The sequence below is a fragment of the Prunus avium genome, chromosome 1 (assembly GCF_965620075.1).
Source record: "Prunus avium chromosome 1, drPruAviu1.hap1.1, whole genome shotgun sequence".
NCBI lineage: Eukaryota > Viridiplantae > Streptophyta > Magnoliopsida > Rosales > Rosaceae > Prunus > Prunus avium.
Window position 1 is genome coordinate 34,884,620 of NC_142284.1, and position 72,089 is coordinate 34,956,708.

A 72,089-nucleotide genomic window follows, 5' to 3' on the forward strand; every position below is an offset into this window, starting at 1 on the left:
TCAAAAGGGATTATGATCTTGAATGCTCTAAAACCAAAATGGAAAGAATATATCCCTCCTAATTTTTTATTAAAATATTTTAGGACCCAAACAAGGGAATTCCCTATGCATCTTTTGCTTGGTTTGTGCACCAAAGCTTCCACTTCTCTTTTTCAATACGTTGGCAGCATCCCTTGGCAACTAATAATCACATGGTTAGTCGTGCTTCTCTTGCTTGAAGTCTGTACTTCTTAATATATATACACTTATATATATGCACCGTTTGAATTCGTTCGCTCATGTTGCATGCATCTACACAATTCTTCTTTCTTGCGCCAGTTGTACTTAGGCTTGATCTTGTTGGAGGACGAGTGAAGAACGTAGACGTCCTATACCGCTTGGGTTTGATCCATCTCTCCGATTTGGTGATAACCCACTCTAGCGCTTAGGCTTTACGTATTGGAGAACGAGTGAAGAACGTAGACGTCCTATACCACTTGGGTTTGATCCATCTCTCCGATTTGGTGATAACTCACTCAAGCGCTTAAGCTTTATGTATTGGAGGACGAGTGAAGAACGTAGACGTCCTATACCGCTTGGGTTTGATCCATCTCTCCGATTTGGTGAGAACCCACTCAAGTGCTTAGGCTTTACGTATTGGAGAACGAGTGAAGAACGTAGACGTCCTATACCGCTTGGGTTTGATCCATCTCTCCGATTTGGTGATAACCCACTCAAGCGCTTAGGCTTTACGTATTGGAGGACGAGTGAAGAACGTAGACGTCCTATACCGATTGGGTTTGATCCATCTCTCCGATTTGGTGATATCCCACTCGAGCGCTTAGGCTTTACGTATTGGAGGACACCCAAATTGATCGAGCACAGATACTTTCCCAAAGAGACTTCCTTTTCTTTCTTTTTTTCATTTTTTTTTCTTTTCTTTTTCTCTTTTTTTTTTTTTTTTTTTTATCCCAAGATTCACCAAAGAAATGATCCATGGTGAAGCTTCAGGTCGATGTTGAATGAAAGATGTTAACGTAGCCCTCATGGAGCGAATTGGAAGTCGAATAGTGCCAAACTGGTGAGAAACTCCAAATTTATTTTATCATGTGACTGAACTCAAAGTGGTCTTATGAGCTGCCTACGTACCCTTCTAGGAAAAGAAGAGATCAAGTCATGACGTAGTTCAATGGGATTTTTTTTTTTTTTTTTTTTTTTGGGGGTTGTCCTAACATTTGCTTGAGCCGCCCTTTCGGGTTTTCAGCTCAACGGACTTTCTTATGCTCTAGCTTTTGCTTGGATCGCCCTTTCGGATTTTCAATCCAACGAGCCACTTTTTTTTTTTTTTTTTTGGGTTGGTGCCGTACACGGTTTAGGCTCGTGCAGGCTAAGGAACGTTTGGTGCCTTGGGCAATTTTGGCCTGTGCAGGCGAACGAATGAGTATTTGGTGCCTTGTGCAGTTTCAACTCGTGCAGGCGAAGGAGCGATTGGTGCCTTGGGCAGTTTCGGCTCGTGCAGGCGAAGGAGCGTTTGGTGCTTTGGGCAGTTTTGGCCCATGCAGGCGAACGAATGAGCATTTGGTGCCTTGTGCAGTTTAGGCTCGTGCAGGCGAACGGAGGAGCATTTGGTGCCTTGGGCAGTTTTGGCTCGTGCAGACGGAGGAGCGTTTTGTGCCTTGGGTAGTTTCGGCTCATGTAGGCGAAGGAGCGTTTGGTGCCTTGTGCAGTTTCGGCTCGTGCAGGCGAAGGAGCATTTTGGTTGAATTTGTGTCAAGCAAAGTGAGAAGTGTCCTTCTTATGTTTGGCACTACGGGAGGTGCTCGACACATTATTCTGGAAGAATCCTTTGGGGAAGAAGTCATGTAGCATGATGGGGCTAGTTGACCTTTGTTTCAAGAGTTCATCTTTTGGAACCACTTTGTTCATATTTGACAATTTATTTCCCCTACGCCTTTTAGGTGTTTTAGGAGAACTTCTTTTGTTTACACATCTTTTTGATTGAGCAGTTTTTGGCAAAGATGCATTCTTCTTATGTAACTTCCTCTGAGTGACCAATGTCCATCCTTCATTATCGTCATCAGATGATTCGACACTACTTTGACTTAACATCCCAACACACTCATATGGCTTGAGTTGACGGGTTTCAGAGAATGCCCCCAGTGGTTGAAGTAAGGGCAAAGGTGCCGAATCAGAGAAGACAAACGAGACCGTAGCATGGTTCGACTCTACCACCTTGTCAAGATCCACTTCGATTCTTCCTTGTTGTGCCAGCTTCATGATGAGATCTTTCAACACGAAGCACTTTTCCACTGGGTGACTGATGACATGATGGTACATGCAGTATTTCGGGTGGTTAATATGATTCATCTCTTCAGGACGTTTGCACTCGGGTAACTCAATCACCTTCTTCTCGAGTAAGTCTTCCAGCATGCCTTCTACATCAGAGTCTGGAAAAGGATACTTCTTCTCCTTCATTTCTTTTAGGGTGTGTCGTCGTGGTTCTTGATCTTGAGTCGACTCGGCCTTCCTCTTATTTTTCTTGCTTCGAGTGGAAACCTTCATTGGAGCGGCACTGATCGTCATTGACTCCAAGATGTGTGTCTTCAAAGAGTCTACCCCATTTCTCGACAACTTGTCATTTCGATGATCACTCACCATTTCCTTTCTTCCATCATGACTAGCAATATTTAGCTCTATGTCATGCGCACGAGTGGCCAATTCTTCAAAGCTATGGGGTTTGATCCCTTGAAGAATGTAGAGCAGACCCCAATGCATACCTTGAATGCACATCTCTACTGCCGATAACTCTGAGACTCGATCTTTGCAATCGAGGCTTAATGAACGCCAATGATTGATGTGGTCAACAACAGGTTCGTCTTTTTGTTGCTTTGTGCTAGTGAGCTCTAGCATGCTAACTGAACGACGAGTACTATATAGAAGCGGTTGAGGAATTCTCTCTCCATTTGTTCCCAGCTGTCAATTGACTAGGGTTCCAAGTTAGTGTATCAATTGAATGCAGTGCCTCGGAGTGAGCGTACAAATTGCTTCACGAGGTAATCGTCATTAGTGCCAGCGATGTTGCACATCTCGATGAAGTGGGCAACATGTTGTTTAGGGTTACCTTTTCCATCAAACTGCATGAACTTTGGAGGTTGATAACCCGTTGGCATTCGAAGGTTGTCTAACCTTTTGGTGTAAGGCTTGGAATAGATAAATGTATCTTGAGAAGGCCCACCATATTGAGCCCTGATGGTGTTCACGATCATGTCCTGAAGTTGTTGGACCGATACAAAACCCACTGAGGCGGTGTCGCCTTTTCTGTGCAACTTCTCACCCGACTCTGCTTCATGACCCAATCCTTTCTCGTTGGATTCAGCTTCATGATGTGGTCCTTTAATGTGCATGTCTTTATCAGGCTCCATATCCTGATGTGCCTCCCACTTGTTAATGAGAGAAGCAATCTGCGCATCTTTCTCTTCGACCATCTTCGTCAGTTTCGTGACCGCTTCGCTCATATGGGCTAGCTGTTCTTCAATAGACATCGCTCCTATCACCATGACTTGCATAGCCATAGAATAAGACTCACCTATGGACGCCAAGGGATTCATGGCAATCTTCTTTGGTTGGTCATCAGATGAGGATCCATGGTATGAGCCTGTGCTCGAGTCAGCGTCTGAAACAGGCGAGATTGAATGTTCTTTTGAATTCTTCGAGCCTGAAAAACTCCTTTCTTCATTCCGAGAGTTTCTCGCATCCGCTCGGGGGGTATTCTTCTTTGCCCCCAAGGAAGCCAAATTGATAACCGTTTCACGCCTTCGGTTCACGTCTTTCGCCTTGGCTTGAGTCGGTATGGAAGTGACATGTTGAGTTGCGGATGTCACCTTGGCCTTGCTCCGGGTGACGACCCCAGCAGAGTCTCCGCTTGAGAAAGAGGAGCTCACGCTTTTGCCTCTCGTCGTGGGAACGGTTTGAATCTTCTTGGAAGCCATTGTTTTCAGTGTGTTGATTGATTTTGGAACTGGAGAAAGAGATGAGAGGCAGAGATGGTCCCACTAGGCGTGCCAAATTTGTAAACACGAAAATCCTGCGACAAATGAGACAAGAACACGTGTACAAAATAATATTTGTATTAATGAAATTTAGGGTTACAATCTCTATTTGAATCCTCTGATTCGATCTCCAAAGTATTTAAAGAAAATTTGTGTTTGATACAAGGGTCGTAGAGACTTGATCTTGATCAAACGGGTAGCACAAAGCTTGTTTGGTGTTTGGATTTTTCTAAGGTGGAGGAACCGGCACGTATTTGTTGTGCTTGGTGGCTCTTCCAAAGTGGGGTGAAGAATGCAGAGAGTTTTCTATTTCTTCTGAATGTTTGGTTTGTCTAAGCCTCCTTTCCTTTGTCTTGAGGCCTCTTATTTATAGGCTCCTGTAGGATGCTTGACCTAAATAGCTTTCCTTCTTTAGGACCTTGCTTTTTGGGATTTTGATTTGATTTAAAATCAATTCCAATAATTTGGCAATTTAACAAAATTATCTTCGATTGATTGACTTGATTAATATTTGATTTAGGTCAAAGTCAATCACAGAAGATTCTTTCCTTTAATTTTGTCTTCACTTTGAATTGTTTGATGCATTCCGTCGGATGTCAACACGTGTCACTTTTGATAATTAATCTGATTTTGATGAGTCGTACGCCACATGGGCGAATTATGGGGCCCATAATTTAATCCACCAGACCCTAATTATTTTCTTGCTTAGTGGAATTTAATTCACCAAAATTTCATTGTCTACAATATATATATATAAGAGTCTGGGCCAGTACCTGGTATCAGAGCCTAAAGTCCCTAGAAGAGTTGTTAAGTTTAAGGTTCAAACTAAGTTGTTGGTTTAATCTTCTGGTTTTTCTGTCAAGTTTCCTTTACTCACTAGTCATCGAGTTGTCTAGCTGTCAGATAGGCTCATTAGCCGTTGCCCGATAAGCTAAGGCGTTGAGAGACCTAGGCAGGGACTAGCAACCTTGAATTAGGAGGAGAACAGAAGGAAAGCATAAAATCCAGAATTTTAAAATGGCAAGCCTTAGGAGAATCTTGTCTATCCGTTCTTCTGGAGAAGCAAGCTCTAGTAACAGTCCTAGCCATAGAACCCTACGAGTTAAAAACTCTCAAGAAATAATCATGCGGGACGTAGAAAAGGAGTTGTGCAACTGGGATATACCCAAAGTACCCATCACTGATATATACTATTATAAAGGATCTTTCAAGTTCAGATCTGATTACGCAATAAAAACTGTTGAAAAAACGATATCTGTCATTGATAAAAAACATAGTTTTCAGCTATTCACCCAGAGTCAAATCGACCAGCATCTGGAGAGAAATTATAACTATTTGCACATAGGATTGGTGCAGGTAGCGGTGAAACCACTTACCAGAACAGGATTGCCCAGTTCAATCTTGCTTTGTGTAAGAGATGGAAGACATAGAAAGTTCACGGATTCCTTGTTAGGAATAGTTGAGTCAACCTTAGGGGAAGGTCCAATATACTTTAACTGTTTCCCAAACTTTTCTGTTGCACTTTCCGACGTAAATATCTTAAAAGCTTTAACATTGAATATTCAAACCCAGGGTTATGATATGGACCCAGGATCCCAAAATCTAGCGATCATTTATAGGGTGTCATATAAGGTTATGAACACTGTCTGTCTCAAAGCTAAAGATCTAGACAGCAAAGGTGAAACTACCTTGTTCCAAACCAACCTTGAAAAATCAAACGTAGCAGTCCCAAAAATAATAAAGTGGAGTGATATAACCCTACCAGAAAAGTGGATTTTGGATGAAGTAGTCCCAAAGAAGCCCCTTGAAAATCAAGAACCTAGGAGAACCCAGGAACATATACAAAGGCCAGCCTACAGGTTTGAACAAACCCTTCCAAACCCAGGAATTAGGATAAATCCACCTCAACCTGAGCCTTCCTTCTCGGATGTAGAATTTGAAATAAATATGTTAAAATCCTTTGAAATAGAACATGAAAAGATAAAAGGGAATTATCTGAGTATTGAAAATATTAATAAAAGAATCTGGTTTGAAACAGCCTTTTAGGAGCATAGGCAAAATCATCTCTGGAAAGCCCATACCGCCTTTATGAAAGAAAAGAAATTCAATTGTTTCTTCTTTACGTGGTTAGATTGGTGTGCTCAAAAATATGACATTCCTGAATATAGGAGGCATATAGAAATGATAGGAAGCCCTTTCTCGACTTACACTTCCAAAGATGGGAAATCAGTAAAAGCCGTACATCCACCCGAGATGGTAATTAAACAGAAAGATATGATAGCTGCTCCCTACAAAGAAACCACTTTCCTTGATGATAGCGCCAATAATTTTCGCACAGCTAGTAAAGAGGATATAGGCACAGTTATTCAGCAGAATAATTACATCAACCTGTTTCTACAGTCTCTAGGAAAGCAAGTCACTAGGATTGAAACGTCTGTTTCTGCAAAGGCGCAGAAATCCGACCCCGGTCCCTCAGAAACTAAAAGGATCAAGGAAATGAGTAGTCAGGTGTTCTTCAAACCACCTCCCCCTTTAGATAATAAAAACTTTAAGATGGGAAGAACATTGTCAGAAGATGAAAATTTTGTTGACATCCTGGCGAAGAAATTATCAGAAGTAAAATTGTCAGACAAAGGAAAAGGTCCTCAAGTGTCGGTTCTCACTGAAGGAGAAATAGAAGACCTTGAAACGATGTTTAAGGAAGAACGACCTAAAATTAATAGGCTAACAAATGAAAAGAAATTCACTCAAACTGCTAAAACAAGAAATTACTACCCTAGACCCACTCCAGTAGATTTACAGTTTGAGGAAGATGGAATGTGGAATTCCGCTCAGTATGATGGAAGCTCCATAGTAGAATGGAATATTGATGGTCTAACGGAATATCAGATCATTAATGCAATGAAACATATGATGATGTACGCTACAGCCTCTAAGATAAAAGGAAATGGAGATAAGAGGGTGGCTGAAGCTATCATCGCAGGCTTTGTAGGTCAATTAAAAGGATGGTGGGATTTCCACCTAAGCGACTCAGCAAGAGCCCAAATCCTGAACGCCAGGTGGCTATTGGTCAGCAGAATGTACAAGATCCAGTAACTGGGTTAATCAAAAGTGAAAACATTTACCAGGAAGATGCGGTAAATTCACTAATTTACACAAATTACTCTACATTTTGTAGGAACTACAGAATTACAGCACGACAGGTCTAGAGAACTCTTAATGAACCTTAAGTGTCCAACCTTGTCCCATTTTAGGTGGTATAAGGACGTGTTTTACTCCAAGGTATTCACTAGGCAAGACTGTAATGCTGACTTTTGGAAAGAGAAATTTCTTTCAGGATTGCCACTTCTATTCGCTGAAAAGGTTAGGAATAGAATTAAAGAGAAAAATGGTGGTGTCATTCCTTATGGGTCTTACACCTATGGGGAATTGTCCTCTGAAATCTGCGCAGAAGGATTAGCTCTTTGCACAGATATGAAATTAAGAAAATAGCTTGATAAGCAAAAGGCCCTAGGCAAAAAGGAATTAGGTGACTTTTGTGAACAATTTGGTTTTGAACCAAGAAAATCATATTCACATAAAACAAACAAGAAAGGAAAGAAATTTGGGGGGCGTAAGACTAAAAAATACGAGAAATATAAGTCTGAACCTAAGAAGCCATATAGAACTTTCAGAAAAAGGAAATACACAGGAGATACTAGCAAAAAGGCTAGTAAAGGAAAGAAGGGAGCTGTCCCAACATGCTATAAGTGTGGAAAAGTAGGACATTATAAATCTGAGTGCAAAATGAAGGATAAAATCAGTAACCTAAGCATTAGTGAAGACCTTAAGCAACAGCTTTGCCAAATAATGCTTAATTCATCTGGTTCTGAACAAGATAGTGATGACGAACTAGCCCAACTAGAGAATGAAGAATTGTTTGAATCAGATACTGAGACTAGCTCAGGTAGCGAGGAAGAGTGCGCCTGTCAATTTAAAGATCTGAGAATATGTGTCTTAACAAAAGAAGAAAGTCTAATAGTAGACTTAATTGATAAAATAGAAGATCCAGAAAAGAAGAGAGAAGCTTTGGAAAGTTATATCTCGCTAGCTAGAACCGGACCAAATAATCCCCAACCGGCCATAGCTAATGTAAGACAACCAGTTGAAAACTATAGTTTTAAGACTATAGTAAACAGGATGAATGATAAAATTCATAAAAAGGAACCTACGCTCAACGACCTTCAGTGCGAAGTCCATGATGTGAAAGAAGAACTTAGAGAGTTAAAAAATAGGGTTAGAGTTTTAGAACTCTATCGTCCTTTTTCAGAAAAAGATACAGAAGAAAAATCTGAGCAATTAGAATTCGAAAACCTAATGGAAGAATTTCAAGAGAAAATAGAACCTGTAACAAGAGAAACCCTACAGGAAGAACAAGTTAATACTATGAGATTCATTAATAGCATAGATAAGGTGATATCACAGAAATGGTATGCAATGATAACTATTGTTATTAATAAAACCTACAAGTTTACTGTTGAAGGGCTGATAGACACTGGAGCCGATCTTAATTGTATAAATGAAGGTGTTGTACCAACAAGGTATTTTCAGAAAACTACCCAAGTCCTACACACAGTAGTCAATAGTCAAAGGATGGGCATTCAGTTTAAATTATCTAACGCTGATGTACTTAATCAGGGAATTTGCTTTGAAACCCCTTTTGTTTTGGTGAAAGGATTAAACCTGTCCCTGATATTAGGAACCCCTTTCATTAATATGCTTTATCCTTTCTCTGTTTCTGAAGAGGGAATAAGAACTGAGGTAGAGGGTCAACCTATAGTTTTTAGGTTCTCTCAACCACCCAAGCATAAGTATATTAATGAAATTCAAGAAAAGATAAAGAAGAAAGAAAGTTATCTATATCACCTGAAAGAAGAATTGCAGTACAAAAGAATAGAGGAACAACTGCAAGACAATAGGGTAAAAGAAAAGGTAGAAGAAGTCCAAAAGATGTTTGAAAATCAAGTTTGTGCCGAAATACACAATGCTTTTTGGAATAGGAAAAAACACATAGTAGAATTGCCGTATGAGCCTGATTTTGATGAAAAGAAAATCCCAACCAAAGCTAGGCCAATTCAGATGAATGCTAGGCTAATGGAAATTTGTAAATCTGAAATTCAAGATTTATTAGGGAAAAAGTTAATTAGGAAAAGCTCATCTCCCTGGAGCTGTTCTGCCTTCTATGTAGAAAACGCAGCAGAATTAGAAAGAGGGGTACCTAGATTGGTGATAAACTACAAACCTCTTAATAAAGCCTTAAAATGGGTTAGATATCCAATTCCTGATAAAAAGGACCTTTTGGATAGATTGAATAAGGCAGTAATTTTTTCTAAATTTGATATGAAATCGGGATATTGGCAAATTCAAATTGCGGAAAAAGACAGGTACAAAACAGCTTTTAATGTCCCCTTCGGACATTACGAATGGAATGTTTTACCGTTTGGTCTGAAAAATGCTCCCTCTGAGTTTCAAAATATTATGAATGATATATTTAATCCTTACGCAGCTTTCACCATTGTTTATATTGATGATGTTTTGGTTTATTCTAATTCTTTAGAACAACACTTTAAACATCTGAATATCTTTTTGAGAGTTGTGAAGCATGCAGGATTAGTGGTTTCGGCAAAGAAAATGAAATTATTTTCTTCAAAGATTCATTTTTTGGGACACAATATTAATAGGGAGCTTTAGTAATATACCCAAAATAGGGGCTGAAATTATAAAAAAAACCCTACATGAAATACACTTTAGAAACATACCCAAAAATCATTTACTACATACAAAATGAGTGTTGAATTTCTTATAAATTACATGACTGCCACTAACTAACTTAAAAGAAGCCCAATACAAAAATCACAAAAAGACCCAAAACAAGCCCAACTCAGACTTTTAAAAAAACCCAAACTTAAGTATTAAAAAAAAAAAAACACGAAAACCAAGGGCATGTCCCCACGATCCTTCCTTCTCCATTGATCCTCTGCAAACCATGTCATAGAAATACATTGTTAATACCATATCATAGAAGTACATTGTTAATACCATTTTATAGAAACATATTGTTAATACCATTTCATAGAAACAAATTGTTAATACCATTTCATATCAAAAAAAAAAACATTGTTAATACCATTTCATACAAAAAAAAAAAACCATTATTAATACCATTTCATACAAAAAGACATTGTTAATACCATTTCATACAAACAGAACATTGTTAATACAATTTCTTACAAAAAAACCATTGTTAATACCATTTCATACAAAAAAAACCATTGTTAATACCGCTTGGAAGGTAGTGTAGAGACGTAGAGAATAAACATAATTATTATGAGGAATTCAAACATACAAAGCCAAAACCAAGGATAATAATATAGAGAAATTAAATACGATATCAAACGTAGTATCATTAATATTCAACAAACTTACATAGAAGCAGGGAAAGCAGTAGTGCTTAACAGAAGCTTCGCAGAAGCAGCACTTGAAAACACTCAAAAACACTCCAAAACACTCAAAACACAAAGTTTATTTTCTGCTTGAGAGGCGATCTTTTTTCGGTGCTTCACAGAGGAGGAGAAGCCCTTCATTTAAAGCCTCCTGGCTGTTGACGTGTCAATTAGAGGCAGAAGATCACAAAGCAGCCTACAGTAGAGCAGCATCTTCACTTTAATGATTATGTCCGAACGTTCACGCAAACGGCCAAAAAAGGAAAAAGGCAGACTCTTACAAAAGCAAATAAAAACAGAGTAAAAGCAGGCACGTCTTGCTTTTACCAGAAAAACGTAAAAGTAAAAAGCTTTATCAAAAATTACAGTAAACACAAATTGTCTTCTTATCAGACATAATATTACTTGGGCCCACCATAAAGATCCGAATGGAGATCTGGATGAAAGTGGTCAAGCATGTCTTCATTAGCAAAAGGGTCCACCTCATCTTCAGGTTGAGTGGCGGAAGGTGATGCCATCGACTCGTCATCTAAATCCAGGATCTCAAGGACTTTCTTCTTCAAATCTTCTTTTGATGAAGAAGAGCCTAGCTGATCTATCACCATCTGTAGCCTTTGCGAAACACTTAGACTGGCAGAATAAGTGACCAAAGGCTGAGCAGCAACAGGATCAAAGGAGGGAATAATTGCTGGGGTAATCTTGACAGGAACTAAATGGTCTCTTGTGAATTTGTCCCACCAACGAATTAAGATGCTTTGGACTAAGTTAGGAATATAGGTCCATTCCTCATCAATGTCTTCCGAGATAACATATTCCCATTTTAATATCCAAGGTAGCTCATACATTATCATGAACCACATGAACAAAGTCCTCTGATCAGGATGATTTTTATTCCATTTACAAAATTTCATTTGAAAAGACTCCTTAATTTCAGGAGGAAGGTATTCCATAGTAGGACCCCAGATAAGGAAAAAGCTCTTGAACCAATTTGGGAGTTCTTTCAGAGCCCGAAGCTTAAATTGGATGAACCAAGTATGAGAATAGTTTTGATTTTGAAAACACAAGACATATTCCCATGCTTTTTTATAATCCCAGAAATTATATGAATATGACCTAATTTCAGGATGGATAAATCTTTTAGCCCTTTCAGGGCTAGGACCCCATTCTTCCAAGGAAATAACATTTAGAATTTGGATTTTGGAAAAGGCTATTGTGTTGGTATTTTCACCTCTATGACGATGAACTATATTAACAGATTTAGTTTCAATTAGGAGAGTTTCATAAAATAGACGGGGCTTATTCAAGGGAGGAAGGTTATCCCTTAAATATTTTTCAGCTAGAAAATTCGGATGTTTGTCCAGATCATTCATTTCAATAATTGCTACAGACATATTCATATACTCACGGAATGGATTTTCAGCAATTTGCTTCTCCTTACCCTTATTATATGGAGAATAAGTCATCAAGGGCTTTGGATTAGTCGGGGAAGACCTAGCAAGAGCTCCTGAAGAGCTCCTACTTGGAGTCATTTGTCCGGAACTCCTGGTTCGCACCCTGCAAAAATTCTCGAGTTAAGAAATCAGGGAGCACATTAGTTTCACCTTTAATAAATTCAATATCAAAATCGAAAGCAGATAGTATTCCTTGCCATCTTGCGAAAATTTGTTTTGATGCTAAATTTTTTACATCTTTAAACAGAATGTCTTTTGCAGCCTTGCAATCCACTCTTATCAGGAATTTTTTATTTAAAAGATCACTTTCGAATTTAGAAACAGCATGGACTATGGCTAGCATTTCTTTCTTAACAGTAGAATAATTCTTTTTAGCCGGTTTCCAAACTCCAGAAGTGAATCTAACCAGTTGTTCTGAATTATTGAACTTCTGTTTTAGGATTCCTCCATACCCGATTTCTGAAGCATCTGTTTCTACTATTTTAAAGGCTTCGGGGTTGGCTAAGGCTAAGCAAGGAAGTTCTTTGACTTTAATTTTCAACCTTCTTACTGCTTTGGTGTGTTCTTCTGACCAGGGAGTTGGGTTCTTTTTCAACCTTTGGTATAACAATTTTGAATCTTGAGCCAAATCTTTATAAAAATCTTTTATATAATTAAGACTTCCTAAGAACCTTTGTAACTGTTGCTTGTCCCTTATCTCATCAGGGAACTTTTCAGCAAAGGATATTGCTCGATCAATAGGAACTATCAGTCCCTTATTAATATTAGAAATTTAGTTAAATACCCATTCCTAGACATAAAACTATAAAAATACCCTATACTATTTAATGTATATAAACACACCCAAAATAAACCCAAAAATCAACAGCTGTATATTTTTAAATTTAATTATTAAGATGAAAGTCCTTTATTACCCTTTTTAACATAAAATTGGAATTCTAATCAATACCAGATCATAACTCATTTCACGACCTCCAGTCTCTCATCTTCATCTTCAACCCCAATTTTCAGTTTTTGTTCTTCCACCTCAGTTTTCGTTCAACCTCATCATTCTAAGCTTCGTCGGAGGGCTCACCTCGGCCACCGACAATGATGCGCTGGAGAGGGCCTTTTCTCTGTTCGGTGAGATCATCGAATCGAAGGGCCATTTGACGCATGTTCTCTCTCTGCTACTTGATCTTCTGTTTCTCTATGTTACTTGATCTTTCTCTCCCAAAGATTGAAGATCGATCGATTCCGTTTCATTTTTGTTTATTATTGTGTATTTGTTTGATTATATTCCGACGTTTTGGTTTTGATGGACGGATCTGATTTGATTTGATTTCTTTTTGTGTTTCCAGATCATCAACGACCGTGAGATCGGGAGGTCCAGGGCCTTCGGCTTCGGCTTCGTCACCTTCAGCAAAGAGAAGGCCATGAGGGACGCGATCGAAGGCATGAACGACCAGAACCTCGACGGTCGTAACACTGAGGCCTACATTATTCATTAAACTTCTAGTGGTGTACTGCTGATTACGATTTGGGTTCCATTTTCATAAAATAAGTTGTTGGATAATTGGACTTGGTTGACATGATATTCTGAGCCTAAGGTTGAGCACTCTCTCAAGTTACAGCATTTGAACTTAACTATCTTTGTGCTCTAATGTCATGGTCATAGAATCATGACTTCGTCGTATTTGCATTTCATGATATTATATATATATGCCTTAGAAATCCATGGCTTGGGATCTATGGAGTTCACCATATGACTTTTGGGACCTACAAGATTCACCAAATCATCAAGGTTTCCCTAACTTCTCTTGCACCATGCTGGCTAGTTTTCATATTGAAGAAATACATTGTTGTAGATCTTATCTTAGGTACATGTGGCTGTAGAGTTTGTACTAATGTTAGCTGAACTGAATGCTTGCTTATCAGTTGCAACTGGGAGCACTTATCGCGCAGAATCTGGATGGGAGTGCGACTTCTACTTCGGTTGTGGTCGTGGTATAATATGTTTCTTTCTATCTCATTGGTGTCATTCCTTGTTTTCACTGTTTGTGCTTTAATAGCCACATTGGTCTTTTCTTATGGTTATAGATCTGATAGAAGAAGATGCAATAAATGAGAAATGATACATACAAGTCTTGGTTGCTGCTTAAAAGTATTGTTTATTATTGTTCATGTGGTCTCCATGTCATATCTAATTCAGTCCATCACATAATTGTAAATTCTGTTAAAACATCTAGGACTCTAAGGGAGAGACTGTTTCAAACTGCCTACAGTTCCAAGAAGCAATCCATAATGAGTGGTAATATACACTAATAACTTCACCTTCTCATAGGCTATTACTTAAGTCATGCTGTTGTTAAATTTCTCTATGTTAAACAATTATTTTAGGTTCGAATGGATCACCAATATGGGACAGATTGGTGTTCAACAAAATAAAGGAAAAGCTTGGAGGACGAGTTCGTTTTATGGGATTCGGTGCTTCACCCTTGTCCCCTGATGTCATGGACTTCCTTAGAGTGTAAGTTGGCTATCTTATAGAATGCAATTTTAAAAAAATTTCATTTTTTTTTTCTCCAGTGTTAAGACCAATGAAATTTTTGCTGCATATGTAACGAAAATCGCAAGTGCTTTGGCTGTCAAGTAATTGAAGGATATGGTATCACAGAGACTTCTTGTGCCATGAGCATGATGGATGAGGGTGACAACTTATCTGGCCACGTCTGGTCCCCTAATCCTGCCTGTTGTGAGTTTACCAGACTTATCATACACAAATGTATATAAGAATTTGCTGTTAGATAGCATATTATCTGATTCTAAGTGTCACATTTCGGATTCTTCAATGTTTATGGTATGTGGAGTGATGAAGGATCAATTATTTATGCAAATGAAATGATTTAATTGATTTTGAGTGGTATGAAGTTGTACACTTTTATCGTACCGATTATGCAAATGAAATGATGTAGTTGTTAACTTCCAGTGATTGGTATGAACAGTATAACAACAGTTCATACCTTGCAACTGAGTTGATTTCTATGACATGGTATTAACAGTGTACTTCTATGACATAGTATTAACAGATTTTCAATAACAAAGCATGCTCTATATTTTTCTCTATATATATGGTTGTGCACTTGAAGTTTATGATATGCAGAATGTGATTTTTACTAGGAATATAGTTCTATGACACAGTATTAACAGTGTACTTTTTTTTCTTGCAGAGGTATTTCCTTTTGCCTTTGCAATTGTATCTGGTGAAACTGTAGACAATTTGAGACGGTTTCTTTAAAGGATATCGAATGTCTTGCTGGGATTTTTTGGGTTTTTTTAAAAATATAAAATGGTATTAATTTTTTTTTTTTTTGGTATGAAATGGTATTAACAATGGTTTTTTTTGTATGAAATGGTATTAACAATGTTTTTTTTGTAAGAAATTGTATTAACAATGTTCTGTTTGTATGAAATGGTATTAACAATGTCTTTTTGTATGAAATGGTATTAATAATGGTTTTTTTTTTTTGGTATGAAATGGTATTAACAATGTTTTTTTTTTGTTATGAAATGGTATTAACAATTTGTTTCTATGAAATGGTATTAACAATATGTTTCTATAAAATGGTATTAACAATGTACTTCTATGATATGGTATTAACAATGTATTTCTATGACATGGTTTGCAGAGGATCAATGGAGAAGGAAGGATCGTGGGGACATGCCCTTGGTTTTCGTGTTTTTTTTTTTTTTAATACTTAAGTTTGGGTTTTTTTAAAAGTCTGAGTTGGGCTTGTTTTGGGTCTTTTTGTGTAATTTACTGGAGTGGGTCTAGGGTAGTAATTTCTTGTTTTAGCAGTTTGAGTGAATTTCTTTTCATTTGTTAGCCTATTAATTTCAGGTCGTTCTTCCTTAAACATCGTTTCAAGGTCTTCTATTTCTCCTTCAGTGAGAACCGACACTTGAGGACCTTTTCCTTTGTCTGACAATTTTACTTCTGATAATTTCTTCGCCAGGATGTCAACAAAATTTTCATCTTCTGACAATGTTCTTCCCATCTTAAAGTTTTTATTATCTAAAGGGGGAGGTGGTTTGAAGAACACCTGACTACTCATTTCCTTGATCCTTTTAGTTTCTGAGGGACCGGGGTCGGATTTCTGCGCCTTTGCAGAAACAGACGTTTCAATCCTAGTGACTTGCTTTCCTAGAGACTGTAGAAACAGGTTGATGTAATTATTCTGCTGAATAACTGCGCCTATATCCTCTTTACTAGCTGTGCGAAAATTATTGGCGCTATCATCAAGGAAAGTGGTTTCTTTGTAGGGAGCAGCTATCATATCTTTCTGTTTAATTACCATCTCGGGTGGATGTACGGCTTTTACTGATTTCCCATCTTTGGAAGTGTAAGTCGAGAACGGGCTTCCTATCATTTCTATATGCCTCCTATATTCAGGAATGTCATATTTCTGAGCACACCAATCTAACCACGTAAAGAAGAAACAATTGAATTTCTTTTCTTTCATAAAGGCGGTATGGGCTTTCCAGAGATGATTTTGCCTATGCTCCTGAAAGGCTGTTTCAAACCAGATTTTTTTATTAATATTTTCAATACTCAGATAATTCCCTTTTATCTTTTCATGTTCTATTTCAAAGGATTTTAACATATTTATTTCAAATTCTACATCCGAGAAGGAAGGCTCAGGTTGAGGTGGATTTATCCTAATTCCTGGGTTTGGAAGGGTTTGTTCAAACCTGTTGGCTGGCCTTTGTATCTGTTCCTGGGTTCTCCTAAGACCTGCCAAGATCATTCTGTCATGGTCTAGATCGTAAGCTATATCAGAGGAGGTGCTCGACCTATGGGGTTCTAGGTTGGATCTAGAGGGTGCTAGATCAATCCTAGAGGTACTCGACCTATGTGGTTCTAGGTTAGATCCAAAGGGTGCTAGATCAATCCTAGTTTTTCTAGCGTTGGAGAATTGTATTTCTACCTCTCCATCAGCGAATTGGGAGATCCGAGTAGGTTCTTGATTTTCAAGGGGCTTCTTTGGGACTACTTCATCCAAAATCCACTTTTCTGGTAGGGTTATATCACTCCACTTTATCATTTTTGGGACTGCTACGTTTGATTTTTCAAGGTTGGTTTGGAACAAGGTAGTTTCACCTTTGCTGTCTAGATCTTTAGCTTTGGGACAGACAGTGTTCATAACCTTATATGAAACCCTATAAATGATCGCTAGATTTTGGGATCCTGGGTCCATATCATAACCCTGAGTTTGAATATTCAATGTTAAAGCTTTTAAGATATTTACGTCGGAAAGTGCAACAGAAAAGTTTGGGAAACAGGTAAAGTATATTGGACCTTCCCCTAAGGTTGACTCAACTATTCCTAACAAGGAATCCGTGAACTTTCTATGTCTTCCATCTCTTACACAAAGCAAGATTGAACTGGGCAATCTTGTTCTGGTAAGTGGTTTCACCGCTACCTGCACCAATCCTATGTGCAAATAGTTATAATTTCTCTCCAGATGCTGGTCGATTTGACTCTGGGTGAATAGCTGAACTATCTTTTTTATCAATGACAGATATCATTTTTTCAACAGTTTTTATTGCGTAATCAGATCTGAACTTGAAAGATCCTTTATAGTATATATCAGTGATGGGTACTCTGGGTATATCCCAGTTGCACAACTCCTTTTCTACGTCCCGCATGATTATTTCTTGAGAGTTTTTAACTCGTAGGGTTCTATGGCTAGGACTGTTACTAGAGCTTGCTTCTCCAGAAGAACGGATAGACAAGATTCTCCTAAGGCTTGCCATTTTAAAATTCTGGATTTTATGCTTTCCTTCTGTTCTCCTCCTAATTCAAGGTTGCTAATCCCTGCCTAGGTCTCTCAACGCCTTAGCTTATCGGGCAACGGCTAATGAGCCTATCTGACAGCTAGACAACTCGATGACTAGTGAGTAAAGGAAACTTGACAGAAAAACCAGAAGATTAAACCAACAACTTAGTTTGAACCTTAAACTTAACAACTCTTCTAGGGACTTTAGGCTCTGATACCAGGTACTGTCATACATTACAACAATCAATCAATCCATATATCTTCACACCCATCTCTAATATTCTCACTCCCAAACTCACCCACTAGGTCATCAAATGTGTCAACATTTGGTATCCCTCTAGAAAATGGCTCACACTCAATTCTAATATCGCCTAGCACATCATCACCAATAACATCATTATATTCTCTACTAGGCATTGATAACACTACCGACCAACCACGATGCATTGGGTCGTCAACATAAAATACTTGTTTGACTTGAGATGTAACAACCCAAACCTTAATTATTATTTAATTATTTATTTATTAGAGGAAAAGACAATTATACCCTTGGAATATTTTATTTGGTTTTAAATTGACTCGTTGACCGGGAAGGAATTTTGGAAATCCACTTGTACCGTTGGGTAGAGCGCGATGAAACGAGTCCGTTGACACGTAGTGGGCTCAAATCGGACTTGTAACGAAGGAAATACGAGCAATTTAAGTTGAGGGGCAGTTTGGTAATTTTTCAAGATCAGATTTTTTTTAAAAACCTGATTCTTCTCCTCTCCTTCTTCTCCCTGCGACAGCCCTCCCCTCTGTTATTTTCCAGCCACCTTCTCACCACCATAATCACCGTCACACTCCACCCCAATCCACGAGACCGGTCGGGTTAGGACCGCCACCACCCCAGCTTCTCATTCCGCCGCCTCCCAGCCATCGTCAGTCGGAGATCTCGCCGGAAAAAGCGTCGAAACTGTCGGTTTTTGGCAAAACTTCCCAAGCTTCGTTCTCTCTCCTCCGGCCATCAAATCGGACGAATTAGGTATGGATTTCTAGCTATTTTCCACGATCTAGCTGATGGTTGGGTAGGATTGGAGAGATTTTGAGGTTTGACAGGTTAAATTTCGAGTTGAAATTCTGCCGAGTTTGAGAGATCAGTTTTAGCCACTTCCAGCCACTGTTTGGCTATAGTCCAAGAACAAAAGTGGTTCCAAATTAGGTGTTTTACCTAGGCTAGGAGTTTGGGCCGGCGGTTTGGAGATTTTCCGGCCGTCGGAATTTACTATGCACACCCATGCGCTGCCGGTGCGTGGACGGCGCGTGAGCCAGGTATCTAGGACCACTCTTGGTCCTAGAATGATCCTCATGTCCTCATGAGCGCGTAGGATTTCGCGGATCTCAATTTGGATAATGTTTGAACCCCAAACGGATCTCGCATAGTGTGTGATTTTCGGGTTCAATACGTTCAGACCGTTGGATCGTAGTCAGACTGGAGTATGTTGATCTAGGTACTTTCAGGATCGTGTAGGATTCGACGGATTGTGAATCGGAGTCCCGGATACTCCGAAAAGGCCAACCCTAGTGTTGGTATTACGGAAAATCGTTCGTCTGTGCAATCGTGAGTAATCCGACCTTCCGATCGAGACCAAACTCTCGGGACATGTGTCCTAGGCATAGTGGAACCTCTAGGAATGATCGGATCAGAATTCTGAGGTCATGGACCTCACGAGGTCCCGAGTTGACTTTTTGGGACTTTATCGCTTTTGAGTCCCGAGTTACTACTAAAGCATGCCCATTGCGAGGAAAGTTAATGTGGGCATAGGAATGACCTTTACAAGAGATGCACGCACTTTTAGGAGCCGGGGGTCAGGGTTTTTATTTTAATATTATATTATAGAGCAGAGTTATTAATAAAAGATTATGATGGTTATTCAGGTACCCGGGCACAAGGTGACCCGCAGAAGGGACCTTCAAAAGGGTCCAGCTAGCTCAGAGCATCTGTGAGTGGACTGTTTGTTTTATAAATGATTTTATGCAATTAATGTCATTATTTGATCTTGAATAAATATTTAATGATTGATGTTTTTCTAGCATGTTATTGCTGGTTTTAAATCCTTTTTATTTATTTGCTGCTGAGTTGAGAATCCTTAAAGGATAGGGAAAATAAAAAGTTAGATAATTATCAGATTGAATGGCAGCAGGATTTCAGGATAATTAAGAGGTAGTTTTATAAATTCTAATATTTTTCAGGAAAATATATTTATTTTAAAAACCACCATAGGTACCCAAGTATAAAAGGTTGCCTTCGGTATAATAAATGTTGCCTCGGAAATATGTTACCTTCGGTTATAATGATGTCTACGGACATCCAGTTGCCTTTGGTTATAACGATGTCTACGGACATCCAGTTGCCTTCGGTTATAATGATGTCGACGGACTTCCAGTTGCCTTCAGATATGTCAGCATGCTTGACTTACGCTCTGCGAGTCCTAAGAGGTACCAGGGACCGTGGGAGCGAGGTATGCGGATCAGGCCGACCAAGTGTCCCCTGAAATCTGCTAGGATTGCGTTTCGGGTGACTTTGTGTTTCCCGAGGTCTGCTAGGACGTGTCACTCCGGTAGCACGAGGATGGAATTGACGGATTAAAGGAATTGACAGAAAAATAAATGGGTACACCTAGGTGGTAGATTAAAATTGATTTGAACGCTTTCAAGAATTTAATGTTTTAATCAAGTGTGTGATTGTTTATATATAGATATATATATACAATTGCATTGATTTCTGTACGTATATTTATATAAGACTTAATGTTTGATTAAGCGTATGATTGGCTCATAGATATAAATAGAAATTCTTTGATTTTAGTACGAGTATAAATAAGAACATGATATAGTTTCATAACTGTTTTTACAGAGGGGTTAGTATGTTCTAATACTATTTTCTAAAGCTTTGTTTTTGGTCCACTCACTCTTTTTATATTTTGCGCCCCCAGGCAGTAAGCGTGCATAGAGAGCCACCACTGGGCCGAGTCCAGCTTCCACCACTTCTCTTGTTGACGTAGGATCTTGTATAATTATTTTATACCTGTATTCTTCTGTATAGAGCTCTGATATTGCCCTAGAACGTATGTTTAATTGTTAGAATGTAAATATTTGCATGCTGGCAGTTGGTGTCTTTTTTTGGTTTGCTTGTTGACAGGTGTAATTTGGGATTGGTCTAATTACAGGGGAGACTCTGCTGACATTTCGACATAAGTCAAACCCCAGTTTCAATTAAAATTTTTAACTAGAAGGGCAATAAGGTCAATTGTGTCTGGCACCTGCCAGGTGTCGGACACGCACAGGGTTCGGCTCGGATTTCAAAGTGGAATTTGGGTCGGGTCTTGTCATGAGAAGCCATAACAAATTGGTCATTCCTATGTCCAATTTTACTAAGATCTACAAGGGTAAATCCGAGTTCGTCGACTACAAGGCCCGAAGTGTTATCTATCCAATCACACCTCAAACAATCGAATATTCCAACCCCAAACAATCGAATATTCCCACATTTAACACCTGGACAACGAATCTCAGTTGTATTTCCAAGATTTTCTGACGCAAAATTCAAAAATCCTTCCACCCCTAACTCATATGCCTTCGATCTTCTATCCGCATGCATCCATGACTTATCCATCTCACACTATATATATATATATATATTAAAGTGGAAAGACCAACAATGAAACACTACCTCATTCAAATAGCAGAGAACAAAATGAAAATTAAATATAAAACATGGACAAGACGACGGTTTGAACAAAATAATCGTCGTTTAATATACATTCAGACGACGGCATCTATAGTCACTGTCGTCATTAAGATACCCAAACTCAGAAATTTGAACGATGTTCTAGTAGCCTAAAGACGACGTTTAATGGAGAAACAGTCGTCTTTAGGCTACCAGTTGCGGCTTAAAACTCAGACGACGGGAGTAAATGAACAACCGACGTATAATAAACATTTGGACGACGGTTTGATCCATCAACCGTCATCGTAGTTAAAAAAAAAAACAGCTTAAATCTCCCATCCCCATTCCTTTTCCAAACAAACAAACATAAAAGAACCCAAACAGAGAGCAATTATTACAAGAATGCAAACACCAAAACATAAAAGAACCCTAATATAGCTACCAATTAAGAACCCATAGCTACCAACGAAAACATTTATGGATTTAAGAAGAGATTAGGGTTGTACTTACATGGATATTGAGAGAGAGCTGCGAGAATATAACAACTGCTTGAGAGAGAGCTTGGAGAATCTACGTACCCAATGCTTTGAGAGAGAGCTGAGAGAATATAACAAAACCTTGAGAGAGAGCTGAGAGAATTAGGGTTAAAGGGACTAGAGTTGTACTTACATGGATATTCAGACAGAGCTGGGAGAGAGCTTGAGAGAGAGCGAAAACTTTCAGACAAATTTATGTTGAAGAGAGAGAATGAACTATTTGAGGGTTAAAGGGAAATTCTGAAAATTTTAGGTCGCGGTCAAAAATTTTAAAGTACCGCGTTTTTCAACGACGATGGTCAATACTTACATGGACGTCTAATTCTTACTTACAACGTCGGTTTCTATACAAGACCGACATTGTAAACATAACGGACGTCGCTATTTAATAATCGACGTCGTAAACCGAATACAATTAGTCTTCGTTTATGTAGTTGACCAAAAACAGCGGGAGAAAACCGGCGTCGTTTCAAAAAACCCTAAACCCTAAACCCTAAATTTTACAATAATTTTAAAAAAATACACAAGTATGAGAAAAATGAACCGAAAATTGCTATGGACTCCTTGCAACAATGCCTTCTACAATAGTAGGCTAAAATATGGATTTTCATAATTTTGAATATATGGGCACCAATGGATCACATAAACTTTAGGGTTATGTTATGTAAAGTATAAGGAGTACCATGCTTTGTCACTAAATTTGTTTGAATTTTGTTATCATTTGAACTTTGAAAACTAAAATTACATTTTTCAGGCCTTAACGGGCAAGATATTGTCTCAATCAGTGCATAGAATTTGCCGGTATATTTTTCAGATTTTGTTTTGAATATATTATTAATATTAGTAATTAAATACAATAAAAAAATATTTCTAAAATTATATTTTTTTAAAGCTTTAGGATAGAGACAATTTTTCAATGCTTGGTAGTTTTCAGTTTAATTTTTGGATTTAGTTTTGAATTTAATATGGAATTAAATAAAATATAAAAGTCATTAAAAATTAAATGAAAAATGACCTATCCGACGTTGTATCCTTTTACAACGACGTTAAACATCACAAACTGACGTCATAAAATTATTAGACGTCGAAACTAATAGAAAACGACGTCTTTTTTTGGATAACCGACGTGGATTATCGTATTACCACGTCATTGTAGTGTATATAACCGACGTTGTTTAACTATACAAAGGCGGATGTTTAAGAATATCCGCCTTTGTATATTATTAAGACGTCGATAAGGTTATACGAACCGACGTAGTATATAAGTACAAAATTCATTTATACAAGATGAATTAATTATAAACCGTCGTTTTTATGACTATTACACGTCATTTTAATGTATATAACCGACGTTGTTTATCTATACAAAGGCGGATGTTTAAGAATATCTGCCTTTGTATATTATTAAGACGTCGATAAGGTTATACTAACCGACGTAGTATATAAGTACAAAATTCATTTATACAAGATGAATTAATTATAAACCGTCGTTTTTATGACTATTACATGTCGTTTTTAAGAATTGCCGTCGATGTTATATTTCCAGTTACAGCAAGACGACCATTATGTACACGTATGAGACGTGTAAATTAGAATCAGACGTCGGTGTTTGGGAACTAAACAAGTTTTAAAACAAAATTAAATTTTTTTGATGTTTGTTCGCTTGATTACAACAAAATATTTATGTACATTTTAAATAAACTAAAATAAACCTAAACATTGTTCATAAATATTTATGTACATCAATTATCCTTCAGTAATAAGTTGTTCACGAATTCTGCCCATTCATGCCTAACTTCGTCAATATCCTCTTGTTTATACTGAACTTTATCTTTTTTCTTCTCAAACTGCAAAATAAACCAAAAAACCGACGTGTTATAAAGATACAAACGACGGTTTTAAACAAAAATCTGACGTAGTAAAATAAAGAAAGTATATCTAAAATGTTGTGTTTTACCTTCTTCTCGAAATTTAGGTCTGGATCATGAATTATATCTCTCATGAATCGCATCACGTAATAGCCACACTCTACACTTGTTGGTTGTTCAGGAGTGCCGTGTAGATTTTTCCAAATGGCCTGCTGTTTACGTGAATTTTTGTTTATATGAATGTTAAACATTTTAATTGACTTGTTACAAGAAAACAAAGGGTGTTAATGACAAAACAAAAAATTTAAATACAAATAGTAACCGTCGTGGTAAATCAGTCAAAATGACGGAGTTTTTAAAATCAAGACGTGATATTTTGTTTCAAACAGCGGTAAAAACTTACCGTCGTTGTGTAACATTATAATGTCGGTAAGAGTAAAACGTCGTATAACAAAAAATTGAGCAGAAAAAATTAAAACGTTCTTAAATCAAACCCAAACGACGTGGTAGTTAAATTAAAACGACGTTTTTAAGAAAATACTTACGTAATAAAGTATTTAACACGTCGGTAATAACTTACCGTCGTTATAATTTCATTATAATGTCGGTATTATTAAAAACCGTCGTATATTTAAATATTTTGAAGGAAAAATCTTAAATCAGAAGAAATCAACTTACGTATACACTATATTTTTCATGTCGTCGTCAACCATGCGTTTTGGCAGTGAATTCATGTAATAGGCAGTCTCTGTTGCTGGTCTCACAATTACCATCACCCAATGACCCCTGCACATAATGATTCATATAGGTTAAATAGTACTACAAAGAAAAATATTACAAGCTTAGGAAAATACTTTAAATGGTACTAACCCTGGATTATAAGGGACCAAGAAAAATTGATTCCCATATGCTGTTTTCAGGCGGTTTGACAAGTTTTTTATTCGGTCTGATAATGATTCAGATTCAAAGCTCACTAGCCCAGGGTCCACGAGGCCAACAAGGTTTACCATATTGCCATTTTTAAATAGTCAAATAGGAACCTAAATATATGAAAGTCAATTAAATGAGATTTTAATTTAAAAGAAAGGAAAATGTAAAACAAAATGGGATTAGGGAGAATTACCTCATGTATACTGATATCACTGTGGTTCCAATCTCAACCATGGAACCAAACTGCAAAATATCTTCAGGTAAGAGGAAGGTATCATGCTCAAAGCCAAACACCTCCTTGGGCATGTGAACTGCCACAGTCTCCTTAGTAGGCAACAACTTGGTCTGGACATGTTGGCATAAGGCTAACAGAGGAGGTGGCATGTCTAGCTTTGAGAGATCCTGTTACAAGAAATAAATAAAGAAATATAAGTTAGTTTGTGTGTGAACTAAAATAAACGACTCTAACTAAACCCAAAAAACAGACGTGGTATATAATATAAACGACGGTTTCTAGTAAATACTGACGGAGGAAAGGTTATACACGTCGGTAAATACATAACCGTCGTTGTGTGGAATTTATAACGTCACTATACTATAGAAAGATCGTCTAATTAAAATGCAGTTAATGAAATCAAGAAATAGACGATGGTTTAAAAAGAGTTAGACGACGGCAGAAAACACAGTCGTTATTTTTAATGTCCAATAATTTGCAAAACAAGTAAAAGCGTCGTGGTATTTAACTAAACACGACGCGTCTTGTAAGAAACAGACGTATATACCGTCGTTATTTTAAATTTTAACGTCGGATATTAAAAGGAGCGACGTCTATTTAAAATTTAAAAGGCAGAAATGGAAAATAGCAGAGATTTTACCGTGTCCTCTTTCTGTTTTCCAGCAGTATCAGGTTCAGGCTTCGGATCTTCTAATTCCAAAGCTAGGGGTCTGATACCAGTGGCCCCAGAGCAGCTTGCCTTATCAGACATTGGATTTTTTGGGCTTTGATCTTGAGGGGGTAAAGTAATTGGAGGAATTGGAGAAATTGGGGTTTTGAGCATCTGGCTGGGATCCAAATTAGGAACTAGTTGACGGAAATATGCCAACATAGCCTCCCTCTCTGCTCTGACTGCTTCCATTATAGTTTCCCTTGACTTCACCTCAATCCTCAAGGTCTCTTCTCTGACTGCCTCCCTCACACTTTCCTCTCTTATCTGTAGTCTTCATTAGGAGGACTTTAATTTACTTACAATAATTGAAAGTTTAATTCGAACCTTTCATTTTCTTTGTGTCATAGAGACATAGACCTGTTGAGAAATCAAATCTTCTATAAACAGCTAGGTTCTCTGAAAAGAAAATATGCACACAACTGCGTTGTTTAGTAAGTCATTATCTTAATGTTTTGTATCAATAAAAAAATGGGGGGAGTGGAATTCCTGACTTATCATTTTCCTTCATATATACTTATATTGATGTGACTTTTGAACTCAATCTGGAACAGATTATACGTCCAATTCCCTTTGTGCTATCCAGCAAGATGCCAATTCATTATTAATTTCACTGATAAATCACTATGGAGTTTGAAAATTAAATTTATGATGAATTTCTTAGAAACCATTATTACACAAGGACAGTTCCAGATCCAGTACATGGTTTCATTCATACTTCGATCCGATCCAACTTTCAGTATAGCTAAAATAACATTAAGAGAGACAAAATATGAAGTGCAATCAGAGTCAAAGAAAATCGTTTAAAAGTTTAAATAGTCGTCTAGTACATTTATAACAATATGCAAGAACCAGTGCTTGGTTATTTTTCCTTTTGACTGCAACATTCTTTCGCACTAGATCGAATTAATAAGTATTATCCGCTTAATTTCCTTGTGATGGGCTTCAAGCCTGAACCTTGTTTCGCCATGCCAGCAACTCCAACTCATCCGATCCCCAGCACCACGTGATAGATACCCGCAGAAAGCTTGTCCCTCCCACAAATGTTCCATATGTTGATTAGAATTTACAACAATGCTTTCTTTCATCATCGCATTCTTCGTAGCGAAATCATACTTGTTTTTTGTATTAGCCAGCCGAGGAGGACGAGATTTTTCAATTGTGGAGTCGTCTTCTGCTGGTAATAAAAGGTGTCTCATCACGACACCTCCACCTAAGATGAAACCTGTTCCAAGAGAAAAAGAGATTCCAACTGACAATAATCATATATTATTTGTAACTTAAACACGGTTGCATATAACATAAATACTTCAAAGTACTACTAAAACACTTTATAATTAACTAGTTCATCGTACTTGTCGCTGCCTCATCATGAGCAGCAACTCATGGAGATGAAATATTACAGTCCAACATTTCACGAAATACATAATAAAGTTCTCAGTGAACTACTACTACAAAGTACGTACGGCATAAAATAATTATTACAGTCCAACATTTCTTGAAATACATAATAAAGTTCTTAGTTAATGACTACGACACAGCCCAACATAAATGGTAAAACGTCCAGTCCCAAACTACAGCCAGTAGGCAGCAACATGTTGATCATAATCCTGCAACACAACAAAATCATCTATCAATCAATACAGTTAACGTACATTAAACATAATTAGTCAGCCAGCCACAACAGTTAGACCACAACTATCTCACCATATGGATTATCACTGATGGCATTTAGAGCCGCCCTTCATTGGCTCTTCATCACTACGACCGGAAATATCAATAGACCCAGGTGTTGGGGGGCCCTTTGGTACTGGATTGACCAGTATGTCATTTCTGCGGTACGTTCGGTTGTTCTGGGTAATGGTAAAATCAATTATGTCGGAGACATTATATGCGACTCCCTCACCAATATAGTAACGTATCTGTCTTGAATCAAGATTTTGACGGGTTATGAGATCTTGAATGCGATACACAGTCACATCGCGAGTGGAGGGGGATGGGTTTGAGGGGTTTGGTTGCTTTGGTGGTTCTTGAGAGTCCATTGAGGTTCAGGAAGATAAGCTAGCTAGGGTAAGAGAAGAGAAAGGTGTTTTTTTTATATTTTTTTTGGTAGATAGAAGAGAAAGGTAAGTTATTATAAGCAAGTCTAAGGCAAGGTGAAAAGGGATTTATATAGGCCTGATGAGATTGGGAGAGAAAAGGAGATACTTTCACCAGAGAAAAAAAAAATAGAAGCTAGGGAATACGAGAGAGAGAGAGAGAGAGAAGGACGATTTATTGAGGTTGGTGGTCTCCAAAGTTTAATATAATGGTTCTAGTTTTTGTATTTCTCTATACTTGTAGTATAAAGTTTAAGGTGGATATGCTTGTGATCTGTTAGCTTTATTCTCTAAGATAGTGCATTTACTTGTTAAAGCATAGATTCAGTAATATGTTGGTGATGCCTACTTAATTTAGGAAAAAAGCCTTGTATTTTTACTATTTTATATATTAGGACAAAAAGGCCTTGTATCTTTTGATATATAATCTAGATTCCAGGCTCTTATTAACATTTATGTATTACAATATCATACTTCATGTTTTGAGATATATCTAATGAAATCTATGTTTCTTATTTTTCTTTGTTCTTTTACTGTTACTGTTAGCCATATAAAATTAGATACATGAAATGAAACTGGAAATGCAATGATTTAACTAGAAAGATTGACCAATAGCTTTTTGAAATGCTATAAAAGATATTGTTAACAGCTATCATATTTAATGGCAGTTGTCCTTGTACTGATGAAGAGGCAGGATTTCCATTATTGCAGAAAACTAATGGAGGGTAGAGTGTTGAGTCTGAAGAGGCAGAATCCAAGGACGATGGAGGACGACAAAGGAAAACAAGACGTGATCGATCGTGACCTAACCAAAGGACCACCATGGGGAATCCTTTCCTTTTCGAATTCAGAGTTAAGATGTTTCCTTAAAATGGAAAACCTAGCTAGTAGCTAGTAGCCAGTAGGCCCAGAGTTAAGATGTGTTTCCTTAAAAAGGAAAACCCAGCTGGTAGCTAGTAGCCAGTAGGCACAGTACTCCACTGCCTGGCGAAAGGAATCAGAGTATTCACATGCTTTCTGGGTCTCCATCAATTATTGTTACGTTCTAATATTTTTGACTCCCTTTTTGAGATAATGATTTAATAATTCATTATTCTAGAAGAGAAGCTCTCATGTAACCGGGAGTGCTATTTCCGGCCAATAACGCAATGACATGTAAAAAAGTTATCCTACGGGAATAGCAAAAAAGTGTTATCTCTGTTAAATGTAAGGTTTTTTTTTGCCTTTCTAAAAGCACGCCCATGTCTATTTTAGTCACGGAAGCTAGCATTTGTATTTTTCGGGTCCACAAAAGGCTTGTAGTTTCAAGCCCGTCCACTTTTTAATGCCTTCTTATTCTGATAACAAAATTATTCCATTATAACCCTTAATGTGTTGGTGAGTCCTTATTTAGTTAGGATTTTGGTTCCTTATTTATCTAGAATTTTGGTTACTTATCATTTATTTAGTCATATTATAAATGAGATTTATTTCTTATTGCAATTTAGATATATTTCCTATTTTATTTAGAATTAACACATATTTTTACTTGTATAAATACGTTCGTATTTGAGAAGAATAATAATATTCAAACACACTTTGTTTCTTTGAAATCTCACAAACCTTTTTTTTTTAAATAACGAAAATCCTTACCTGCATGCGTATCAATTCAATTCTTCCTTGTACCCCGCAGTTTGGACTTGCTTTTCTTTTGTTTCTTTTGTGTGAGCACATGGACTCTTGGAACTCTGTATTGGTCTTTATTGGTACGTATACTTTCCACGTCTTATTTATTTATTTAATATAATTTTTTTATAGGAAAATAAACAGTTTACAAAGAAAAGCCTCTTTGGAAGGAATTCCCAAAGAGGTCAAAATAAAAATTGATGAATTAACATATCAACCACATTGCTAACAAAACAACAAAAATAATGTCGAAAATAATAATCATATTACCTCGAACTAATTGAAAGTTTATGTGCTTTTAAATTGAAAATAGAACAAGAAAGAGAGATTATACATGTTATTTGCTAACAATGACATGAGTTTCTGATGTCACTTTTAGAGAGTGACATGGGAATTACATATTTTTGTTTTAAAGAAAAAATATTATTTCAATTTTTGAATCCTTAATGGGGCACAAATCTACTTAGAGAGAACAAATGAACTGGTAATAAGAAAGAAAGAGGCTTGTTAATTGTGCAAGCCAATAACTACTATCATGAAATATCAAACACAACATGGACCCAAGGAGATTATACATGTTATTTGCTAACAATGACATGAGTTTCGGATGTCACTTTTAGAGAGTGACATGGGAATTATATATTTTAGTTTTAAAGAAAAAAAATTATTTCAATTTTTAAATCCTTAAGGGGCACAAATCTAGTTAGAGAGAACAACTGAACTAGTAATAAGAAAGAAAGAGGCTGGTTAATTGTGCAAGCCAATAACTAAAACAGACGAGGGCAAAAACCGAGCAAAATCACTTATACAACACACATCAAACAACTTTGAGTTTTGGTCTTGAGGGTTTTCAGTCTATACAGGAGGCTACATCTTTTGAAACTCCCAGCATTTAAAACTTTTGCTTCTTCAACTTCTCCAAACTTGAATAGATTAATCCTAACAGGGAATACAATACTGCCCTTATGCAATCCATTATGAAATTCCAACAAGAAGAGGGTCAGTACCATGGATACAACAGTCGGAAGAACGGGCTTACACTACTACATTTACCCTTTTGCGCGACGGAGAATAATTAGTCGCGCAACGAACAATCGAGTCGCTATTGTATTTGCGCGACGGATAAAACAACCATCGCGCAAAGTTCGTAAAGACTGACTTTGTGCGACAAATATATGGTTGAGTCGCGCAGAGTGCGACGAAGACCACTTTTAGTCGCGCAAACATAGCGACGGATAGTATTCGTCGCACTAATATTCGTCTCACCATAGTAAGCGCGACGATACCTGAATCATCTCACTCCTGAAAGCGCGACGATACCTGAATCGTCTCACTCCTGAAAGCGCGACGATATATTCTTCGTCGCGCAAAAGTATTCGTCGCACAAATATTCGTCTCACCATAGTAAGCGCGATGATACCTGAATCGTCTCACTCCTGAAATGGCGACGACACCTTATTCGTCGCGCAAACCTATTACGCGACGAGATCTACATCGTCTCACGAGAGTAAGAGCGACGATATAGTCTTCGTCGCGCAACAAATAGAGCGACAATTAAAACACATCGCACTTTCGCGTCCCAAAAATATGCGCGACGGAGTTATATACTCGCGTTCACTTTCGCGCGACCAAAAATATTAGTCGCATTTTCTTTAAAGAGACGAAACATTTCGTCGCGCAAAAATAAATATATAGTTTTCAAAATTAATTTATTTATCCGTTTGTAAATGCGCGACGAAAAATGTCGTCGCGCAAAAGTATACATTTTATTTAATTTTAATTTTACCGTTTTGTTTTGTAATAAAATATATTTGAATTGTACGTTTTTTTTTTTTGCAATAAACTATATTTTATGTAGTTTAAATTTTATTTTATTTTTGTAATAAAATAAAATTGCAATAAAAAACCATAATGAAAAGATAATATAAATTGAAATAGTTCAAGACAAAATGTTTAAAATGTAATTAAGAAAGTAAAAAACTAATTAAAAAATGTAGTAACATCTATGTTGTCATCTTGCAAATGCGGCTCGGAAGTCTGGACATCGACATGGGCAGAAGTGTGGTGGCCATGCTCTGGTTGAGGGGGCACGGAGGTCGACGAGGAACCAAAATGTGACGGGAGTGGAATGCCGGACCGAGAGATGGACTCTATAAGCTGTGACATCTGGGCATTATACGAGGCCATTTGGGAAGCCATTTGGGTCTTAAGCTCGGCCACCTCAGCTTTCAAAGCAATCACTTCAGTGTCTGATTGGGACGATGGAGGGGCTCTAGATTCCCGCCGTCTGGCATTCCCCATCCCTCGACAATATGTCCCTGGCCTCCTCCCGAGAGTCTGATCTAAGGTCTCCGTCAGTATCTGAAACCCCGCATCCTGTGGAGGATCCACAACATCGAGCGGAGTATCGGGAGGAAGCTGGGAGGCAGACTCTTGAAGAACCAACTGGCTCTTCTCCGTCATCATCGCCTAACATAACATAAAATATTAATTAAAATCCTCATATAATAACCATGAACTCATGAGTAAAACAATAATTAAAATTAAAGAATACTTACATGAAGGGACTCCGCCAACTCATTCCCGGGTCGAACATAAACGTCGCCAAAGACGTCGATCTCCGGGAATTTGGACCCCCCCTTAATTGAACAAGAGAAGACAATTGTTAGTACAAAAAAAACAAATTCATATTAATGACATATTGAAATTTAAAAAAAACGATATAATTATTACCCGCCGCCGCGCTTCCATCCTATATGAGAAGGGCCTGGAACCGGAATGATGGAGAAGAGTCTTCTTGTCCCTATTGCCCTTATTTGCTTTCGCCTTCTTCTGTTATACAAAAAATAAACGTATTAGTTGAAAATTAAATGAAATTTAAAAAAAAGTAAATAAACATTAATAAAAAAAACATGTAATAAATTTCAACTTAATATAAAAAAATTACCACATAATCGGACTCTTGAAAATGACCACAGAGCCACTCCCAACTATCCTCCCGCCCCTCAAGCTCCTTCGGGCAACCCTCCTGAAGAGCGACCTGCGGATCATCATATGCCATAAAATGATGGTGCAGATCGGTCTTCCACTGCTTGTACCTCTCACCAAAGAGTCTGTTGACGTACGCCAACGACTCGTCGGGGAGGTTCTCTAAATTGTAGTTCGTCTACAATACATTAATGACATTCATTAAGTATTAGAAATATATAAAATTTGAAAGAAAAACAATTAAAAGGCATACATACCGACAGATGTTCGCGCACCACCGTCCGCATCTCGTCAGGCATGACCTTCCAAGACTTCCATTTCATCGGACAATGGGTCCGAACGACGTGACCAATGTCGTGGGCCAATGAGCTATGTTGGTCAGCCGTTGGTGCAGCTCGATGTCGCTCGTCGTATCCGATGTTGACACGACTGTTGTGAACCCGGGTGGACTTCGCCGTCTTCAACTGGCGACAAGGTCCCCGGGTGTTCCTCTTGGCTGCAAACACATATCACATTAACGTTAAATATATAATCCTAGTAAAATATTGGTCTGAAACAGCTAGAGTTGAAGGAAATCTTTACCTGGTTGTGAATCTGATGCACCAGCAGCAGCGGACGAAGTGGTGGCGATCATGTGGGGAGGGCGATGACGCCGTCTGGCGCTAATAGGCTGCACCACTGATGACTCAGATGTCACCGGCTCATGGGAGACCTGACGAGAAACCTGCATAACATCCACCTGTGGTGGAGCACTGACAGGTGACGTCGAAGCCGGGGGTGGCAAAGGCTGTGCACTCGTCATCGCCTTACGGGTTCTGATAAGGTTCAACATCTGCACAAAACAAGCATTTAAAGTACCTCCTGGGGCAAGAATTTATAATTTATACATAAATAAATAAATAAATAACCTCAACAACTAATCAAGAACAAATTCAATATCAAGTAGCAATAAAGAAAGAAATCAATCAAGAAAATTTAATTGCAAAATATACTAGAATAATTTCTACCTAAATAAAAAAGAAAAACACATCATTCCATTTTGTGAAGCAAACCCAAGAACCTCAACCCCAAACAAATTCAGATTTACAAAATGAAATGGATGAATGCAATCTGAAAAATAAAACAAACCGAAGAACCACAATTCCAAAAATTTCAGATTTACAGAATTAGAAACCTAAGATTGAGTTGAGAGATGTAGTAAGAAACTAACATAATTTGCCCTTTGTACCTAATTTTCGTTTTAGACCTTATACTTTTTATTTATTTATAAAAAATTAAGGATATTAACTTCTTTTTTTTCTCCAATTCCAAACCTAAATAATTTTGTGACCCCACACTAGAATAATTTCTACCTAAATAAAAAATAAAAACACAGAAAAACAGAGACTAAGCCAATACAAAAAGGAAATTCAAACATAAAATCCTAACGTCGAGAGCAGGTACCACAGTGGTGGTCTCCCCCTTCCCCCTGCTTGACAACCCAGGTTCGAAACCCCAAGGGGTTTCTTTCCTCCCAATGTAACAAAAAAAAAAAACATAAAATCCTAACCAACCATCAGACTAAGCAATTTCAACACGTACAAACTAAATTGAGAAATCGAAACAGCAAAACAAAAGGAAACATATATTATACCTTCCCACAGAGACACGCCTGGAGGAGACCGTGAGAGGAAGATGGAGATGGTGACAGAGACTGTGGGATTTCACCGTTGAGGATTTTTGTGGGATTTCACCGATGGTGGGTTCGGATTGGACAGAGAGGGAGAGAATTTGAAGTCAGTGAGGGGGAGAGGGAGAGAGGGTTTGTGGTTTGGTTAGGGGGCGTCGACGGTTGGGGGGAGTTTGGGTTGGAGAGAGAGGGAGAGAATTTGAGGTCAGTGAGGGGGAGAGGGAGAGAGGGTTTGTGGTTTGGTTAGGGGGCGTCGACGGTTGGGGGGAGTTTGGGTTGGAGAGAGAGGGAGAGAATTTGAGGTCAGTGAGGGGGAAAGGGAGAGAGGGTTTGTGAACTTAGGGGGCATCGACGGTGGGCGGGGGAGTTTGGGTTGCAGAGAGAGGGAGAGAATTTGAGGTCAGTGAGGAGGAAAGGGAGACGGCTGGAGGAATGTGACGGCGTAGGTAGGCTCGGCTGGTGGTGGTCTGGACGGAAGGGCACGGCTGATGGGGATTTTCGCGGAGGAAGACAGAGTGAAACAGAGAGTCGCGTTCTGATGAAAAATATACAGGACCTTGAGCGACGTAAAATTATCCGTCGCGCAAATTCAATTTTTAACCTTGCGCGACCAACATGTAAAATAAGGTCGCGCAAAACGATAATTTAATCTTGCGCGACCAAAAAATTTACGTCGCTCAGAGTCGATATTTCAATCTTGCGCGACATAAAAGGAAACATGCGTCGCGCAAATTCGATATTTCCATCTTGCGCGACCAAATAACATTTAGGGCTCGTTTGGGAGTGCTTTTTCCCGAAGCGCTTATGCCAGTAGCGCTTATGCTAGTAGCGCTTATGACATAAGCGCTTCTACAAAAAAGCAGTTTGTTGTTTGGATGTCACATTTAAAAGTGCTTTTGATATTTTCTTGAGTGTTTGGCTGACACAGTAAAAACACTTTTAAAAGTACTTTAAAAAAATTTAAAGAATCCCAAAATATTATAATAAACATAGGAAATAAAAATTCACAGGATCCCAAAATAAAAACACGACTTAAAAAAGTATGAACTTCACAAAGTATAATTTTTAATAATTCTTTGAAAATAAAAAAGGAATTAACCAGACATAAGAAAATTTGCAATTCTCTTGCGTTCGTCAGCCATCTCACGCCCATGGGTTAGATTTTATTCTTCAACCATCTCTTCCCCTATAATAACTCCCGCCCCGCCAGAGGGAAGTAGCTCAACATCATCATCATACGGTTGGAATTCTTGATCTGTCATTGAATGATATCTTATAAAATTGTGAAGAGCCATTGAAGCAACAACTATTTGTATTTGTTTTTCCATAGGAAAGTCATACATCTGTCGTATCATTCTCCAACGACTTTTCCAATTGTGAGATAAAAGGACTTTAATGCTGGTTCTGATTCATCTTGTTATAGGTGTGCAATTCATGTAGGAGAACCAGAGTAAAAACTTCTAAGCTGCTTCATGACAGGGAGTTATGTGGTAATCTCATTGCTTCCAGTAAAGGAAGGTGTAACTTTTATGAGGAATTCCAAAAGGCGAAAGTATCCCATCATGTGGTATGTTGATTTACTATAAGGCTTCATTCTAGGATTTTAAGTTAAGTTTTCCAGTTATGTTCAAATTTAGCCAATTATGATTCCAGCAATTTTTTTTCGGGTTTTACTTTCTGCTTGATTGTTTATGACCCATATCCGATATTGCAGGTTGTAATTTATATTCTGCAGGAAATTTATAATTTTATTTTTATCTCAGTGTTCTATGAATTGCAGGTTCGGAAGTATCAGGGAACAAATCAGTTAGGTGATGGTGCTTTGGAGCGGATTCGCATGGATGTACAGACAGGGGAGGGACTGATACGGACTTTGTATTAGCAGGTGGCGCTGATGGCTCTTTAAGGCAGAGAAAAAGAGAGAAAAAAAAAAAGAGAGAGGGTATTTTGGCATTTAAAAAGATTAAATATGGGTATTTTTGGCATTTTAAAAGTTTCATTAAAGGGAGCCAAGTGCTTCCCGTGTTTTTGTCCTGCAGCGCTTTTAAGAAGAAGCACCTCTCAAGTGCTTCTTCCAAAACCACTCCAAGTGCTTTTGGATCTCACCCAAAGCGCTTTTGCAATTTTTGCCAAACACCATTTTTAAGAGGCAGAAGCGGTTTCACCCATTTAGAAGCGCTTTTCGCTGCTCCAAAAGCACTCCCAAACAAGCCCTTAGTCGATCATATATTTTTTAATGCGCGGGAATTGAAGCGCCACAATTTCGCCGCATTGTGTGACGTAACTATCCCTGCGTCGCGCAAATCCTGAACCCTGGAACCCTAAACCCTAAACCCTAAACCCTAAACCCTGAACCATAAACCCTAAACCCTAAATGCTGAAAACTATAACATTGCGCGACGATATTATCCGTCTCGCAAAACTATTTTGCACGACTTATTATACTTAGCGTCGCGCAAAGATATTATGCGCGACGAAACGATGCGTCTCGCAAACATTTTCATTTATAACCGTTAAATATATTGTCCCATTTCTGGATCTCTGAATAATTTTTATTTGCGATTTTTGGGGTATCCGATCTCACAGTATACACAAACACGTTTGACGGTTGGATCGTTGAAACGAGTTTCTTATAATGCGTATGCCATCAAAACCCAATTCATTCTCTATAACAATAGAAAGTTTGCTTATACTTTTGTTATATATACCTTTAGATTTTGTGGTATCCACTAGTGTACATCATTTTAATTGAAGATCAAATTGAATCATTGTATTTATATAGGGTCAATGAGTCTAGTTGTAAAAAATTATGAAAATCGGAATTAAAATAACCGTTAAATCATGATTTTTCATTTATAACCGTTGAAAACTTTTGTTCGTTACAAGATTTCTGAATATTTGTTTTTTGTGATTTTTGGGGTATACGATCTTGCAGTATATACAAACATGTTTGATGGTTGGATCGTTGAAACTAGTTTTGTAGAGTTGAAAGAACACTTTTTAGTTTCAAAATATATTTCGCACATTTGTCCTCCTGGTTCTCTCCTAGCTAGAAAACAGGCGTTCCCGCACAAAGAAGGTGGTGACCAATTTACTGAGATTTAAAGTGTAATTATTTGAGGTGCAAATGAAATTTTTTATATTTTTTGTCTATTATTGGACTAGTTTAGGAGATTTTTCGGAGTTCGAACATGTTTGCGCGACGAATCCAGTCGTCGGAAAGACTTTTACGCGACGAATATGTCATTCTCCGTCGCGGAAACACGGTGCTATAATTTCTGGAAATTAATTATAATTTTTATTATTGTGAACTACCTTTTGCGACGATGATATTCGTCGCGCAACATATGAATTGCTACGATGATGTTCGTCGCACAACATAATTTTCATAATTTTTATTATTGTGAACTACCATGCGCGACGCAATAATCCTCTTCGTCGCGCAAATATGGGCAACCGGTCAGAGAGATGCGACGACCGGTTGTTTTTTTACAGAGTCTACGCGGAAAATTCACTTTTATTTCAAAAAAATTTTGTTATTGCGCGACGACGATATTCGTCCCGCAAATTCATCTTGCGCGACGCTAACCCATCTTTCGTCGCGCAAAAAGGTCATTGAAATGTTTTTTTTTGGTTTTTTTAAATTAAAAGATTCTCCTGATTATGCAATTTTTTTTTTTACAGATTCTCCTGATTATGCAAGTATATATATTCAAACAAGCATACTTTGCCAAAATCTTTACACTAACATTATCTCATCACAAATAATTTCACATTACTATGTTTTACATGGCAAGTCACAAATAAATTACATTATTCATCATCTGAACTATAATAATCTTCGTTATCGTCGCTGTGATCACTTGGGGTCTCCCAATCCTCCTCCTCCTCCTCCTCCTCCTCCCCCTCCTCCTCCTCCTCCTCATCCTCATCCTCCTCCTCCTCCTCCTCCATAAGTACATCATCATCGTTGTTCGGGGCCGTGGTTGGATCGTATCGCGGAAGAAAACCGAGGTCAATTGTAATTGACTGAATCGGTATTTCTCTTGAAGACACTCCTTCAAGCTGAAAGGGTTCTTGTACGACATTTGTATCTAGAAGTGTTTCTGCATCATGTTCCATGGAAGATTCGAAATGTTGGTCAGCGACGTCGTTGTCAGATGGGTCTTGTTCTGGTATAGCATACACATTCCTCTGATCCATCTGCTGAACAACTTTCCACCCGCTCCCTGCTTTAGGGTCATCTAGATAGACAATCTGTTTTGCCATGTTTGCCAAAATATAAGGGTCGTCATCATACCAAGTTTTGTTTATGTTCACAGATAGTAACCCATGATCAATTTTAACACTTCCCTGCCTATTTGGGTTCGTATCAAACCATCGACACTTAAACATGATCACTTGGTATCGGTCTTTGTAAAGCAATTGCACGACAGTTGTGAGTTTGCCATAGAAATTAATGTCCGTATTTTCGCCTCTACCCAGAACAAGGACACCGCTATTTTGCGTACACAACTTGTCATCTCGTTCAGTCCCCAAAAACTTGACGCCGTTAACATGACAACCCGAGAACAATTCAGTCCTAATTGGGCCGAATGCTAAGTTATATAACTCTTCACTGTAAGAGGGGGAATTCTCTGATTTCAACTTATTCACCTAATATTAATTTAAAACATTCACATATTAGTTTCAGAAAATTAAATACTACAATATATATGTCAAATACAAAACACTTATAACTTACATATTCCAAAAACCATTTTGGAAACAATTCACGGTGTTTCTTGGAATACAAATGTGATGGATGTTCTCGCTTCATCATCTCTTCATGCTCCTCTAAGTATGCTATTATCTCATCACAATTGTTCAATACGAACCAATGAGCTACCTCCATGTCATTCCTGGAAAATGACTCTCCTCGTACAGGATCTCCAAAGGGTCGTGCGCTTTGGGCAAAAATAGAAAGTTGCTCATTTCTCACACCGCCGTCATTATTGCGCTGAGGTCGATTGAAAGCTGTGTCTACATCCTTTAAATACATTGCACAGAAAGTAAGCGCCTCATATTGAACCCAACCCTCTACAATGGATCCTTCGGGCTTCGCTCTGTTGCGTACGGTTTTTTTCAACTCACCAAGAAGCCTGTCAAATTATTAAAACGAAAATATGCAAATTAGCAAGTAACAAACATGTGATAAACATGCATACAGAAATAATAATGATTATATACCTTTCTACTGGATACATCCAGCGATAGTTGACTGGACCAGCGAGCAATGTCTCTTCTGGCAAGTGAACCATCACGTGAATCATACTCGTGAAGAAATCCGGAGGGAATATCATCTCAAACTTGCATAAGACTTGGACAATTTCATGACTCAATTGATCAATGTCTATCTTTCGCAACGTTTTTGCCGTCAATTGGGAAAAAAATCTTGACAACAATATGATTGGCTTGACTACATCTTCCGGCAATAAATGTCGAATCCCTACAGGAAGTAGGCGTTGCATAAACACATGGCAGTCATGGCTCTTCAGTCCAGTAAACTTACCCCCGTCAACATTCACGCAACGGGCGATATTAGAAGAATACCCGTCAGGAAATTGTACAGACGATACAAACTGTAGAAACTCTTTTTTGTCATTCGGTTTCATGGAAAAAAATGTAAGATCCCTATAACTTTATCACTGGCTCTTTTCAGCCATAAACCTCTTCGTATGCCCATTCTTTCTAAATCAAGACGAGCTTTTATCGTGTCCTTAGTCTTCTCCTTGATATCTAGAATCGTTCCAATCAATGTGTCAAACACATTTTTCTCAACATGCATAACGTCGAGATTGTGCCTCATCCTTGATATCTAGACTTGTGCGTCCAGTTCATATGTGTAGCAGGTCTGGTCCGACTAACTGTTTTCCCGAACGGAGCAAAATCCAAACGGTTCGGCTGTTACAAGATCTGATCACCAGACGATTCTCTAGGTCTTGTGCGACGCTCTTTGTTCCCGTCAAACTCTTTATCCTTTTCCCGCCACTCGTGGTCCCATGGCAACCATCTTCGATGTCCAAGATAACACACTTTTCCAGCGTGCCAACCTGAAGTCACATCTTCCTTGCATACAGGGCATGCCATATAACCCTTTGTGCTCCACCCCGACACCATTGCATATGCGGGAAAATCATTCACAGTCCACATAACTGCCGCCCGCAAAGTGAACATCTTCCTGGTGGATTTATCGTACGTGCGCACACCGTTTATCCATAAATCCTTGAGCTCATCAACCAACGGCCTTAAGTACACATCGATTGACCTGCCAGGATCCTCAGTTATCAAAACAGTCATCATCATATACTCTTTTTTCATGCATTTCCAAGGCGGCAAATTATATGGGAATACGAAAATCGGCCAAGTACTGTGGTGTTGGTTTAGAACCCCGTACGGATTGAATCCGTCTGTGGCAAGTCCCAATCTAACATTCCGGGGATCAGCAGCAAACTCGGGGAACGTTTGATCGAACTCTTTCCATGCCTCCCCATCTGCAGGATGCCGCATCACATCGTCGTCTACCCGTTTTTCCTTATGCCATCTCATGTCTGTGGCAGTATGTGTCGACATATACAGTCGCTGCAATCTTGGTTTTAGGGGCAAATAACGCATGACTTTTTGTGGAACCTTAGTTATTCTATTATGAGATGTCTGTTTGAACCTCGACTCATTGCATATAGGGCATGTATCCAACGTTTCATATTCTTTGTAGAATAACATGCAATTGTTTTTGCATGCGTGGATTTTTTCATAACCCAATCCAAGACCACTCAACATTTCTGTGCCGCCCTGTGGTCTTTCGGCAAACAATTGTCCGTTGGAAGCATTTTCATGAAAACCCCCAAAAAGTAATCAAAACACAGATTCGACATACGATACTTTATTTTTCCCTGCATTAGCTCCACAATCGCCGTCAGAACGGAAAAGCTCTCGCACCCCGGGTATAACTCTTGGTTGGCATTTCTTAACAGGTTTTCATACTTTTCGAACTCTGCACTGTCCATTTCTGTAGGCACGTCATCTTCCCCTTCCTGATTGCTGCTGGTCGATGCAAATGGAAACGCATCATTTATAATATCCCTAACTTGTTCATTAGGATCAACACTGGGTTCAACATTATCTACTCTTGTGGCCCTTGAAGACGAAGCAATGTCTAATTGTTCCCCGTGATGGTTCCAAGTGATGTATGTCTCAATCATTCCATTCCTCACTAAATGAAATCGAACATTTTCAATTGTGTCCCACAACGTGTTGTTACAGCTCCTACAAGGACAACGGATTCTAGTTGCACCCGGGTTGTGTGTCCGTGCAAAGTCAATGAAATCCTCGATTCCATCCAAATATTCGTCTGCGCACCTATTCGGATTCTGTATCCACCTCCTGCTCATCGTTCCTGGCACCACAATCACAATACAACAATCATGTTGTATTCGTACAAAATCTTTCCTTATGCCTCCGGTAAGGGCCTATCCCATTCAGAAATGCATAGTCACGTCACGTAATTTACAGCTACATGAGATTAGATTTCGACGTGGATGAATTTCGGCAGCATCTCGGTACAGTTCTTGAGGTGTACCATAGATATAAAATACCTACGTACCACCCGAAGAACATACCGAGATGACATCGAAATCTCCACAATCGAAACCTAATCCTGTAGCTATAAACTACGTGACACGACTATGCATTTCCAAACTGTCCAAAATATGGGACAATTCAAGAATTAATTGGACCGTAGTCGTGGTTTACCCACCCATGCGCGGTCCAACTAACCTCGAACGGGAACTAAGCTTTACCAAAAAAATAAATATACGAAGTTAATTTCAATTAACTTCGTACATCAACGTACATGCATAATTTAACTACATATTTCAAATATAATTTCATAAATCAATATAAACATAATGTAATAAATTTTTTTTTAAAATTAAAAAACGACAAAAATACCTTATCAATCGTTCTCCACCAATCGCTAATCACATATAATATCCCTATAGACAATGAAATTAATATTTTTAGTATAAATTTACATTAATACTTTTAAACTAATGACAAAAGATACATACCCAACGAACTTAGCAGTGGTAGAGGTAGTTCAACTCATACAGGAAATGAAATTGAATAGCTTTTTGGGACTGAAACGTTTCAGAGAGAGGAAGAGAGAAGGAGAGGTAAGCTGCAGATTTTTTTTGCAGTTTGTAGACGACGTTTTTTGCGCGACGCATATAATTCGTCGCGCAAGAATACATATGGTCGCGCAAAAAATCCACTTTGCGCGACGACATTTTTCGCCGCACAAAGACCCCAAAATCGTGGCGCAAAGTTTGACATTTTTGCGCGACGAATATATTTCTCGTCGCACTTATAGTTTTCGTCGCGCAAAGGTTTTTATCGTCGCGCAAACATCAGTAACCGACAACGATCATATGCGACGTTCATATTTTGTCGAAAATATTTTCGCACGACGAAATATTTCCCATCGCAATTAAATTTTTCTGTCGCGCAAAATGTTTTTTCGACGCGCAAAAATGCTCTGCCGACAACGATCATATGCGACGATTACGTATATTCGTCGCGCAAATTTTCGTCGCTCAAGAGTAAAAATTGTCGCGTAAAGAAAGGGGCGCGACGAAAAAAATAATTGTCGCGCTAAGATGTCATGTGCGACGAGAAAAGTCGTCGCGCAAGGGTTTGGCATCAGAATATTCTTTCGCGGTTTTTCCCCCTTGGTTTATGCGATGATTTTTTGTGTGGTCGCGCTAAATATTTTTGCGCGACGACTATTTGTCGTCGCTATTCTTTGTGCTACGCATATTATTGTCCGTCGCGCAAAAGTGTTATATGCGACGCATATTTTGTCGTCGCGCAAACTATCGTTGCGCAAATAGTAAAACGTAGTAGTGTTACAAGATGCCGCAGATATCTCCCAATGGGAAAAAAATCTTGGGATGGTGGAGGAATTGGAGGAGCTATTTGTAGATTTAATGGAGACCAATCAAGTCTCAGAACTTGACCAAAAAAAAAAAAAATCAAGTCTCAGAAGTTTTGTTGCTGGGGTTGGCTGTGGGTAAGGATTAATGGTGGATAGGGGGGTAGGGGAGGATGGCCGTGGGTGGGTGGGAGGATTGGGGCTGATGGGGTGATGGGTAGAGTTTTTAATTATGTGAAAATATTTTTTCTTATTTTTTTAACTTTTAATTATTAGAATATTTAATTATATTTTTATCCATGTGGAGAAGTGGGCTCCACTGCCACGTCACTCACCTGATTGGTGGACGATGTTTATGTGTACGAAATTACAAAAATACCCCTGCCATGTCATCAAAGTTAATAGACTTTTAGATGGAGTTGACTGTAGGGGGTAAAGTGGATCACTAAATCTCGGTCAAGGAATGAAAGTGGGTCATTTTAAGTTTGGGGGGGCAAAGTGAGATTTGACCAAAGTTTCAGGGGGCACTACAGTAAATAAACCTTTTTGGAATTCTAATGAATATCTCTATCAACTAAAAGACAATATACATTTCATGCTAACTACGGGTGGCCGTGGTCCGGTTTAGGCGTCACACCAGAACTGGAACCAGCACTATTCAACCAGTTCGATTGACAAGACCTGACCCGAATTTCCTCCTCGGAATCCGTGTCGAACCCTGTTACTCGTTCGGCATCCAAACAATACCGGGCCCACTTACTAAATTTTAAACATCCTCTTCCTTTAAAAACAATGGAAAAGAGGGTCGAGACTCTCTGCCAAAATTTCGATAGAGTCTTCCCTGAAAAACAGACATTTACCAAATTATTTTCACCTGTAAATATCACAGTTTTAGAAACCAACGGCCAGCACGTACAATGCAATATCACATAGTTTACAGAATAGGCCTCCATCCTTCAAATAATACATTAAACAATGCAAATAATGAACTCAGACAAATTTATGAATGCTCAATATAATAACATAAAATAACTTCCAAATTTTCATCCTGTGACGTTTACCATCCAAACACAATTGCAAGTAGTCTAAAGATTGGGCCCAAATTATACATCAATGCGAAACGGGTTTCATACATGTCTTAAATACAAACACATTTTAACAACCCCCACTTAGTTCAAACTAGAATGTGAACAATCATTTAATCATGCCTCGGTTTCAATCGAGCTTCAGGACCACCAACAAAGTCAAAACCAAACTCATAAAAAACAAAAGAAGCAAGACTAGATCCAAATGACCAAATTAAAGTTCCATAAATAAAATTTAGTTTGCAGCTGCACCTAAGTAAAACCCCAAGCTACCTACATACCCCTTTGCGAGGAATCAAACCACACGTAGTTCTTATATCAACAATCACGATTCAGATAACATACAATCTTTTTCAGTAATACTAATAAGTTAATTCTAGAATCATCTTTTCCCTTTAATTAAAATCAAAATGTACTAAACATAATTCTTTTAAACATGAATCTTTTTCCCGATATAGTATAATAATCATTTCCCCTCTACCCGTTACTTTACTACACATTGGAGAGTCCAACGCCACGCGTAGTAAAGTAACAGTAATCATAGTGTCTTGATCTTTTACCACACGCCGGAATAATCTAACGCCACGTGTGGTAAAGTAACCAGCATCTAAGTGAGCACACACACGCCGGAAAATCCAACTTAGCTTAGCTTGAACTACTTGGGTTTATTTTCCGTCTCTTTCTTCTTCAAAACCCACAAATGAGAAATAACGAATTCCGGATAGTCGTGAAGGTTTTATCCTCCATACTCATGATTTTTCAAATAAAATGAAAATAAATCAAGCATCTCTCAAACACCCTTAGTTCAAACTAGTCAACATAAATGAAGGCATGCTAGTGTCTACCATATATTAGCGCCGCAGAAACACAACTTGATAAAACTCAGGACTCATCAGCTATCTAAAATTTGCCTAATTAAAGCTTGCCATTGTTGGAATTTTTGTGAGTATTTCAAAATACAAAATTTATTTTATGTTTCCAGATTTTGTGTGGTTTAATTACAAGTTAAAACTGAACTTATTTTGTAAATTTATTATATGAATTTAGTGGTATGATCTGATTGTATATATTAATTTTGATTTCAAAAGCTTATTTGTGTGAGTTTTAGTTGGAACAACGTTAGTCTTCAATTGGGATAATTATTGATTTGTTTTAAAGGTCTTTATGCAGCTTTATTCTACAAGCTTTGGTGTGGCAATTTCATACAAACTTAATTATTTTTCAATGCCTTTGGCATTTAAAGATTTGAATTCAAAATTCATTTGCATCAGTTTTGGTTGACCAATTTCTATTTTGCAATTGCTACTTTGTTTTGCCATTAATTTGGTGATATTATAGTTGTTAAGTTTGTGAAAACAAGCAGACAATTATGTGGTTTTATTACTATTTCTTTTAATGCCTTAGCTTCTTGTTGAGGCGACTAACTATATATTTAAGCCCATTCTCTTTAGAAGGAAATGATATATGAGGTTATTTTTTCCTTTCATATAAACCTTGAGGGAAAGATTCGAGTTGTTCATCAGATCCAAGTATTGCGAGTGTACGCATATGGGGGTCATAGTTGTTGTATCCTGGAGGATAGGCCGCCACACAACCTTTCTATACCGAGACATTGTCTCCAAGGGGCGAAATCTGTTCTTAAGGACAGTGACTACACGCCTCAACCTAAAACTATTATTCTGCTCAAGTGTTAAGGGAGACCAACTTCTAGATCCCAAAACATAAGTATTTTGCTGTAATTTCATTGATTTTATTTAATCTACTCTATCAATGTGAATTACAATTTTCTAATGAGTTCATATGATGTTTTGCAAGAAAAGTAGTATCCATAAATAAAATAACAAAATTCCTAATCATTCATGCCTTTCCGGTGGTTTAAGTAATGTTGGCTATTAAATGACACATTCGTAGCACGACGAAATATTTATTTAAACTCGTTGTCTTGTGCTCAAAACCTTGGTAATTGGCATTCACAATGCCCATCACTACTACAAAAATCGAAATAGACGACGGGAATCCACCGTCGTCTAGAAGATTTTCAAACCGTCGTGAAACGACAGATAATAACCGAACGACGGATAATAACCGACATCGTTAAATCCTTCAACGTCAGAAAATATAACCAACCGACGTCTAAACCCTATATTTATATTGTAAAATGACACCTTGTACAATATTAGACGGCGGTTTTATTAACAATTAGATGTGTAAAGAATATTATATGTCAAGAACAAAACACAAACCGCCGTAAAACTAATTATCCACGTCCCTAATTGAAGGAATACGACTTGTGTAACCTAGAAAGGATATACTTGTCATATGCGATTTCTCTATGAACTTATAAAGATCAGGGGGTAATTTTAACTTCTCCTTGTCATGTGCGAATGGAAGGATATACTGCCTAGTTACGTTATACTTGAAATCCTTCCATTTTTTGGCGGCAGACGACAGGACCATCTTCTTGCACCCTTCCCCAACAACAAAAGCCATTTGAACAGCTTCCCAACTCTGCTCCTTCAGGTCCTTGGGCAATTGAGTCCATTTCTTGTCCACAAGAGGGACTCTGGTGCGTGCCAAAACACCAATGTAAGACTGCATCTCAACGGTAGCCTTGCCATGTGGTCTTCCTCTTTTATTGAACTCAACCACAAGCTTAATCTTCTAAATTTTCCTTTTCACAACATGGCTCATTGTGTTGATATCACGAGTCGATTTTGGCTCCTCAACAAATGTGGCTGAGCTCGGGTCTTTATCAGAGGTTGAAGAAAATCTCATCCTCTTCGTGGGTTTGCTTTGAACTGATTTGGCTTCATCCTTGCTAGGACCTTTTGACACTTGAGCCTCCTTGCTTTGAGATTTCGAAACCATTTTCAAATAACCTGTAAGAGAAACAACGACAGTTAATTAAAACGATCGATGTAAAACTAAATAAAAGACGTTGAAAAAAGACAACCGTGATATTGAATTTAGGACGACAGTTTCAGAACAACACCGACGTCGTACAAAAAAAACCACGATGTTATATAGAACAACCAACGTCTTACTAACATTTCTAACCAAAAATGGTATGACAATAGGACGACGGTTTTATGTCGTTAGTGTCGTATTAATTGTTACACCACGTCGGTTATTAAGACTAATAACCGATGTGGATTACACATTAACACGTCCAAAAGAGACAACCATCGTCTCACTAAGAGGTGATACAGAAAAAAATGTAGAGTTCTTTCTCCCAAGAGACGACGGTTTTATTTTGATTCCGACGTATTAATCGCCACACCATGACGGTTATTAACCACCGTCGTGCAGATTGCATTAGGTAGGATTTAACTACCGTCGTCGTGTGTCGATTCTAACGTTGCAAACAAGATAGAACTGTCGTCTTTAGGCGTCGTGAGGTTAATGGACCAATGAATTTAATCAAACCAGTGAAAGATTTCATCATTTTGACGGAGTCTTGTTTCCAGACTCGTTCTTTCAAAACCCTCATCAAATGAAATTGAAAAAAATGAAATGAGATTGAGAAAATACCTTTGGCGTGCAAAGAAAGTTTCCTTCCGACGTTAACTTTGGTGATTTGAGGACGAAGACGATGACGATGACGAGATTCAGACAATGATGATTACGAAGCTGCTTTTGGGAATTGAGAGGGAAACTGAGATATTTTATCGGTGAGCTAGAATGTAGAACTTTAGGTCAGGTGACGAAAAAGTTTATATATTTTCCCAGGGTTCAATAACACGACGGTTTTATTAAAAACCGCCCTAATATGTAGTTATAACGACGCAAAAATAGTAGGAACCGACGTGGTTATTAATAAAGCCAAACGACTTTTGGAATTTCGAAACCGACGTGGTTATTTAAGTTTTACACGACAGAAGTTGACTTTTAATGACCTGATATTATATGTTATGACGGTGCTTGTTTATCAACCGTCGTTGTATTTGTACAGTCAACGACCATTAGTACAAGGAAACCGACGTGGTTATTTAAATTCAATGTTACCTTGTTTTAGTTGATCGGCGTGGTTAATTAAAAGTCAATGACTTCTTTTGTATTCCGAAAATGACGTGGTTCGCTAAACGTTTTTCTATATAAACCGTCGTCATTTTTCTTGGAAGCAATAATTAAAAATTAATTGTCTTGGAAGTGGGTTTTGCTGCTGCTTTCTCCAAAGGGGTATTTGAGCTTGTGATTCAAATTACTTCTGCATGTGGGCAAAGTTGGAGTTTTGTTTTTCTGGGCAGCCAACAGTAAAGGTTTTTGTTCCCTCTTTGACAACGAAATAAAAGAGAAGTTTTCAAGTCAAGAAAAGTTGAGTGCAAGAAAGAAAAGATATTCTGGTTTGCATACATGTTTCTGTTTGATGATCTTGTGTGGTTTTCTTATTGATTTTTCTTTTCTCTTTACTTCAGAAGATATTAAGAAAGATATTAGCAAAGTGTTGGAGCGTAGGCTACCAAAATTTTAACAAAATTAATCTTAAAAAGCAATAAAAATAAGACGGCGGTTTACAGAGAAGGCAGACGTATAAATAGACAAATACGACGGTAATTTGAACTTCAGGACGTGGTAAATGAGTATTATACGTCGCTAATTTAACAAATTACGACGTGTGAATCTTATTTTAACGTCCCCATAACTAAAGAAACCGACGTGGTTATTGAATAAATAAATGACGTTGTTTTGTAAAATTAGACAGCGGTGTTTATATAAGGACCGCCGTTTACCAAAATATATATAAAAGAATTAATCTTAAAAAGCAATAAAAATTAAGACGGTGGTTTTCAGAGAAGGCAGACGTATAAATCGAATAAATACGACGATAATCTGAACTTCAAAACGTGGTAAATAAATATTATACGTCGGTAATTTAACAAATGATGACGTGATAATCTTATTTTAGCGTTCCTATAACTAAAAGACCGACGTGGTTATTAAAGATTTATTGTATAAATTTGATGTTTTCTTTCAGTTTCAGTTTTCATTTAGGGTTCCAAGTTCTTCTGACCTCTCTAGAGGCACGTCTTCCTCTCTCACATACACACATACATCATCACTCTCTCTCACATCTCAAAGACAATAATTTGGATGTTAATGATGTATGCGATTTGGTGTATCTCAAAGACACCAAAACGCACACATCATTAACTTTCAAAACATTGTCTTTCTCAAAGTTTGCTGTCATCAGTTCAGTTATGGTTTCGTTTTGGATTTTGTGTATTTAAAATATTGTCTTTCTCAATGGTAAGATTTCATACATCATGGGATCTCATTTTAATTTTCATATGACGTCGGTTTTCTATATAAACCGTCGTATTTTTTCTCAGTTCTTGTCATTTTGTTGATCTACCGTCGTTGGCTACCAAAATAAATAAATAAGTAAATCTTAAAAAGAAAAAAATTAAGACGGCGGTTTACAGAGATGACAGACGTATAAATTGAATAAATATGATGGTAATTTTAACGTCAAGACATGGTAAATAAATATTAGACGTCGCTAATTGAACAAATCGACGTGGTTATTAAATCTTGATATATAGTAAATATGACGTGGATATTCTTATTTAGACCTCGTTATCTACTCTTCTGCTGTCGTGGTTCTCTACTAATCTATACGATAGTAGTGTTGTAGGTATCGTCGTAGTACACTACAAAATAATAAGTCGATAAATTTATCTCTCGCGTCATGGTACATTGATTTAACACGGCGTTTTTTTTTTTAATATACCGATGTGGATTCCATTATATGATACGACGCTTACTAAGAACAGTTGGTCGTGTTTATTTAGGCGTTAACACAGAAGCTTTTTTTTGAACCGTTGTGTTTACTTACTACGTCGGTGGCTTCATGCCTGCTGTCGTTGTTTTTTGGTCAGATTTTAACCCTGAAGAAAACCTTTTTAATAAGACGATGCTTGTTTATTTGTATGCGTCGTGTTTTAAAAATATTCAAGCGGACCTCCATTTTTTAGTTGTTTAAGTCACTTATCCACGATGGTTTTCTGTTACCGTCGTCTTTCTAAACACAACGACGGTACGTTGTTCTACCGTCGTCTTTTTCTTGTCGTCTTTTTAACTTTTTGTAGTAGTGCATGGTGGTCATGAACATCAAGATAAGTGATCTCCACCTTGTGTTGCTCTAAATTGTAATATATAAAGTATATGACCAGTTAAGTTCTACATCATGCTTTATTTCTTTTACGTTAAATTTTGCAATCCTAAGCTCACTAGTTTGTTACATGGGATTTATAGTAATAGCAGTTAGCTTTCATTTTGAGCTTTAGGATAACTACAAAACGGAAGCTTCCTCTTATTTTGGCTTATCAATGTTTTGGGGAATTAAGCTCTTTATATTAATTTTAGTTTTAAAGCCTATTAACAATGATTTTATGGTATATATGTAATATTGACGTTGACAGCTCTTCAATTCTTCATAATATTTACTTCGGCTTTACAAGAATTTATTGTTTTGTAATTTTTCTAATACATTGTTGAAGGAATTAATAGATTTTACTAGTTGCCTTTCTATCAATTTGTTCTGGCACATTAAACACTGACGCTTCGCAGTGGATTTGTTTTGATAGAGAGGAAATTCTACAACGAAACAAGAGCCATAATGAGTCAATTACCATGTATATATAGGAAAGACTCAAATAAAATGATAAATTTATATCGCTGTAAGTAGCATTTAATTTTGAGTATGGTGTAAGGATTTTAGCCTTAAATCCTTTGAGGCTTATTGGCCTATGAGGTACGTGTAAGATATTTATTGTCTTAATTCATAAAATATGATCTTCTAATCCTAAGAGGATTCGAGTTTTTGATTGATTAGGAAATAAAACAAAAGCTATATAAGATAATACTTGTACAAAGCTTCTTAAAGTTAAACACAAGTATTATAAGGATTCCTAATATAACATGGATTGAAACAAACCTATTCTAATGCAAAAAGGACACTCAAATGCTTCTTGATAGGCAAGGCTTTTGTTGCGTAGATACAGCTGCACCAAAATGGATTCAGTTGCATCCTCAACTTGTGATACTCGCAAGTGCACGAGCCGTTTGGTAGTATAGCATATGTAAGTGCGAGGTCGATCCCACGAGGATTGGTGATTGAATGATCCAATTCATTTTTCCTACACAAAACAGAAATGAAAAAGAAAGGAAATAAATAAAACAAGGAAGAAAGAAATAACTAACTCAAGCAGATAAGTTCCCAAGTTCAATTAGATTAATGGATTGATTCTAGCTAAAGTATGATTAAGCCATGGTGTTTGGTCATAACCTTGTGTTCCTAATTCCCTAATTTGATCATTTGTTGTCTAACCTAAAATTAAGCATTAGGAACCCATTAAGCATAGAAGAACAATTTAAACAACCAAGCATGTATCTAATCCCTGTTGTCGAATGTCCATACATACTCTTCCTATTCATAGTTCAATTCAAATTAAAGCATGGTGTCTACTCTTAATTCAAACCAAGATAGCTAACATGCAAGCCTAAATGGTGATCAATCATTCAAACTAGCATATTAACTTATAAGCATAATGAATAAGAACAAAAACCATAATTGAAACTTGGAAACTAATCAAACTTGAAACTAAAGAAAAGAATTTACATAATGAAAGTGGAACTAAGAAAAACTTAAGGAGAATTTCAGCACAAATATTTCATTACTACAATTGAAAACTAGAAAATGAAACTAAGAGAATTTGAGGAAGAGAAGGGAAGGGAGCTCTAGAGAAGTGTTTGAGAGCTCCCCCCCTTGGGGTGTATTTACAAGCTTAGAGAACATCCCTATTTATAGGCCTAGGGGAAGTGAAAATCTGAATTCAATATGGCTAATGCATACAACACTTGTATTATAAAATCTGAATTGGTTGATGCACTTGAATTAGAAAATCTGAATTGGTTGATGCACTTCACCAATAAATCCCACCAGCTGCCCTAGCTCATCTTCATGTCACCATGACCAAGCTTCCAACCAGCTCAATAGCTCATGCCTAGCTCACCATGACCAAGCTTCCAACCAGCTCATCCTGAGGTCAGCATGACCAGCAACTTCAAGGGCTTACGAATTGGGCTAGGCTGAATCAAATGAAGACTTTAAGATGTCCATTATGAAGTTCAGAATGTGTATGATCCAACCACACAAGTATTGGCCCAATCCAAGCTCGGAGGAGGAAGTTAAGGCCGAAACAAATTGCTAACTCGTTTTGCTCGCTGACAAAAATCCATCCTGAGCATGGTTCAGTGTTTACTAGGTAACAGACTCCATATTTATCCAATGGGGCTGACGTTTGGATATGTTATAGTATACACCCATTGGAACAACTTTCATGAAGAATGTTGCCTCATCCGAGCTATGTAGGTTGCTGAAACAAAGCTTGAAATATGACCTACGGAACTGGACTGGCAGGGGGCTGTAGCCAAAATGAGTTTGTCTTTAAGCTCTTCTTCCCTTCATCCAAATTAGGCCTTAACATGCTTGAATTGCATGAATTATGCTCTCTTGCTCTTTTGGCCTACAAAACACACAAAGGGAGGCAAATAACTCAAAATTATAAGAAACTAAGCAAAAGAAGTAAGTAAATTTGGGCATATATATGTATGAAATTATGAGCTTAACAGCTTTCGTAGTGATGCATCTATAAATAGAGGTCCCTTCCCTTGCAGCAAACACACTCTCAATTCAGATCTCACCCTATTTAGAGAAAGAGAAATTAAGGTGCTGCATAGGAAAAGAAGACTCTCTACAAAATTACCGAAACCTTCTACAATTACCATGGCTGAGCAAGGTTAGTATTATTGCATAAAAGCTTAGTACAGACTTACAGTACGTGAATCATGTAAGTATTTTGCAGAAAATGTTGGATATGTGAATTTTCATTAATTTGTGGAGGTTGTTGTCTTGCAATTCTTTTACTTTAGTAAATTATTTTTTGGTCGCCCATGTTGGAAACATAGAAGGAATGTGTTCTACCTTGAAATATTTGAAAATTTGGGGGTTCTTTATTTTCATACCCTTGATATTACAGTCAGTAATTAGTAAATGAGTACTAATGGCAAACATGTTGATATATGTGTGAAATTTGCTTATACGATCACAATTCATTTATAAAGAAAATATATGTTGATGTATTATTATTAGGACTAATTCATGTTGTTTTCATTTTGACATGATAAAATTGGGTGCCAGTTGTGATGGTTGGTATAAAATTTTGGCAGAGACCTCTTATTGTCTTAAAGAGGTTCCTATTGATAATTGAGAAGATACAGTGACAACTTAGATATGCGATCATGATTTTAGCCATTTTGAATACACAAAAAGGGAGTAAGTTTGTGAAAACAGGCAGACAATTATGTGGTTTTATTACTATTTCTTTTAATGCCTTAGCTTCTTGTTAAGGCGACTAACTATATATTAAGCCCATTCTCTTTAGTAGGAAATGATATATGAGGTTTTTTATTTTCCTTTCATATAAACCCTGAGGGAAAGATTCGAGTTGTTGAGGGTTATAGGTTGTTGTATCCTGGAGGGTAGGCTGCCACACAACCTTGCTACACCGAGACATTGTCTCTGAGGGGCGAAATCTACTCTTAAGGACAATGACTACACGCCCTAACCTAAAACTATTATTCTACTAAAGTATCAAGAGAGACTAAGTTCTACATCCCAAAAGATAAGTATTTTGCTGTAATTTCATTGATTTTATTTAATTTACTTTGTCAATGTAAATTACAATTTTCTAATAGTTATTTCATATGATGTTTTGCAGGAAAAGTAGCATCCATAAATCAAATTTTCCAACCTTCATCACCATCTAAATTGCTTAAATGATTTAGGTTGACTCATAAATAGAGTGGACCACCCAATATTGCCATATGAATCTCAATCACTTAAAAAGTCTTCCTCTGCAAGGAGTTTAAAGATTTCACCATATACAATGCATACTTCTCATCCCTTATTTGAACATTGGCATAAGATGGTAAACTTTTAAAGCTCAATATATCTCCATCTTCCAGACTATAGTAAAAAAAAAATAAGTATAGAATAATTTCTGCAAGAAATATCAGTGTGCTGGTTTGAATGGGGTTCCATTATTGTAACGACCACTAACAATGTTCTAATACCCTTAGTTTTTCCCCTGATTCCATTTGGATATATGAGTAACAACCGTCCACAGTTCACATCCACATCAGCACATGCTCCTAAAATTTAATCTAGTCATTCCAAACCACCCTCATGAAAATCTTACAGTCAATTCTATAAGAATCATTGAAAATTAAGGGCCTGGCTCAAGTAGACAAATGGTTAGACAAGATAAAACCTACTCCATAGACAATATTTCATTCATACACTACTACAAAAAGTGCAAAAGACGACTAGAAAACAACGACGGTAGATCAAAAAACCGTCGTCGTTTTTTAAAAGACGACGGTAATAGAAACCCGTCGTAGATACATAACTTCAACACCTAAAAAACCGGGAACCGCATAGATATTTTTAAAACACGACGCACCAAATTAAAAAAGCGTCGTCTTATTAAAAAGGTTTTATTCCTAGTTAAAATCAGAACCTAAAAACAACGACTGCATCTATGAAGCCACCGCCTTAGAAAGTAAAGATGACGGTTTAAAAATCAGGCGCCGTGTTAATTTATTTACCACGACGGTAAAGATAAATTTATCGACTTTTTAATTACAGTATACACGACAATAACTATAAATCTACTGTCCGCATAATTTGTACTAACCACGACGATTTGTTCAATTAACGCCGATCCTGGGATGTGACACAAGCACTCTCACTTCAATTTCCAATTTCATTTTGTTTCTGTCTCAAACTAATCTCACTTTAAATTCTGTTTTAGACTTAACTTCTTAACTTCTTGAATTCGGTAATCTAAGTACATAACTAATTTGAACTTCTCAGTCTTCGTGGGTACGACCTCGTACTTGTCTTGCTATACTACTGATTGGCACGTACACTTGCGAGTTAATATAAATTAACAACAGGTTTATTATTCACGTCGGTTGAATCTTTTAATCACGTCGGTAGTTAAGTACCGTCGTGATAAATGTATATTACGTCGATTGTTATGTTATTGCGTCGTGTGAAATTTTATAATACGTCATTTTTTATAAATAACCGTCGTGTGTTTTCTTATATTTTTTTTGAACTATTTTCACCTGCAGGTTTGATTTGTCTGTAACCATGGTTTCTCAAGACCAAAGTAAGGACTCTGGCTTGAAAAAAAATGAGGGTAAGGAGCTTAAAGTTGTAAATCCTCAAACCAAGTCCCTGAAGAAGATGAAGTTTGTTTCATCTGCTAAGACAGAACTAGGTAGCACGACAACATTTTCTGAGGAGCCAAAGTCAAGTCGGGGTATAAGCACAATGCCCCGTGTTGTGAAGAGAAAATATCAGAAAATCAAGCCAGTTGTTGAGTACAATAAAAGGGGGAAACAATGTGGCCCTGCACATACTGAGATGCAGTCCTACATTGGTGTGTTGGCACGCTCCAGAGTCCCACTTGTGGACAAGAAATGGGCTGAAATCCCCAAGGATATAAAAGAGCAGATTTGGGAAGCCGTTGAGATGGCTTTTGTGGTAGGTCAAGGGGGCAAGAAACTGGTGTTATCTTCTGCTGCCAAGAAATGGAAGGATTTCAAGTCTACACTAACGAGGCATCATATCCTTCCATTCATCAAGGAGAAGGAGAAATTAGGCCAACCCCCTGAACTATATAAATTCATAGAGAAAGCAGACTGGGATGTAACTTCAAGGTTATTCGAACAATTTGTGTCTGTGCATTTTGAACAAGCACAGAGGAGGGAGAAACTTGAGTACAATCATCGATTGTCTCAAAAAGGATATGCTGGTTTGGAGGATCAATTGGAGGAAACCATGCCCAGGCTAGAAATTGATCGATCTACCTTATGGAAGAAAGCTAGAGAAGACAAACACAGTAACATCCCGGATCCAAAGGTTGCAGAGAAAGCAAAATTAATTGTAAGCCTACTCACTCTGTTTTAAATTTTTATTAAACTGTATTGCCGTGATAAGTCTTATTACATCTTCTATTATATTTTTGCGTCGTGTGAATAATATTTCTACGTCGAAATTTTTTTAAAAACATCGTTAGAGGTCTGAATCTGGAATCACTACTCTGTTTTTGTTATTATATCATAAGACGTCGGTGGTTTATTATTGACGTAGTTTGAAACTTTTAACCATGCTGGTAGTTAAGTACCATCGTGATAAATGTATGATTACGTCGATTGTTATGTTATTGCGTCGTGTGAAATGTTATAATACGTCGTTTTTTATAAATAACCGTCATGTGTTTTCTTATGCTGACTTTTTAATATGTCTTTGTTTTAGGATGAATTGCAAAAACAAGTCTCTGAAGGCACTCTTACTGTATCTAGAAGTAATGATGTGTTGACAATGGCTTTGGGTCCCGAGCATCCAGGAAGAGTTAGAGGGGTAGGGGCTGGGATTTCTACTAGGCAATACTTTAATTTACCTAGACAACAGAGGGTAAAGTTTGCCGATCAATTAAAGGAAAGTGTAAGACTTGTCCTTCAAGAAGAGACTTTGAAGATGGAGGCTAGATCAAGAGAAGAGACTTTAAAGATGGAGGCTAGAACCAAGCAATTGGTAGAAGCTGAGAGGGAAAATTTGCTAAGTCAGCTTTCCCAACTCTTGCCCAATTTTGATCCAAGCATGCTTAAACTGAAAACTAACCCCTGTGAAATCCAAGGTCAAGAGCAAAGTCCCAAAAATCCAATGTCAGACAAAGCAAGCTGCTCTAGGGCTCTTGATGTGAGAGCCCTACATTTTGAGGATGATACTGCCAAGAATGGGGAAAAGCAGGATGAAATGGTAACATCTCTGAACTTTGAATTCTCTGTTTTTCAAAAAGCCATTAGACGTCGTTATTGTGAATCTCAATCGTTAGATTAAAAAACGACAACGGTTTACATTTACCGCCGTTTGAAATTACATACCACGAAGCGTTTATTAATAAACTATCGTTTGGATTGCAATACCACGACGGTGGAAAGAATTGAGTTATTGTCGCATTTAGTTTACTTGTTTTACAAGCTATCTTCACTGACACAATCCCACTCTCTGTATCGCTCTCTCTCTCTCTCTCTCTCTCTCTCTCTCTCTCTCTCACACACACACACACACACTCTTTTTATCTGCAATTGCTGTTATTTGTGTTTCTGCTAAAAAAGGCTGGTACACATCTGGATTTTTGAAAATTTTTATGGTGATTTAGATGACGGTTTTAGTCCTTACGGACGTTATAGATAAATCACCACGACGTTTATTATTTACCGTCGTTTAATGGTTTTTAGACGTCCGTAATTCTTACATACCGTCTTATGTTATGCCTTACCACGACGGTTTAATTTAATGTTTTTACTTTTTGTACAATTTATCTTATATATATTTCTTTATTTCTTAAAACAGAAATCCAGGGATGTAGAAAAGCAAGATGAAAAGGTAAATTCTCATAACTTGCATTTTTTCATTTGTTTTTCAATTTTCAGACGTCGATATTTTCTTTAAATCGTCGTTTGTTTTAAATTTCCACGGCAGTTTTGTTTTTAATTGAATTTTTAAATTGTTGTACAATCTTTCTTATATATCTCTCTTTATTTATTAAAACAGAAATCCAGTGTTGGAGAATAGCAAATTGAAAAGGTAAATTCATTATCTATGAATTTTGCATTTGAATTAGACGTCGGATTTTTTTTATACGACGTAATAAATTCTTCACCACGACGGTGTTTTGTTACCGTCGTGTAAATTATTTTCAGACGACGGTGTTTTCTTTAAACCGTCGTGTTTATTGATTTACCACATCACTTTATGTTGTTTTATTTCTTTAAACAGAATACTGAAGTACCTGATTATTCAAAGCTGGAGGTGCCATCTTCTTTACAATCCCTTTGTCGTTATGTGGAAACGACACTAAAGCCTCAGGAGAAGATTATGACCTTTACAATTGAGAAGGAGGTGTTTGGTGAAGATCGTAGTACCTTCATCTTGCATGAAGATATTACACAGTTTGCAGGCATGGAAGAAATTGGGGCTACTGTGGTTGCAGTATATATGAGGTTTTTCCTTATCAAATATTCATTTCATACTCTCCTTTCTGTTGAAAAAAAAAAAACAGTCATGTGATCATTTCATATATTTAGGTGCCTATTTGATAATTTGAAATCTGCAAATATGGTGAACATGGTTGGCCTTATCGACCCTGCTCAACTTAGTGCCAACTCTGGGACATTAACTGATAGATCATGTTTGGTAGCCAATCGACTTCAAAAGACAGATGGTGAACAGATTTTCATGATGCCTTACAATCCAGGGTTAGTCTCCTTAACAGGATTTTGTTTGTATGATGCAATGCATATAAAACTGTATAACCTTTATATTTATTTTGTGCAGCCGTCATTGGGTCTTGATCATTGTGAGAGCAAAGAAGGAGACTGTGTATTTTCTGGATCCACTGCCCGGAAATCGAGTTGTTGATGAGGAGGGCAAAAACATAGTGAACATTGTATCAAAATGTATAATTCACACATAGGCAGACAAGGCCGTAAAGCACCTATTTGGAAAACTCTACCAGGCACACCAAAGAAACCCAGCAGTGTAGAGTGTGGCTATTATGTCATGCACTTTATGAGAGACATCATCATGGATCCTTCCCTGGAGTTTGAGAAGATGGTAAGAAGAAAATTTTCAGATTTATTTTATGTGGTTTTTTGTATTATCAAACGATGGTAAATTCAAAAATACCGTTATTGCATCGATATACTACGTCGGTAAATGAAAAATAGCGTAGTCTGTGGTTTATTACGATGTTTGTTTTACAAGTAAGTCGCCATTAAACGATGTTTGTTTTACAAGTAAGTCGTTTATTACGATTTACAACGTCTTTACTTTCTTAACGCCGACGTGGTTTGTTGGTGTTTGTAAGAATACTTTATTCTATTTAATTCAAAATATTCAAAATAAATTTAAAATAAATCCAAAAAATGCAACGTCAACTCCTATGAAGTCATTGAGATATTTTCTTCCCCCTGAAGCTTTCAAAAATGCAGTTTGAGTTATACAAATTTAAAATGACCTCCAAAAAAAAAAAAATGTTTTGATGAGTCACAACATCACTTATAGTTTGATGGATTAGGGTTTAGGGTTTAGGGTTTAGGGGGTTAAAGGAATATTTTTGGGGTTTAGGTTTTATGGTTGAGATATTTTAGGCCCTAAAACCCTAATCCCTTTTCTAAAATTAATTTTTTTTAAATATATAATTTAGGTTTTATTTATTAGGGTTTAGGGTTTAGGGTATATTTGTCTATTTAATTTTCTGTTCATTCCACCCGTTCGCGCACGAGTTCGAATCCCAGAAAAACCAAACCCCACATATATACTTAGTTTCTAATACGTCAATTTTTTTTGTTTGTTTTTGTGTCGTAAGGAGTTACCACGACGCATTTCGTGTAATAAGCGTCATATTTCTTTTGAATTTTTAACGACAGTGTTTTGGTTTTGCGTCATAAAGAGATTTACCACGACGTTTTTAATGTAATAAGCGTCATGTTTATTTTGAAATTTTAACGACAGTTTTTTTGTTTTCCCCACGACTTAAAATTTTCAGATTTCGCTCTAAGTCTTATACTTGTAACCCTGAACCAAGTTGGCCATAATCTGTGACCTAAAACATTTCGCTCTCTCACTTCAACTCTAATTCAAAGTTGGGCCCTCCAGGCTCCGTCGAATCCAAATTAGCCATAATCTGTGAGCTCTGCCTACCTGTAAGTACAAACCCTAATCTCATGCTTGTAAATTCATTGAATGATATTCAGTTATGTGTTAAAGGGTTTTAGATATATGTTTTGCGATCTTTTAATGTTGTTGGAGGTATGGGTTCATGGATTTAATGTATATGTTGTGTTCTTAATATATTTTGGGTTCTTGAAAATAAACTGGGATTTCGATATTTAGGATGCTTTTTTAGGCATACGACGACGGTTTTTTAACAAACCGTCGTCTGTAGTTTTCTATACGACGGTTTTCTTTAACTACCGTCGTGTTTCAATTTGTTTGCCTTTGTTTTTTGCTAGCATTAGACAACGTTTTTTAAAACCCGTCGTCTATATATGTCCAATACGTCTGTTGTTGTTTAAAAACCGTCGTCTGTTTACTATATTACTTGCTTGTTTTTTCACTTTATTATAGATAATAGGGTATAGTGTCGGAGATGGATAAGTCATGGATGCACTCGGGTAGAAGATCGAAGGCATATGAGTTAAGGGTGGAAGCATTTTTGAAATTTTCTATAGAAAATCTTCTAACTACAACACATATCCATTGTCCATGTGTTAAATGTGTGAATTTGAAATTCTTTAGGGTTGGAATTATAAGGGATCACTTATATGTACTTTAATGGAGTTGACCAAAGCTATAAGAATTGGACATTTCACGGAGAACCTTGGGAAGCAACTACTAATGCTAGTAGAAATGTTGAAGAAGATGATGACCATAGTAGGTACAGTTTTGTGTATGAAGAAATAGAGATGGATGATAATGATTTTGGTGATTTTGGATCCGATCCTTATGAGTTTGCCAATGTGATTGGGGATGGAGATCAACCATTGTACCCTGGTTGTAGAAAGTACACCAAGTTATCGGCATTAGTGAAGTTGTATAATTTGAAGGCAAAACATGGGATGAGTGATGTATGTTTTACAGAATTATTGATACTTCAAGGCGATTTGCTTCCAAAAGGAAATACAATACCGGCCTCTATGTATGAGGCAAAAAAGACTTTGTGTGCATTGGGGCTGAGGTATGAGAAAATCCACGCATGCCCCAATGATTGCATCTTGTATAGGAAGGAGTATGAAGATTCAACTAATTGTCCTACTTGTGGTATCTCAAGGTGGAAGGAAGGCAAAGATTCAATCTTGAAAGAGGGTGTGGTAGCGAAGGTGGTGTGGTATTTTCCTCACATGAGACAGTTAAGAGTTTGACTTGGCATGCAGCTAGAAAATCAATTGACGATTAAATGTCTCATCCGGCGGATTCCCCGTCTTGGAAACTTGTTGATGATAAATGGCCCGAGTTTGGTAATGAGCCGAGAAACTTGAGATTGGCTCTTTCATCTGATGGATTCAATCCCCACAGTTCTCTAAGTAGCAGATATAGTTGCTGGCCAGTTATCTTAGTTACATATAATCTCCCACCATGGCTATGCATGAAACGAAAGTTCATGATGTTGACCTTATCGATTTCCAGTCCTAAACAACCCGGAAATGATATAGACGTCTACTTGGAGCCTTCGATTGATGATTTAAAATCTCTGTGGGATGGGATTAGAGGAGTGTATGATGCACATATAGGAGAATACTTTACACTCAGAGTTGCATTACTGTGGACAATTAATGATTTCCTCGCTTATGGAAACTTATCTAGTTGTGTTGTTAAAGGATATAAAGCTTGTCCAATATGCGGTGATGATACACCTAGTCACAGGTTGAAAAATGGCCATAAAATTTGTTACATCGGCCATAGAAAATGGTTACCAACATATCATCCATATCAGAGGCAGCGTGCAGCTTTTAATGGGAAACCTGAATATGACACGGCTCCAGAGCCATTAATCGGAGAAGAAGTGCTACAAATGGTTGAAGGTATTAATTATACATGGGGCTCGAAAAAAGGGGGAGGTGGGCGTGAAAATGATGGTGACAGAGTTTGTTGGAAGAAGAAGTCAAAATTCTTTGATCTCGAGTATTGGAAATACCTTCCTGTGAGGCATGTCCTAGATGTTATGCACATTGAGAAGAATGTTTGTGATAGTATCATTGGAACATTGCTGGAGATCCCTAGAAAAAAATAACGATGGGATTGCTGCTCGGTTAGATTTATTGAACATGGGGGGTCAAAACTGATTTGCAACCCGAGTATGGAGAAAGACGTACTCGTTTACCTCCAGGGCCTTGGAATTTGTCAAGAGCAGAGAAGAGAGCGGTTTGCAATTCTTTCTATGGTATGAAGGTCCCTGAAGGTTATTCTTCAATTATAAAAAATCTTGTATCTTTACAAGATTCAAGACTTCTTGGCCTTAAATCACATGATTGTCATACCTTAATGCAACAATTGCTCCTGTGGCAATTTGTTCTATTTTGGAGAAGCCTGCAAGGTATGCAATAACTCGTTTGTGCTTCTTCTTCAATGCTATATGTGCAAAGACGGTTGATGTTTCCAAGCTAGATAAGTTGGAAGAAGATGTAGTAGTTACTTTGTGTTTGCTTGAAAAATACTTTCCACCTTCATTCTTCGATATCATGGTTCATCTAGTAGTATATCTTGTCAGAGAAGTTCGTCTATGTGGGCCAGTTTATTTTAGATGGATGTATCTGTTCGAAAGATATATGAAAGTTCTAAAGGGGTATGTTCAGAACCGTACTCATCCAAAAGGTTGCATTGCTGAGCGTTATATAGCTGAAGAAGCTGTAGAATTTTGCACCGAACATTTATCTGATATTAGTACAATTGGAGTGCCATCAAGTCAGAAGATAGGAGTTTCAAAGCCATTATCAGGTTGCACAGTGAAGTCCTACCTTATATCGAGTATGAGTTTTATTCTTTAAGTTTCCATTTTAAATTATTCCTTATGTTTATCTTATATGTTTGGGACCGTCATGCTTGAATTTTTCGTGTCATGTAGGGAACATATGATCCACATCAAGACCGCTTATCCAAAATTTAGAAAGAGAACAAAGTGGTTGCAAGATAAGCACAATAGGACTTTCATTCAATGGTTACGCTTCAAGGTATATGTTATTGAATAACATATTAGACTTTTAATTTTCTTCTTTCTATGTTAGATTGAAGTAAGATATAATTAATTTGCAGGTTCAAAGTGAACTTAATGAGGAAGACAATCAAGGCGTATCAGAAAATTTAAGGTGGCTAGCAGCTGGTCCAAACATAGCAGTGCCATCATATAGAAGCTATCTTATTAAAGGTATTAAATTTAACATCAAGGCACAAGATGATGTGCGGACAGTTCAAAATAGTGGAGTTTATTTACTTGCACATACCATGCAAGTTGCTAGTGCCAAGGATAAAAACCTAATTCTCTTAAATATGGGTTTTTATGGTGTCATTCAAGAAATTTTGGACCTTGACTACCAAAAGTTTACAATCCCAGTCTTTAGGTGTGATTGGATAGATAGTACTTCCGGCCTTGTAGTCGATGAACTTGGATTTACCCTTGTAGATTTGAGTAAAATTGGACATAGGAATGACCAATTTGTTTTGGCTTCTCAAGTCAAACAAGTATTTTTTGTTGACGACCCGATGCATCGTGGTTGGTCGGTAGTGTTATCAATGCCTAATAGAGAAAACAATGATGTTATTGGTGATGATGTCTTAGGTGATGTGAGAATTGAGTGTGAGCCATTTAATAGAGGGATGCCAAATGTTGACACATTTGATGAACTGGTGGGTGAGTTTGGGAGTCAAAATATTCGAGATGGGTGTGAAGATATATGGATTGAATGATGCACTTGTAATTTATGAAATTACTTATGCCCTAAACGGAAGTGTATGACATTAATTTTGTAATAAATTGTAATGTGTTTTCTTCACTTTTATTATGCAGGTTTTGGCCACAAAACAATCAGTACAAAAAATACTGGTTCAAGATTACAAAAACGATGGTCCTGATAAAAATGTGAAAAACAGATGTCTGTTTTAATAAAATTTTCATTAAAAAACGATGTTTTGGAGCATTCAACGACCGCAATGTATTTACCGACGTCTAAAAGCAACGTAAAAATGAAGAACCACGACGGTATTGTGAAACAGTTATTAACGATATCACGTCGGGGAACCCTAAAGAGCCGACATGTAATTACAAATAACACGACTCCAATCCCATAATACCGACGTCTAAAAGACGAGATATCTAACCTGAACGTTACAAAAGACGACGTCTTAGATTATGAACTCGTCCGTATCAACTCAAAAATCGTCGTCTTAAATTTTACCACGTCGCTTGTTATCTCATAAACGAAGTGGAGACAGGACAATTCACGACGGTATTTTAAATCCAGAGGTAAATTTATCGACATAAAGAGATATTTGGACGTTGTTCTTTTACAAAAACAACGTTATATAGGAATATCAGCGTCTTTTTTTTATTTTATTCTTATGTCGTTAAAAGGATTTTACACGGCGATTGGCTGACAAACTTTGCCGTCTCGAAAATATTAGACGACTGTCATTTTGGTAAAGATGACGTATAAATTTCGAAACACGGCTGTCTTTTACATGATGACGATGTTGTCCATCAAACACAACGTCGTCTGCAGAAATAAATGGGTCGTAAGTAATGACCCTAACATATTATCCATGTCGTTTATTTCAGATCATGTCGTTAAAATAATTTTATACGACGGTCATTTTTTAAAGATGACGTATAAATTCTGAAACATCGCTGTCTTTTATTGGAGGACGACGTTGTTTATGCGTCGTAAGTAATGACCCTAACGTCTATTTCCACGTCAACATTAATGGAAAAAACGAAGTGGAAAATATATTTCACGACGGTTATATAAATTGTGGTGACGTAGTATGCATTAATAACGTCGTCTGTTATTTATTTAAAGACGTCATAATTGTATTTCACGTTTCTTGTTTGATCATGTGTCGTGAAATGTATATGTAACGGCTATGAGTTTTAGTTTTCGTCGTGGTATGCGTCTCTTGCGGCCATGTTCTGTTAAAATATGTCATGTGTTGCGTAGTAAACGACGTTTGTTTGTTAAAATTGGTCGTCTATTCTTATCCTTGACAATTTTTTTGGCTTATTTTTCAATACACAGGCGTCGGTTGTTATTTGTTAATGATGTTGTTTGGTTTAACAACGACGGGGATTTACCGTCATGGTTTGCTTTTGGAAAAGGTGTCGGTCGATTTCACGACGGTTTGAAAACCGGATACAGGATGGTGAATTCCCGTCGTCTTTTGCCTTTTATGTGTAGTAGTGATAGTTTTACACAATGAAAAGTTTTGCTGGTCTAACAACACTGATACAACATATCTATCTTCATTATATTTTACAAAACACATAATCAAGGATAGACAATACGTAGGGGTATTCAGCCCTATGAAATAGAGGTGAGATTTAGTTAATTGATGTTACATGTGTACGGCCTACAGAGATGAGAGAGTATGTCTACCAGCTCATTTATCAACCAAGTTATCCCCCTTGGTGTACTAGAATTTATAACCAAATAACTCAAAGGCAATCAAGACTCCTTTTTTAAGGTCATTCTAGTACTTCTCAAAGAGTGAAACTACCTTGGATGACTCACATATAAGACGATTTAATGCCTTAGTCCATGAAGGATGATCTTCTAATCCTAAGAGGACTCAAGTATTTTGGTTGATCAAGGAATAGAACTCAACCGTATGAGATAAATACTTGTACAGAGCTTATTAAAGTAAAACACAAGTATTAAAAGGATTCCTAATATAACATGGATTGAAACAAACCTATTCTAATGCAAAAAGAACACTCGAATGCTTCTTGATAGGCAAGGCTTTTGAAGTGATGCATCTATAAATAGAGGTCCTTTCCCTTGCAGCAAACAGGCTCTCAATTCATAACTCACCCTATCTAAGAGGCAAGAGAAAATAAAGTGTTGCATAGGTGAAGAAGACTCTCTATAAAATTACCAAGACTCTCTACCATTACCATGGCTAAACAAGGTTAGTATTATTGTATAAAAGCTTAGTACAAACTTACATGTGGTATCAAAGCTCTAGGCTTTTGTTCTTCAATCTAACTGTTTTGATTGTAAGCTATAAAAAATATGCAGTTTTCTTTTGTTTGCATATCCTGATATTTAAGAGCATAAGGTGATTACTGCTCATGAAGTTTTGATCAATAATTTAAAAACTGTTATGTAGAATGAGTGAGCCACAGCTGCTCAGGCTGTGTAAGAGTTCTTAAATTTGACAGTTTGGTTAGAAATTTGCATCAGTGCTCATAGCCTTCTATATGATTCTCCATCCACATATGGAAATTATGCATATTGATCACAACATTGATGGAACAATCTGGACAGTCGACTGCACTGGCTAGCAAGTGTATCTACATCCACAAATGTGAGTTTACTTGCGTAGGAAGCTTGTGCAGTTTACTGTTTAGGGTTTTGGAACAAGCTAACTTAAAGCCACATGTATAAGTTGACATGTTTAAATCAAGATTTAGGGACAGTTTTATTTAATTTGTATTGCAAATTGTACGGTGAATCACAACTCCATCGAAACCTTAACTAGATCAAACTATAGCAAGTGAAGCAGGATTTGGAAATATTTCTAGGTTTTTTGGATTACAATTTTGTGTTTAAAGAGAAACCTCCTCAAGTGCTAGCTACAGATGCTTCTGTACCAAGACAAACTTTGCCAAATGGGAAAAAACAAACAAGATGGCTATGTTGATCATGTAAAGGGCTATGGCTTCATCAGTGAAAGGAAGCATTCCCAAATCTGAGAATGCAAAACAATATTATGAGGCAATTGCACAGAGGGTTAAGGAATTTGAGAAAGCTGTCAAGAGCACCCTTCTGAATCAGTTTATTGATATGAAATATGATGGACAAGGTTGTGTAAGAGCTGATATCATCAACTTGATCGACATAGGGACTAAACTGCAGGAACTGGGTATGACAGTAGATGAGGATATGATGGTCCATTTTGCACTGAATTCATTACCTAAGGAATTTAAATCTCTCAAGGAAACCTACATTGCTCAGAAAGAGAACTGGACTTTGAATGATCTCATTACAATTACTGTTCAACAAGAACACAACATCATAAGAGAAAGGGGAGCCAAGATGGTCAACATGATTTAGACTAAACAGAATAAGGAAAATAAGTATAAGACTGCAACTGGGAAAGAGAAAGAGAGCATTGTAGAAAAGGCTTTGAAACCTGCAACTGGAATGAATTGCTTCTTTTGCAAGAAAGCAAGGCATATGAAGAGAGACTGCAGGAAATATAAATGGTGGTTGGAAAAGACGAAGGGAAAAGGTAACACCAATATGATTTTGGTCTTTTTCGAATCTAATTTGGTTAATTTCTCATATGATTCATGGTGGTTAGATAGTGGTGCTTCTATTCATGTGGCTAATTCTTTGTGGGAGTTTACAAACAAGAGGCTGCCAAGCAAGGATGAAATGAAGGTGTTCGTGGGAAATGGAGAAGAAGTCCAAGTTAGTTACATAGGGACAGTTAGAATCAAGCTAGAATTTGGTTTTGTTTTAGAATTAGATGAAGTAGTTTATGTTCCTTTTATGAAGAAGAGTTTGATTTCAGTTACTAGACTTGTAAAATCAAAGTTCAGTTTGAATTTTGATGGAGCTGGTTGTTCTATTTTCATAAATAAAGATTTATTCGGTAAAGCAAGTCTCATTGATGGAATGTTTCGATTAAACTAAGAACTGAAATGGAAATAAATACTGTGCAACGCAAAACCAACCCAAAAACCCTTCTATGACGTCTGATTTACGTCATAGAAGGCATTTAATGACACGGATCAGGCGTCGTTACCCGCGTCGTCAAAAGGGGGTGTCATGGAAACTTTTTCAAAACACGACGTCTATTCCGTGTCATGGAATAGGGTTTCAATGACATAGATTGTGTGTCATGGAAAATTTTTTAAAACACATTTGTGCCACGTCATGGAATGGGATTTCAATGACGCGGATGGCGTGTCGTAGAAACTTTTTCAAAACACGACGTCTGTTCCGTGTCATGGAATGAGGTTTCAATGACGTGGATATCCTGTCGTGGAAACATTTCCAAAACACGGTCTATTCCGCATCATGGAATGTGGTTTCAATGACACGGTTTAGACGTCGTTGAAATTCTTTAAATTTTTTTTAATAAAAATTCTTAATCTATATATATATATACTCTTGATTATATTTAGAAACTGTTATTATCATTAGTAAAGTCACAGACAACATAAGTAGAAAATAAATAAATTCATCTTGACCTCCCTTGCATACAACCAAAACCAATATTTCAAACTTAAGCATAGATTGATGAGTCAAAATTTCACAAATTGGCAATCAAAACGAAATCAATGAGACAATCAAATTGACAATATTTCACATGTCTAACAAATCACACCCAAACAGAAACCCAAATTCAATATGCTACAAGACTGCCCGCTTCAGAGTTAGAAGAATCCCCATTCAGATTGTACTCTTGTGCAATTTCCTTCAACTCTAAGCCTGCCCTCTCCAAAGGGAATACTCTCAGCTGAAATTGAGTGGCAAAACAAATTATATTAATACACAAGTCTGCAGAAATGGATTAGCTCTGGTTTTAAAAAAAATCTAATGCTTTAGGACAATGCAATGAATAAACTACTCTTCAACTATCTACATGCATTAGTTCAGGTACTTTAATCAAATCAATGAGGAAAAATTCACCAATATGATACACACACATATATATTTATTTCACCAATCCAGAGGAACTATCCTTGATGGCACGAACTATCCGGGTTGGCTTCGCAAAGTTAAACTTGTCCTTAAAATGGATGAGATTGATTATGTGTTGACACAAGCCCCACCACATATTCCTCTGACCAAACAGCTACTCGGGAAGAAATAACTGCTTATGAGAAGCATGTCAAGGATGATAGTAGAGGTAAATGTTACTTACTAGCATCCATGAAAGATGAGCTACTAAAACAACATGAAGATATGGATGATTGTGCTTCCATATTGCTTCACCTTAAAGAGCTTTATGGTGAAGCTACTTGTAGCTTGCGTTACAATACAAAATGTGAACTTGTCAACACAAAGATGACACGAGGGACTCCGGTTAATCAGCATGGTCCCAAGATAATATCAACTAAAAGGCCTAAAGATGTGGATAACTCAACTAAATTGTGGCACCTCAAACTTGGACACATTGGCCAAGATAGGATTCACCGGATGGCAAAAGATGGATGCCTTGGATCTTTAGACCCTGCTCCTATGCCTACTTCTGAATCTTGTCTACAAGGTAAAATGACCAAGTCTCCTTTTACTGGTAAAGGAGAAGGAGTTGCAGAATTGTTGGGGTTGATCCACATAGATGTTTGTGGACCTTTGTCTACAAACGCAAGGGGAGGTTATTCATACTTCATTACCTTTACCAATGATCATTCACGGTTCTAGTATTTATACTTAATAAAGCATAAGTCTGAATCTTTTAAAAAGTTTCAGGAATTCAGAAATGAAGTTGAAAACCAAACTGGCAAGGGTATTAAAATCCTTAGATCTGATCGAGGAGGTGAATACTTAAGCACAGAGTTTCTTGATTACCACAAGGAACATGGCATCTTTACACATTGGACTCTACCAAGGACTCCACAACATAATGGGGTCTCTGAAAGGAGAAATTCAACCTTAATGGATATGTTTCGTTCCATGATGAGCTATACTTATTTACCTATATCCTTTTGGGGATATGTACTTGAAACAACAATTCATTTGTTAAATAGAGTGCCTTCTAAATCTGTTCCTAAAACTCCATATGAAATGTGGTTTTGGAAGAAACCAAGTCTTGGTTATATCAAGATTTAGGGTTGTCCAGCATCTGTCAAAAGACAAGATGCGGATAAACTAGATGCAAGGTCAGTGAAGTGTAGATTTAAAGGATATCCCAAGGAAACTATGGGATATTACTTCTTTCACATGGACGAGGAAAAGGTGTTCGTAGCAAGGTCAGCTACCTTCTTAGAAAGAGAATACACTCTTGATGAGAAAGGGGAAATCAGATAGAACTCAAGGAATTCTCCAATGAGCTAGAAATCAACACTGAACTGAATGCAATCCCAGATCCACAACCTGTTATAACACAAACTCCGCGTAGTTCAAGTAGGGTTAGAAGAATGCCTGAGAGGTCAGAGAATAATTGGATTATCTCAATCCTTGTATATAGATAAGGTGCTAAAGAGATTTCATATGGAACAATCTAAGGGTTGCTTCCGGTTAGACATGGACTTCACTTTTCTAAGAACATGTGTCCGAAAACTCCTGAAAAGAGATACAGCAGATGAGTAAAATCCCTTATGCATCTGCAATAGGGAGTCTCATGTATGCTATGTTTTGTACAAGACCGGATATCAGTTATTCTGTTAGTATAACGAGTAGATATCGGTCAAACCCAGGATTAGATCATTGGGGAGCTGTTAAGTATTCCTTATTTATGGAGGAACATCAGAGTTACAAGTGGAAGCGTTTACGGACTCGGATTTCGCATATGATGTAGATGATCGTAAATCCATATCTGGGTATGTCTTCATTCTGAATAGAGGCATTGTTAGCTGGAGAAGCTGTAAACAAAGTGTTACTGCTGACTCCACCACTGAAGCTGAGTACATTGCTGCCTCGGAAGCGGCAAAGTAAGCTGTTTGGATGAAGAAGTTCATTACCGAACTAAATGTGGTTCCAACCATAATGTCACCAGTACCTTTGTACTGTGACAACATTGGGGCGATAGCTCAAGCTAAAGAACCCAGGTCTCATCAGAGATCCAAGCACATTGACAGAAAATTCCACAAGAATCGAGAACTCATTTCGAATAGTGATGTATGCATTCTAAAGGTTGCATCTACAGACAACGTAGCAGATCCACTCACTAAGCCTATGTCACAGTCACAACTGGATAGACATACAAAGAAAATGGGTATTAGATACATGGCTAAATGGCTCTAGTGCAAGTGGGAGATTGTTAGAAATGTGCCCTAAGAGCTAATACATTTGATGTAATCTCCTTAGAATACATTTCGTATATGATAAATAAAGGGCAATCTTATTTTTTTATCTTTTATATCGTGTAAAGAAACAAATGTACAGGGTGTACTAAATAAGAGATAAAGTAATCTAAAGAAGTTTAGATTCGGGAGACCTTTAATCTCTAACTGCAGTATCCCAAAATGTTCCTAATCGTAGGGTTGTCAAATGGGCATTGATAAACCGTCAAGATTGGCACATATTATGTATGCTCAATAATGAGGATGGTTGGTCTCAAACCATTTGTGTAGTTGACATTAATAAAAGTATGTGGGTGCTCATTAGTGAATGAGTACACTGAACGCAATCAACTGTAGTTCTCGTATGGAGTATTTATCTATATGTCAAACGAGAACTCGTAGTTGCAATAATGCAAATGAGTCCTTAGACCTAAGGCATCATGGTTGTCTTGTGATGCGTTATTGATCTTTGATAGCTCGCAAAGGAAAGTCGTAAAAGATTTTTCTTATGTTCTATTGGGATCTCTTAATTCATCATGGAGGCATGTGAATGTACAATAAGGAATCTCTACCTTTCATAAGAAAATGAGAATGTTTCAAGATATGATTCAGTGAATCTTCGGCCATAGTACTTGAACATGATTTAGAAAGTGGTTTTTAATCATGTTCTATGAATCACATGAGGTTAATCATATTAGGGGTTTGACATTATCAATCCGTACCCTAAAAATATGATTGGAAACATTGTATAATATAAGGACCGTATTGCATTGCAATTCCAACTGAATAGGTTCTTCGTCTATTCTAATTAGCTTGGGTAGCCATGATATATTGCTAGATGTCACTCTTGGCTTGTGGAAGTCCTAGGATTGATTGTAATCAGTCCAAAAAAAGGAAGAATTAAAAAGGGGTTTTAGTTCCAGTTGGTTAGAAAGATTTCTAATGTTTTCCCACTGCCTTGCTAAATTAGAACCTAAT

General features: G+C 37.4%; 2 long non-coding RNA genes and 1 pseudogene across 3 annotated transcripts; 2 read left to right on the forward strand and 1 right to left on the reverse strand.

Moving 5' to 3' along the window:
- The first annotated feature begins 14,144 nt into the window (after positions 1–14,144).
- LOC110750497 (uncharacterized) lies at positions 14,145–14,689 on the forward strand. Of its 2 annotated transcripts, none has more exons than XR_015835359.1 (3): positions 14,145–14,251; positions 14,341–14,470; positions 14,618–14,689. It is a non-coding gene; the product is annotated as an uncharacterized LOC110750497 (long non-coding RNA). The 2 variants fall into 2 exon arrangements; XR_015835360.1 differs by lacking the exon at positions 14,618–14,689 and adding an exon at positions 14,578–14,612.
- Positions 14,690–27,083: 12,394 nt separating this feature from the next.
- LOC110750495 (uncharacterized) lies at positions 27,084–28,085 on the reverse strand. Its single transcript, XR_015836528.1, has 2 exons — positions 27,475–28,085; positions 27,084–27,377 (listed from the first exon to the last, which is right to left on the reverse strand). It is a non-coding gene; the product is annotated as an uncharacterized LOC110750495 (long non-coding RNA).
- A 42,291-nt stretch (positions 28,086–70,376) lies between these two features.
- LOC148297719 (secreted RxLR effector protein 161 pseudogene) lies at positions 70,377–71,073 on the forward strand (annotated as a pseudogene).
- The last annotated feature ends 1,016 nt before the right edge of the window (positions 71,074–72,089 follow it).